We start from the raw sequence: 72,089 nt of genomic DNA on the forward strand, positions 1-72,089 counted from the left end.
TTTTTTTTCTGGGTATATGTACATTTCACTTTTCTTCCCCCTACAAAGAGACATTTCCTTTTATCAGCTAGAAGAAATACATAAAAATAGCTGTAAGCTTCCAGTGGAAAGTTTAAAAAAATTAAAATTTGCAATTTTGCGAAGTAACTATAACTCAACAGTCAATGAAAGAAGGAATTGGGGAGTCCAGTTAGAGCAAAATTAAAGTCTTTTGGGTGAGCCATTCATGGCCCAAGAGCCTATGATATTGAAATCAACACAAACCTGTATAACTCAGGAAGTCTGATCTTATCTTTTTTTTTTTTTTTTTTTGCATTCTTGTCTTAGAACAATTGACTGTAACCTTCATAATATAATGAATGACTTTGTATGGCATCACAGGGGTGTGAGAGGGGAAGGAGGTGGGAGATTTAGGGGAAATGTCAGCCTTGAGTGGGAGCTGAGAGCCTGGGATTGCATTCATCTGCTCCCCACAACTGAGGATAGCCGTCAGTTGGAACTGGGATACACCAACAGAAGCAGAGAATTGCATGCTTTCCCCCCTTAATTAAATACTTCTTGTGTTTTACTTCCTGGTCTTGACTGATACTCATTATCCCCTCCTCATACCAAAGCAGCGTGACATTGTCCGCGGGAGGTGGAGTACAGATTTTTGTATGGTTATAATGGAAATATTTCTTGGCAGCAGACACGGATATGCTTGTCCAAAGGAAAGGCTGCATTTGTCAAGGATTTGCTTGTATGCTGAGTGTCTCACTAGTGAGAGTTATTTACTCTTAATTAGCCCTAAATACAGTTGAGCAGAGTCAAGCCCTTATTTTCAAGCCATCATTGGTGCTTCAAATCTGACTGCAGTAGAAAAGAATGACTGACAGTGATTAAAAAGGCAGTTGATGGGCGCATATTAGAATTCATCATCAATAATGAAATCCAGCAAGGGGGACAACATGCAGTTTATGTTCCCATAAACACAGATTTAGTGCAACGGAAGCTCACATCATAGGACTTGTGGCACAGGCTGAATTGCTCTGAATTTAATTTAGAACAACATAAAAGATCCAATATCAGCTTCAGGGCAGCAGCCCAGCTCCAGCTTGGGGGAGGCATTTGTTATGAGAATGAAAGCAATTTCTGCAGTTTGCATGGAGTCCTCTCTAATCAGGAAGGGCCTCGAGAGCAGCAAAAGGGGTCCTACCTTCCAAGGCAGCATAGCCCATCATCACTGCCCCGCTGCCTTCTCCTCCCCCCGACCCCATCTCTCGTCTCTCTCGTCTCTCTCGTCTCTCTCTCTCTCTCTCTCTCTCTCTCTCTCACACACACACACACACACACAGCACACACACACACACACACATACACACATTTATTTTGTGGTTAATAGAATAGAATTTCTTTTTATGTCTCACCTATCAACCTGATGTGGATAAATTTCTCTCGGGACCCAGGAAGAAAATAATTTACTTCTCCTTGGGGTACAGGAGACTTCAATGGTGGAGCACATCTTTCTATTCATTTCTGCCCAAGCTGACTCTTCCCAGAGGAAGTACCTCTTCCTTTCACTCCCAAAGGAATGCCTACATTTCCTGTTCCCTAATGGAAACCAACCTCCCCAGCCACCCCCAATCTTATAATGAATGCAAACTCTAACCCTCCCAATTTCTGGCACTTTTGATCGGGGAGGGGCAGGGGGGATAGTGAAAGAACCTGCTATTATCTACATCTACCCTCATTTAAATTAGATCTCTATTCTGGAAACTGATCTTATCCTACAAACTTTCCTTATCTGGAGGAGGGAGCAAAGCTTCCTGAAGGCTCCTGTGGCCCTGCCAGCCCTAATTCCCTGAAAGCTGTCACTCTGGGTCATGCATAGACACAAAGACTCTGATGGCAACAGGGTAAGGACTAATCTCCTGGCAGGTGAGTTTCCAAGTTCAGAAAAGGTACGAGAGGAAGATGGAAAAGAAGGGAGGTACAATTTCTTCCTCACAGTTTGCAAATGCTGGCAGTTTCCAGGTATGAGTCTTAGTGCTTGAGCCACAACATTAGGGAAAGAAGAAAGAAGAAGAAAGATCTAGAAAACGATCGCCAGCTTTACACCACAAATGTTATTGAGCAGAATGAACAAAACCCATGAGTCTCCAATAGGAAAGGTATTATTATAATTATATTATTATTATTAATTGTTGTTATTGTAATTGCTAAAGTCTTCTCTTTCTATTTGTTCCACTTAATATCTACCTGCAAGGGCTGTGTATGGAGATTTTAGCTAAACCTGAAATAATGCAAAAATAACTGCAGTCCATCCTTTCCCAAGACAACACAGGAATGATACACGCGAGCGATACAACTTCTGTTTTGTACAACAGTCTCTGTAAGTCTCTGTTAGCTCTGGGGGGAAAAGAGCAAGACTCTTTGTGAAGTTCATACTGATTAAGCCAAATATAGGCAAAGGAAATCTCCCTCCCTCCCATCTCTCTGCACGAAATCTCTGGTGGATAAGATAGAGACAGCTGCAAATGGCCACATATACACAGTCACTGGAATTCCAGAAAGTGAAATGTCTGAAAAAGAAGAGCCCTTTGGAGAAATTTTAAGTGAAAATATGTGACTTAGGTGGGAAGCCAAGTCAGTTGAGGAAAGGACTGTTTGTCAGTTACTAATGGAAGAGATTTCCAGAATGTAGCTGACTTCTCTTAGCTGTGGAGTGGTTGGCAGAGAGGCCCCAGAGGACTTCACTAGGCTGAAGTTGAAATAAAACCAGCTACTTGTTCTGATAAAGTAAATGGGTCTAGCTGTTAGAGCTATCCAACCTGCCAGGTTTTTAATCCAGGACATTCAGTTGCCTGATGTCTGAGATAACGGTGGCTCCAGGGAACAGTGCTCTGTTTGAGAGTTCAGAACTATGCATCCCAATGTCAAGGCTCCTGACTGGGTACTACCCTTTGGTTTTCATTTATTCATTTAACAAATGTAGCTTGTAGGGTTACAATTTTGCAGACATCCTGCTTGGCACTGGAAATGAACCAGTGAGGGAGAGAGGGGAAAGCAACCCTCCCAGAGCTTGCCCGAGACAGATGGTAGTGAAGTGAACAAGTACCTGGTCACATGTTCATACCATGATGGAGGGTACACAAAGCAGGGTCAGGGGACACAGAGAGGTTTTTGGTCTGGTGAACTGAGTTACAGTGGCCTTCACTTGTGGCAAGCTCTGTGCTAAGCATTGCTGGATATTTTCTCAGTCTACTCATTGGTACACATGAGAAGAGAGGTCCAGAGAAGGTACGTGATTTGCTAGATGTCACCTGGACAAGACAGGAAGTACTGGATTTGTGAGTTGAAGCCAGACTGACCACCTGTCCAGTGAATGCCAAACTCAATTGGAAATAGTAATAGCTGTCCTTGTTGGTGACAGCTATGTGCAGGTATGATGGGCATGCTTCGAATTTATCAAATAGGTACCAGAGCTCCTAAGTACAAGCTTTCTCTCTCTGTGTGTATGGTGCTCTCTCTCTCTCTCTCTCTCTCTCTCTCTCTCTCTCTCTCTCCCTCTCCCTCCCTCCCTTCCTCTTTATCTCCCCCCTTTCCCCTTCCTCTCCCTTTCACCCCTTACCCCCCTCTGTCTCACACACACACACAAACACACAAACGCACATACTCTAGAGCTTTATTTACTTCCGATAATGTATCTTGGAATGTGATAAATTCTAGAAAACAAGACCACTATGTCTACTTAGAATTACGATGATGACTGAGCAGATCCTGGGCTTCAGCTCTGCAACCAATCTCACAAAACCCAGAGGAGGGTGGCTCCCAGGATCTCTAACTCCAGCAGTATCTTAGGTAAGGAGACAGCAACAACCACCCCAAACAGGGAGTAACTGGGACCCACTGGGACCCAGGAATTCACTCCTGGCCCAGGTAACTGGTTCCTTCCAGTCTGCACCTGAGCTCTGCCTAGATCTTGAGCTTCAGCTCTAACCCCAGCAGCAACACCCACCCCAAACAGTTCTGAAACAATCAAGATAATAGAAAAGACAGGCTCCAGTTAGAGACAGGGCAGATAGCACTAAGGAGATCCAGATGGCAAAAGGCAAACACAAGAACATAAGCATCAACAACCCAGGGTACTTGACATCATCACAACCTAGTTCTCCCACAATAGAAAGTCCTGAATTCCCTATATCAGGAAAGCAAGATTCAGATTTAAAATCACTTCTAATGATGTTGATAGAGGACTTTAAGAAGAACATAAATAACACTCTCAAAGAAATTGAGGAGAACACAGGTAAACAGGTAGAAGCCCTTAAAGAGGAAACACAAAAATCCCTTAAAGAATTACAAGAAAACACAACAAAAACGGGTGAAGGAATTGAACAAAACCATCCAGGACATAAAAATGGAAGTAGAAACAATAAAGAAATCTCAAAGGGAGACTACCCTGGAGATAGAAAACCTAGGAAAGAAATCAGGAATCATAGATGCAAGCATCACCAACAGAATACAAGAGATAGAAGAGAGAATCTCAAGCGTAGAAGATACTATAGAAAATATTGACACAACTGTCAAAGAAAACACAAAATGCAAAAAGTTCTTAACACAAAACATCCAGGAAATCCAGGACACAATGAGAAGACCAAACTTAAGGATAATAGGCATAGAAGAGAGTGAAGATTCCCAACTTAAAGGGCCAATAAATATCTTCAGCAAAATTATAGAAGAAAACTTCCCTAACCTAAAGAACAAGATGCCCATAAACATACAAGAAGCCTACAGAATGCCAAATAGACTAGACCAGAAAAGAAATACCTCCTGTCACATAATAATCAAAACACCAAATGCACAAAACAAAGAATATTAAAAGCAGTAAGGCAAAAAGGCCAAGTATCATATAAAGGCAGACCTATCAGAATTAAATTAGACTTTTAACTCCTGGGCATATACCCAAAAGATATTTCAACATACAACAGGGACATATACTCCACAATATATTATGGAGATTTCATATAATCCTCAAGGACAAGGTATTGTAGAAGAGGCCCGTGGAACTTTAAAAAGATTAGTGAGGTATACTGTTGCGGAGAGAAAGAATGATGCCAACCTGTGAGCTTGCTGAGTGCCCTGACAAGGCTGACTGGGGAGCTGTATTGGACATATGTTTCCTGACCCACCTTTGCTTGACTGTATCCCAGATGGGACAAGCTGCCTTGCCTCACGTTTTTAGACCTTGTGGGATAGAGAATCAAAAAGAGACATTATAATGCCTCTTGTATTCTTCTTAAAGGTGGCCATCTAATAGAATTCAATCATGTACTGTTCTACAGATCAGTCCAATATTGGAAATAACAGTCTACTTTTGGAAGACTGGATCTCGACATTGTCAGAGACATATTTGGAAGTTAGTTGTAGCTCACTATGATGTTAAGATAGCAAGAGATAAAGTTGGTACAGGATCTGGATTTCAAACAAGGATTAGTGCATGTTTTAAGGCTCTTTTAATTGTCAAGCTAAAATTGATTTGTCTCTTCTACAGTATTTATTTTAAGTTGAATTGACTGTATAATTTCCAATTGTGTTAGTGTGTTGAAACCTGGCATGTCTGTTATGGAGGTCTATCAACCAGCTTTTATCTTACTGCCCTGAGTATTAGAAAACCTTGATTCACAGAAAAAAGCTTGAAAGTGCTGGAAGAAGTGAGTTAGGCTTTAAGCAGAAGCAAGAGGATAGCGGGCTTGATTAATGCTGGTATAACAGTTTTAATTTCATTAATTGCTAGCACCACTGCTTCTGCAATTGCACTGACACTAGGAGTTAAGACAACTATTTTTGTTAACCATCTAGCAAAAAAAATGTTACTAATGTACTGAGTATACAAAAGGATTTATATAGGTATCTGGAACAATGGATGATGCTCTATAACTTATTCAAGTTATCTGAAGGAGGTTCAGGGTTCAAGAGTTAGGAGCCATCCCAAGTGTCATGAAAAATATCACTGGAGTAGTGTTACTTTTGAAATTCACAATGATTGTCATTATAATTTTTAAAAAGTTTAAAGACACCTTTAGTATATTTGGCACAATCCTAACACCACTCTGGGTGTGTTAAATTTGCATAGTGAGATCATAAATTTAAAGAATGCTGCTCTGTTGATTGGATGCTACAGATAATGCTGATAAAATTATCCATGGCCAGAAGTCAGTATTTCCATTTTGGTCAAACCTCGGGAATGGCATATATAGCTTGATCAGGCTAGTGCTTCTTGTCCTGGGAATACTTTTATTCCTGCCCATCATGTTAAAGCTTGTCTCTAACTACATGACTTTAAACTGATAATGGACTCTCAGATAGAGTTATTCATTTAACAGGCTGGCAAACCAAGGATGGGTAAGATTCTGCATAGAGCCTTACCAACCTAAGACAGAATTGCATTGCTTTTGATAATGCATATTCCATGACGAGTAAGGAAGGCATTCTTGTCAGAACGACCTAAGACAGGCTCAGTCTTGTTAATGAAATAAAAAAGGGGTAGAAGTGGAGAACCTTTGGGGCTGCTTGGCAAAAATCTGACATGGGGCAAGGACAAGGAAATGGGCTGCTTGGCAGGAACATGATATTGGCCAAGGACAAGGAAGTAGGCTTCAGGCAGGAATCTGACATTAAGCTAGAACAAAGAAGTAATTTCAGGTAAGAATCTAAATCTTAGGCTATGACAAAGAAGTAATCTCAGGCAGGGATCTAAATATTAGACTAGAACAAAGAAGTAATTTCAGACAGGAATCTAAATCTTAGGCTAGAACAAGGAAGTAGGCTTCAGACATGAAAATGACCTTGGGCAAGGACAGGGAAGTAGGCTCAGATACTTTGGTCATCCTGATAAGCCCTTAGAAACAGTGATCACAGGAATGTTCATGTAATTGGGTTTAATGCCTTGCTTTTTCTTTAACTATTTGTGTTTATTGTCTTGCTTGTTCCTTAACTATTTGCATCTATTGTATTGCTAGACCCTCAACCTAGAACTGACCTTAATACATGCATGTAATCAAAATGGTATAAAAGCATAAAGGAAGAGGGGGTATAGGATAGGGGGTTCTAGGAAGGGGAAATGAGGAAAGGGAATGACATCCGTATTGTAAATAAATAAAATATCCAATTAAAAAAATCAAAAAAGAAAAGGAAAAATAAGAATTACAGTGACATCTACAGAGGTGTCATTATAGTTTCTGGCAATAAGCACTTAGGTCTTGATCCATTCCCCCAGCCTCTTCTCCACTCACCCACACCGTTCTCCTGTACTAGTCTTCTGTTATTTATTAAATATGCCAAACAGACATCAGCCTATGGGCCCTTCAACTCACTCTTCCCTCTGCCCAGAACATCTAACCTCACCCACCCTCACACCAGTCAGCCTTCTGCCCTACCATCTCCTTAAAGGGATACTTCCCTTGAGTGACAGAGAAAAAAATAGAATTGGTCCAGGCTGTCCCATCCTTCCCTATCTCCCTCTGTGGTTTCATTTCTCTGTACGGCTCTTATCTCCACCTGACACATTTTACATGTTTTTTAATGTCTGCCTTTTCCTATTAGAAGCTGAGATTTGTACCCTCCTATCTCCCCAGCAACTAGAACAATGACTGGCAAATGATAGGCATTCAATAACTGATTTCAAATTAAATTACTAAATTATAGAGAACGCACTTGATTAAAAAAGAACTGTACACCTTGAAGAATGTTGCCAGCCTAACACTGAAAAGAAAATCATAAATAAAAGCACCATGCAGCATACACTTCTAAGCAAGGTTAAATGTCATTTAATAGAATAACAGCTCCTTTGGGGACAAATAGAATAGTTATTTCTTTGGGCTCTTCTCATCAGAGAGTCGTTGCATGGTGGACGTTAATGTTGCACAGAAGCAGGAAGCTTTAACCTTACTATGGTTCTGGGTGGCTTTTGAAATGGTGCTGAGGGAAGAATAACATTTACTTGTAGATGACAAACAGATGGTGGATGGAGGAGGATAGGGGAAATCTCAGGTTATCCTTGTGGACTTAGTGAATTTGAATAGCCTATCAAACATCCAAATGAGGCTGCCAAAGTTTAAGGTAAAGCTTTGGGACTAGACTTTGGAGAAGTGGGGACAAGTGTGATGTTTAATCCCTGCATCAGGATGGAACCTTGTGATGGAACTACCGTCTTCTGAGGAGATTTTTCCTACCAGAAGCATCATATGCTTCCAGTCTTAACTCTGCATCCTACCTTTGAATCTTCCAGAGGAAACACTGGACACAGCAGGGAAGAGATAATTCAGCTTTCTTCTGCCCTGATCTGAATTTGTGATTACTGAATTTGGATGCATAAGACACAGTACAGTACAGTATACAGCTCAGTTTTGGGATGAGTGTTCTGTATTCATAGTTGCTGGCACTTCTCTCTTGAGGCATGCTCTTCAGTTTTCTTAAGCCAACATGTAAAAAAAAATCTGGCTGCTGTAAAGATTCCATATTGGTAAGCTTCTATGGAGAGACCACACAGATCTCTTTTTGAGAGACATCCAAGGAGCTACAGCTGTTCCAGCATCCCTATGATACCGCTACTGCCCAGTATTTACTGCCAGGCATGGAAATGAAGAAGCCTTCAGATTGTTCTGGTCTCCAGCCTCAAGCTGTCTGGCTAACTGAGGTTTGATCCAAGAGCAACTGTTGTTTCAAACAGCTGAAAGTTTGTATCACACTTAGATGGGCAGTACTGGGTGACTATGACATCAAGGAATTGTAAGAATTCATGTGCACTGAAGTAAAAGAAGGAGGTGAGGAAACAGAAACAGTGTGTACAATGTATTTGTCCTGTATTGAGAGTAAGTCTTTAAAGAAGAGTCACTGATGTCTGAGACCCAACAGTGTTGAATCAAATGAGCAAAGTCTTTTAGAAGATGGGAAAGTAGTTGTGAGATTGCCCTTTCCCTACACTAGGCTGAAAGAAAAGGTAAGTGGGTGTGAGCTGGGAGTGGATTTGTAGATTTTTCTGGTGGGAAGATAATTTCCTTCTGTCTTAGTCTGCTTGGACTGCTGGGACAACATCAGGGTCTGGATAGCCTAAGGAAGAACAAGTTGTCTTCCCCCAATCTTGGAAACTGGGTCCAAGCTTAAGATGTTGACAGGCCTGGTGTCTGATAAAGGTGCTCCCTTGGGCTGTGCTGTGTCTCATCCTCATTTGTCAGGGGGATGATATTGTGGTATCCCTTCCACTTTGCAAGGAGATTGGGAGACCTCAAGTAACTATCATGGCTCCCAGGGAGCACTATACTCAATGAGTCAATTTGTCAGCTTTTCATGTAACTTGAATTACCTCAGAGGCCATCCAGCCTTTTCATATAGTCACACTGTGGTAATTAACCCAACATTTAACTTTCTGACTGTGTCATCCAATAATATCTTAATAATATCTTGCCTTAAAGTATCAGGGCCTGGTAGGAGGCTCAGTGGCTAACAGTACTTACTGCAATTACAGAGGACCCATGTTAGGTTTGGTGCACACAGGTTGGATGGCTCTCAACTGTTTCTAACTGCACTTCAGAAGAGCTGATACCCTCTCCTGGATTCTGCAGACATTGCTCATGGATTCTGCAGTTACATGTGCATATCCCTTTCCACATATGCACATAGTGAAAAATGAAAATAAAATCTTTAAACACAGTTTTAGAAGTAAAAAGAAAGTGACAAAAATCATCATTTTTAATTTTTTAGTCATCCTGTCAACTCAGCCAAAGGCAATGAGCTTTTCTTAATCTTTCTAATTAATAAGCTGTCCAACCTTTAGACTCTTGAGGTTGTCACTATCCAGAAAGCCTTTGTGTGATGATGAGAATGGTCTATATCTGTGACATTCAATATGGAGATCACTAGCCCGTGTGCTTACGAAGAACTCGAAGCAAACTTTTATTTTACTAATCCTGATTAATATAAATGGTCATGTGTAGTTAATGATTAAGTCATTAAGCTCATTACTCATCACAGGAGGATAATCAATTCAATTTATTGAAAACAGCCATTTAGGGAGCTTGGAGGCATTTGAAGAGAAGAGATAGAAAATGGGCATTGTCGTCTTAAAAATCGGCAACATAATGAACTCTGCATAGTGTACAGGGCACTGATCTCTTGATGATCAATCAGAAGAGCTCATAACTAGATGAAATCATGTTCAGAATTCCTCCTGAAAAGCATACATGGTGCCTAAAAATCTAAGGTTTTCTGTAAATTAGAATTAATAAAGACAGAATGAAAGTAAGTGATAAGGGACGTCCTTGCTTGGTGGTCTTATCAAACTGCAGACATTTCGCAGAAGTTTCTGAAGGTCTAGAAAAATCTGGCCTTCATGGTTTGGTATAGCATCCGGGAGAGAAGAAGTGTATAGATAGATACGGTTAACTGAGAAGCTCTGGCCTTTGTGTGGGACACATCTCGTGAGCTGACTAAATGCAAGGAGTAAATGCAGATAAATAAAATCCACTGATGGGCATCAGTGACCAGAGATGAACAAGAAACCAGAGAAATCGGACAGTAGCTCCTGAAGTCAGTCTTTAATATGAGAAAAAAAATAAGACATGGAAAGTCTTCTGAAAAATTCCTCTACTTTCCCAAGTACTATTAAAAGATGACTTCAGTGGTTCTTCTCTTGAGGAATACCACTGTTAAATGTGGAGAGAAATGAAAACCTGTCAGAAGCCCCTGAGATGGAGCAGATGGGCCTATAGCTCAGTTACACAATGAGTCTTTCTTTAGTTCTTGGTGTTTGGCTTCAGATAAGTTGCTGATCTGAGCCTGTGCCCTATACTCTGTGCCCTGTGCCCTGGCACCTGCTGCTTGCTGTGTCTTTGCCCACATGGCTTAATGAACGTTGCAGAGACAAAGTCAGTGCCTGCTACTACTGTGATGGTAGTAGAGCGGTGAGAACTGACTCCTGATGAAGTATACATTCTCACGGAGGTTTTCTGCTGTTCTCATATATCCTGCTTTGGGTAGGTTGGAAATCGTGAATTTAAAGACCTATTGATAGGCAGTTTCCACACTCAGGAGATGAGCTGAAGTGTGATTGCTTTGTTGAGATATCACACACTCATATCCATTTACTGGTGGACTGTGTACCTCTGGATGTTTCTAAAGCACCAGTGGAGTGACAAAGACTGACAAAAGACAAGGAGCAAGTCACATACATGAATCTGCTCTGCTGGGGTCAGGGTTTTTCTAGAGGAAGCTTTTTGCCTGACAGATAATACAAGCCATGCCATGTAAGTAAGTGCATTTAAATGTCTCTTCAGGTTATATGTGCTAACACTCTACAGGTCAAAGCAAGCCAGAGCCCCAAGGTTAGTAATGCAGATGTTTGTTCATCACCTGCCTGCTGCAATCCCACATGCCACAGAGTATGTTGTGTAATCTGGTATTGAGAAAGGATGGAGAATTTGTAATGGTGATAACTTCTATCAAGGATGCTGAGGAGTCCATGGCCCTTGTTAGGATAATATTTTCTCAGAAATTGAATTAATCATTTTCTTTGGTTGGTTGACTGTCCTTCCTTCTACTTACTCCACAATTTCTTTGTGTAGAATCAGCTTTCCTTAGTACAAGAGAAGATCAAGCCTTAAGGTCTTAAATAACCTCAGTTTTTAGTGATCTTGGTAAACCATGAAGGTGCCATGCTGAGAGGACCAGCTAGAGAAAGGTTGGGAAATACGTTCATACAACAATGTCCACCATCAGGAATGGGTGAGTCACTGCGGATGTTCCTAACCATGACTGTAGAATGAGAAGACAGAACAGACTTCCAGTGTGCAAAAGGTTTATAAGCATGCTGACTCATTCTTATCTATAAAATTCTTGGTCCAAGTGTGGTCCATTCACTGTGACGTCACTCTTTCTCAGGCCTCCACCCTTCTCAGATTTCTCTTAAGGTGGAATGAGAAGATTGTTTGCTGTTCTTTCTTTAATTTACTTCTTTGTGTTAGGTGTTTTTAAATAATTCACAAACTCATTCATTTGTTCTTTTTACTAGTGTTGGCCAAGCTTTAGACATTGACTGTGCCTGGCATTGTTTTTAAGCTCTTGGAGATGCCTAAGTGAATGAAACAGAAAACTACATCTACAATCAGAGAGTCTATATTCCAGTGGAGGGGAGGACAATGATTGAATAAATAAATATATGATGTTTTTACAAGCTATAGAAAGATGAAGGCTGGATGCTATGTCTTCCATATATGCAGTGGCCGGTGAAGTTTGTTCTGAGGATGAGTCTTTTGAAGAAAATATTCGATAAAGTAAAGAACAAAGTTCTTTACTGGAAAAGTTCTTCAGGGAATATACAAGATCTATTCAAGGACACAACGTGTCTAGAGTAGAAGAAAATGGGGAACATAGAGAGTGGTTACATTAGGGAGTCAAATTCTTGGGAGATTTGGAGACTGAGATGTCATTGGACATTTTGAAAAGGGAAAGCTTATGACTCTAAGTCTACAGTGAGGTCATTCACCACACTCTGACATGGTCGTGAAGCACATAGCAGTTTATGTTCTTCATCTTAGCTCATCATTTCTGAGGCGTCCAGGAATTTAAGCTTCCTTCTTAAGCCTACCTCTCTTCTGATGGTGCATTTCTGAGCTCTCTGCTTCTGGTTCTTTCTGTTAATTCATGGGTTCGTTTCCTACCTCCAATATGTTAATATGAAAATCTGACCTCTCTTTCTTCTCTCTTTCCGTGTACTCATTCGTGCATGCGTGCGTGAGTGTGTGTGTGCATGTATGCATGTGTATTTCACTACACACATATTAATTGTACCCTTGCTGGATGTTAGGTTTTGAATGGGGAATAAGGAGCAGATACTTATCATTTGAAGTTGATCTGGCAGTTCAGGAATTTACGGTGTGATAGCTTCTCCCCCTTGTTTCATTTATTCCTTATAAATACTCAATCCCCTAGATAAAAGTAATTTAATATACTTAGTGTTAATTCCTTGAGAAGTTACACAATGAAAAGCCATTGCGAATTCAATAACACTTCATACATTCTTTTTGTATTACTACAATGACTTCTGCACACCATTACTATGTAATATTAAATGTACATCTAAAACACATCATTCATTCTACTTGTGTGAGAGGGAGGTAGGAATCTACAAATCTCTCACGATAACTCCACATGTAGATATAGCACTTGTTGTTTTTCTTGTTGCTGTGACTAATTAATTACCTGACCAGAAATGACCTAAACTAGGAAAGGTTTATTTTGACTTACAGTTTAACAGAGGATATAGCCCATTATGGTGGATAAGGCATAGTGGCTGGCAAGGGAAGCAGCTGATTGTGTTTTGTTCATAGTAAGGAAGCAGAGAGCAGATAGGAACTGGGGCTGGGCTATAAAACCTTAAAGCCTGCCTCTAGTGACTCCTAAAGGGTCACATCCTTCCCAAACAGCACCACCACCTGGGCATCGAATGCTCAAACACATGAGCCTGTGGGGCCATATCAGATTCACACTATAGCAGATGTTTCCATCTGTTTTGCGTTGTTAGATTAGAATATCATAGCAGTGATTTATAAGGAAAATAAATATGTGCCTCACAGGGCTGACAGGTAGAAGCTCAAAAACATGGCACCCAGATCCATCAAGAGCCTTCGTCCCATGCACTCTCTGGCAGAAGGAAAGAAAAGGAGAGAAAGAGAGGACAAGAGAGAGCCTACCTGTTTTCATAAGAAGTCCACTTCTGTAGTAATTACTCATTTCCATGACAACAACATCAATCAGTAATCACTCTTATCAGGCTCTACTTCCCAACACTGTTGCACAGGGCTTATGTCCCAGATGTTTGAACACTGAGAGATACAATCAGACCACAGCACCATGGGTCAAGGAAGCCAGAGACTAGAACAGAACCCAATTTTAACCCTAAACTCTTTGCTATGACAATAAGGAAAGAACTCAACATACAGGAACACATTTAGAATTTGAACTACGAAAGCTCAGACTTGAAGAATGCCCTAAAATAAATACATACTTCCTGTGAGGGTCAGTGTAACTGAGCTCTTGTCTAGATTCCAAAACTCACAGGAAGGATGGCTGCATAACTCAAAGGGCCCAGTGAAAACTGCAAGTGCATGATGCCTCATTCTGAAATGTATCAGGACTAAAGAGACAAAGGAGGATAGCATTAAATCAAAACCAAGCTCTGGGTGTGAGCCCAGCATGACCCGTGAAAGCAGCCCTAACATATGCCAAGATGCACTTGTGGAGAGCTTGTATTTACACTAGCACAGCACAATGCATTGACATCTCACAGCCTGAAACCATAATGATGGCATCTCCAATGCACCAGCTATTCTTCTGCACATCAACCTCACATTTGCCTTATAACACTCTGGTTCCCATTGTGCAGATTCGTAACATGAACCCCGGATATATTAGCAAGTAAAGCTTCCCAAGGCTATGCAGCTAGTAAGAAATGAGAGCCAGGATTCAATGCCATGGATTCTGATTTCTGAAGACAGAACCTTCACTCCTGTGTGGCTCCATTTCTCTACTGTTTGTTTTGAGGATTGAATGAGAATGTGTAGGCCAAGTGTTATTTCAAATTATATACACTGAGCTGCTTCTATGTGCCAGGCATTGTGCTAAAAATTATATTAGTTACTTTAATGATCAAGGCTGCTATGTGAATAAATGTTTCATTAGCACAGAGGAAGTTAAGAAATGGAGATATTTGGTAACTCATCCAACACACAGCATGCTGGGAGTTACTGAGTCTGGATTTGGGTTGAGGGATTGAGTAGAAGGAAGGCCACATTAGAAAAAAAATCAAGCAAGCCAAGCATGAAGTTCCAGCACTTGGGAGGCATAAGGAAGATGATCACAGGTTCAACGCCAGCCAGGGTTGCAAAGGGAATACCTATTTTAACAGCAGGAAGGGGAATTCTGGTTATTGTACAGATATATGTTATATATTTATTGTGTGATAAGAATATTTTGTAGTCTTGTAGGTAGATTCTGAAGGCATTTTGTCGAAAACTTTTCTTTTATAACAGAAAGAGAATAAAAGATTATTATAGTCAGAAGACATAAAAGCAGGCTCTTAAGTGATATTTACATTTTATGGAAAAGCTTGAGCCGCTATCTTTTCTGAGTCTGCAATTCAAGTCTTTACTTTTTTTATGATTTTGAAATTGATTCCCTAGCAGGATATAAATATGAAAGCCTCTTCCCCATCCCACAGCAAGATCTCCTCCATTTTCATACTAATTAAAACTTGTCATCAGGGCAATCTTTAATCTTCCTCGGTTACCAACTGCCCTCCCTGTGCTGTACAAAATTAGCATACTGTGCACAGACTATCTTGCCAAAGGAAAGCATGAAGCAAAAGCAGCTTGGATACAGAGACTAGAGGGAAAGGATAAGCGGGTCACCAGTGAGGGTTAATTCCTTGTGAAAATGTACAGTATAAATTATTCCCATCTCCTGCCAAGAAGTATGAGCCTACATGGCTTACCAAGGCATGACCCAAGCACCAAATCCCCAATGGATGTTTTCTCCTGTATTCCCGTCAGAGAGCAAGGATGAGCTGTTGACCATTAGCTGTTCCAGATAATAGGAGCACCCTCTGCTAACACCAGGAGCAGATCACGTTGTTCTTTATGCTACTACATGCAGCTTTGAAAGAAACCCATCAAAGTGATTCTGTGTGTTCAGTCAGGGGGATGCTTTGTGGGGCTATCGAGGAATCCAATCATCAGTTTCTTGGAATCCAATGATGGAAAAGGAGGTTTGTAATACTCTCCATCACCTGGTGATACACAGAAGCACGAACAGTATCACAGGCAGAACAGAGGAATCCATTTACCAGGGGATTGAGCGGGAAGAAAGAGAATGTGAGCTGCTTTATGCTGCTGCATCTACGGAACCCGTAACGAGGAGGGGCTGTGCAGGAGGCTGACGGCTGTTGTCTAGGGAATCACTGAGCTGGTTCCTTGGCATGCACAAAGAAGTGAACAAACAGGACAGACAGAAGGTCAAGCCATGGACAAAGGAAAATAATGGCTTTATACATTTGTGATGGGCAAAGCCTGAAGCTAGAAGTCCACTAAATAGATTGTGGCCTGAATATTTTACAAGACCCTTGCGTCCTCCTCTTTCCTGTGTCAATCATCCAGATACCTACCTCTGTGCCTTCCTTTTGTTTCTCCTCAGTGTCTTCTGAAACAAGAAGCCAGCACCTCAGAGACCCTGTCTTTAGTCTCCCCTGTCTATCCAATTTGAACCGTATTTTCATGTCAAACTTCACTCATGCTTAAAACCACTCATAGTATTGAGACATTTTACCTATTTTCTTCATAATTCAATGGATAAAAGAACGAGGTCTCTTACACTGAGACCTTTAACTCTCACGGTGTCTGTACTCTGCCTCCATGAGGTCCATTCAATTCTTCCACAGAGAGGTTGAATCTGCCACACCTTCCCTTGAGTCTAAGTTGGCATTTGTGAAATGGTGAAATGTTTTGTCAAGCAGAATGTGGTAGATGTAGCATTCTGAGACCTTAAAAGGGAGTTCAAAAGAAGCCTTCCATCTCTTGCTGGGGGTTTCTAGGAATATCTCAAGAGCTCTGAGAAACCATGTCAAAATTCCAATTACTATGGAACAGCAAAGTCTACCTTCAGACACTCCAGTGACCACCTTAGTGACTGGGCAGGCATCCCATCTGATGCACCAGACGTGAGCATCCATCTTAGTGCTTGCAGAAACCCCCACCTACTATAGGAATATAACTGAGTGAACTTAGATGCCAATGAAATACAGGTGTCCCAGTAACTTTTGATTATGTTGCTGAGGACAGGACTGTGAGCAATCATAAAATGGTGGCTCAAGTTACTATGATTTGGAGTCAAATATCAGTAAAAAGAGAAGCAGTGACCAATCAGACCTTTTAGAAAATTTCTGTTTCATTTATATTTATAAAACTGATCAAAAATCCTGTGACATGTAATTGGTACCATATTTCCAGATGAGAAAAGTAGGGTCCAAAAGTCAAGTAGATTTCATTGCCCCTGCATCACTCCCTCTTGCTTTAATCTTGGTGAGCTCCCAAATAAATTATAGAGATTATCAGGTTTTCCTCATGCCCATTGTAAGTGCGAACACATCTGAAATGTATGGGAAAAAAAAATGTGAAGTGGGAAAGTCTTACCTGATTTATCTTCTAACCCCACTACCTGGTGGTCAGTGGGTAGTAGGTGGATGGATGGATGGATGGATGGATGGATGGATGGATGGATGGATGGATTAAACACTTTCTCTTTGAGTAAATGAAGATTTGCATAAATATTGCTTAACTATGATAATTAATGTTGATTTTTCAACTTGATTATATTGAGAATTACCGAAAAGATAAGTAAAGAATCTGGAGAAAATTAGATGGTGAAAACCTCTGATGTAATGAATGGTCTGTCTTCCCGATGCCCCTGTAATATAATGGTGATATTGGGAGGTGGCAAAAGGAAACGGATGGGGCTTTATTGGTGGAGGTAGGCAGTTGAGGATATGTCCTTTTATTATGTTTCTCCTTGGTCTCTTCTAATTTCCCTTATTTCTAAGTACCAGACACCATGCATGAGCTGCACTGTTCCATGAAACCTGCCATTCAGGGGTGGACTGATATTCCTTTATGTTGTTTTCAAGTCTTTGGGTCTCATCCCTGCAGAAGCAGCTGATGCATATGCATTTTGCTTCAGCTGCTTCATTTTCATAATTAATTCACCTCAGCCATAGACTTTTCACACACGACTCCCAGAGAGCCACCTAGAAAATTAGGCTTTGGTCATCCTCTGTGACTCCATGTCATGGATTCCCGCAGGCCAAACGGCTTGTCCCTGCTAGAACCCAAGCTCTTATAGAGAAAATGGTTTTTCCAGGAAGGCTGAACTTCTCTGAAGTCTCCATTATGTTTGCTTATCAGTGGTGCCTCTGGCCTGGACACCGTGATAGCCAAGTGTAAGCAGATGAACATGTTTTAGTCAGATAGTAACCTCATTCTTCATGATTGGTTTATACCACTTTTGAATCTAATTATTTGCCTGGAAGAGCCAAAGGGACCTCTATGAGGGAGGGTATTCTGATTAACAATACGTGTGGTTTGACAGTGGCATGTCTTTGTGTACACATTCAATATAGAGGCTACTTTACTATTAGAAGCAGAAATCACTCGGCATTTTGTTTCTGTGGCACTCGGTGTTTAGGAAATTGATGAGCATGTAAGAAAGAAACACAACTAAGGATGGAGCTTAGTGGTAGAGAGCTTGCCTGGAATGTGTGAGATGCTCAGTTGAATCCCCAGTCTCTCTCTCACGCACACACACACACACACACATGCAAATGGTGCACACAATTTGTTAGTTACTAACCTAGGCCATTTGGAAAATATCAGTTCTTGAAACCTATGGCAGGAAATTAGGTTTAGAGTCCAGAAGAGGGAGTTTTTGAATTGGACTGGAAGTCATTGACGGGGGTATCTTTCTGGAAAAAAAAAAAAAAGACCACTTGACCTTTTGACCTCTGGCACCCCTGGGACTTTGCAGCTGTTGTCTTTCCTGGGCTCTTTCCCAAGAAACATAGCTGTAAAGGCCCATTTTGAAGAAAGAAACAATATGCTCTTATCCAAGAAGGATGAGATCTCAGCTTCTCAGGCAAACAGTCCCAGGGCTCCTGTCTTTCAGGGATATTACTAAACCACAGCCCAACCACAAAAGTCAACTACTAAAATAGCTTCAGACAAGTTCTAAAAAAGAAAAAAAAAGTAACTAAAGGGACATGATAGTTCTTAGAGCCCACCCTCCCCCCATCCCCAACAGTATCCCACTGTCAGTGGAAGGAAGGCCCAGGGAGCAAAGCCCATGAGGTCAGGTCACACTCAACAGCTGAGCCATGTAGGACTTCAGCCAAACATACTGAGTATACCAAGGCAAACCAAGCAGGGGCACTGTTTTCCTATATCAGACAAGTATTTACTGAGTAAAGTGCCACAGGAGTCAGTGTCACAAACTGTCCTAGCACACTTGATTCCTGCCCTTGTGAGATTCACAGTCTTGTGAAGAGAATGATCCCATGAACAGTGGGTAGTTATAATCATGATACGGATAGCAATGCTTCTCAATCATCTGTGAAAAGAGGAATTGGCTCAGTCGGGGAGTTTAGGTGAGATGGCATAACATAAAAGAAATTTGAGTCAAGTTCTAAGAAAAGCTGAATATTGATCAAGTAAATAGTAAATGAAAAAAAGAAGTATTCTAATAGGAAACTGTACAAGTAATTGCCTTGCACTGAGAACATGGCTTGTGAAAGGGGGGAGAAGTGATTAAAACAGTGGGGGGCAGAGGGGGTGACTATGTAAGTATGTTCACAAATCAAATCTTCAGGACTCCAAGATGGGAAAGGTAATATATACAACACAATCAAATTGCTGTTTGAAAAGATCAGGTGACTTAGTCATTGGCATCAGTTCAACCAGTTATTCATGAGGAAATTGAGTCTGGTGCTTGGACTATGGACATGGGGTCCTGGACATAATGAATCTTGCAAGATCTAAGTATTTACTGTGTCTTGCCTATCTCTTGGTACTTCCTGGACACTCCTCTACATTCCTAAATGCTGACCAGGCAACTCTTTTTAATCCTAATCTCTTCCCTCTGGCCCCTGGCCTTCAAGCAAAATGCAGAGCCTTAAACTTTATCTCATTTGTACTTCATGAACTACAAGTCTAGAAAGATGAAGTAAAAATCTTTTTTATAGCCCAATGATGCTTTCAGTTGCTTGTCCCCAGCCCTCTTGGAAAATTCCCTATTCCTTTTAAGTGAAAATGATCTTTATTCAGCACAAATGTGTAGGGTAGATCTTCTTCCAAGAGGACACTGGGCTAAGAGGAAGGTCGAGCATAGTGATCCTGAGTAAGCGAGAAGAGACCTGGAGATTGGGGACAACTCAACAGGAAAAGAGGGAAAATGCTGGTGAAAGAAGCTACTCAGGTCTTCTGAAGTTCTGCAGAATCAGTATAAACTCCAAACATGAAAAAGAATCAGAATCATTTTTTTTTCTCCTACCTAGGGAGATCGCTTGAGAAGGATTCTGTATGAAGTGGACCTTCCAAGACAGGAATGTAAACTGAAAGGAATAGCAGTTGGGAGGCTTTCATAACAAAGACTCAGAAAAGTCTATATAAATGAATGTCTTGAGAGGGAGGGTCACTATTCAACCTCTGCTACACAGCATCCCCTTGTATCAACCAGAGAATGAAGCCCAAAATCTTAACAAGGTCTCTTTGTACTAGAAACACCCAATGATAACAACTATAGAATATTCATTTAATGTCCTCATGTCCCCATGAAATGACGACCAGTAGGCTTCCTAATAGCAAAGGAATTCTCACAATGTCCTTGGTATCAACATCTTTCACTCTCCAAAATCCTCACTTCACACATGGCCTTTTCATAAGCTGAGGCTTTCTACCAATGACCTTTCTTTGTAGGTGGCCTTGTCTCACACATCACAGAGAAAGAAGAAACTCTAAGACACAAGCAGAGCTTCAAAGCACTAGCCTGAGCTGCCATCTTCCTCCCCCCTGTGTCAATGATGGGGGGACTTTAGAGGTGGAGCCCATGACCCCATTCACTGCTCTTCTCAGGGCCATTGCTATCCACTCTTGATATGCCCTTGGTGTGTCTCTGCTCATTTCATTCTATCATCAAAGGCCTCTAGGCCTTCAAAAGCAAATGAAAAGAACAGCAAATTTCAAAGTTGATTCTTCTCTGATTCATCCAATCCATCCGTACCCAGTTCTGATGTCTCTATACTTTTTTCACTGAGCTGACCTCTCTTATTCTCTTTATAACTTTTGCCAGGTACATATATCATATAGCCATCAAGCCATACACACAGAGTGTGTATGTGTGTGTGTGTGTATGGTATATATATATATATATATATATATATATATATATATATATATATATTTGTGTGTGTGTGTAATATATATGTATATATATATACATATATAATGTGTATATATGTGTATATATTATACATTATATGTTATTATATATGAAAAATTCCAATCAAAGTTGACCTTCTATCTTCTTTGACATAGTAGTCATAGCTGATCTCCTCATAGAGATTACATCCTTGAAACATCTCATCTTGGCACAAATGTCACCCTAAACTCTTGGTATTCATTCAGTTTCCAGTGTCACTCCTTTGTTGATTTGTTCCCCTCTATTCGTCCTTCCGATGTTGTGCTGCCCCAGAGAATCACTGGTTGGCTTCCTGCTTTTCATACTTTATATTCTTCTTGGGCTTCAACTTGAACACTTGCCACTCTCATTTAGATATCAAGTTCACAGCCTAGCACATCTTACATCTTCCCTTAAATTTAAACGCCTTCTCTACATCCCACAGACTGCCTCAACAGCACATCCTTCTCCACATGTTCAAAACGGATCCTGTCATCTTCCCAGAAACTGTTCCTCCTACTGTGGTTCACATTGCAGTAAATGACATGTTCGATCAACCCCTGTGGTTGCTCTCTGAGAACCCACACCACAAGTTGGATGCTTCTATGAGCGCACACCACAGCTTCCTCTGCACACACCAGCAAGCAGCAAGTCCTATTTTCTTCATTCCTAAAAGTCTAGTCTCTTCTCTATAGCTCTGCTGTCACTAGCCTAGTCCAAGCCACCACTTTTCTACCTGTCCTATTTCATGGTAGCAAGACCTCTTTGCCAATGAAAGAATACATGAGAAACTCTCTTCCACTGAGATGGGGGTGGAGTGAAACTGTGCACTCAGCCTTTAAATAGTAGAAACATCTCAGATGCTCCACTTTGGTACTGTCTACAGGTGACAATATAGCCCATGACAGAGGTATCTGTTGTTGTTGTTAATGACGATTTCCTTTTCTACTTTCGATGCCACATTAGGCTCCATTCCAGAGTTAAAGATAGTCTCAAATCCTCTGAAGGTTAAAATCTTCACTCAGGACCTTTGGCATTACAATAGATTCAAAGAAGCTGATGTTACAGGTGGATGTAATGGCAAGTCCTGACCAATAGAACATCAAACACTTCATCTCATTATCCACCCAAAGAGTTAGCATTCTCCCATTCTCTCTAGTCCTCTAGAATGTTGCCCCAGAAACATTCCCTATCATTTCTCTTCCCTTTCCACCTGTGTCTTTGTTTTTCCCTTTCTGAAATGTCTGCCTCCCCATTTTCCAGAATGCCCTGTTTTCCCTCCAGCTACCAAATCCCATCTCTCTTTGTCAGTATATTTTTGAAGCCTTCTAGGTCTGCAATGAATCAAATCCCTTGCCTTCTTTGTTCCTGGGAACTGGGAAAGGCCAGTCTCAGCTCCTGGAGTTGGGAGGAAAAACATCTGGCTTGCATTTTGCCATTTGTTTCTGTGACATCTACTAAACAGATCAACCCCAAAACCTCAAAACAAGCAGATCAAAAAGAAGCATTTGCTCGCTGAAGGTTAATTTTGGCCCCAAACCTTACAGCCTTTCCCAGTCTTTACTTCTCATTTGAGCACTATTTTGAGTTTCCTTTTCCTGTGAAAGTTTCATCCTACTCCCAATTCTTGGCTACATGACAAAGCTTCTTCCCCTCTTCTCTGTACCAGAAAGGCCAATTCGGTTCCTCAGGCACAGAAGAATCCATCTAGAATCCATCAAGAATCCATCAAGAATCCATCTTGAGGTCATAGTTCTTTCTTGTGTTGTTCAGTCAATTGTATTTATTTCCTCCATCCTGCCATTCAGTTTCTACCATCTCCTTGGGTGGAACTTCTTCCCCTAGGGTCAATCTAAAGCCTATTCACTGGTAACGTTTTCCCTATCTCCTTAGGAAACTCCTCTCACTGACTACCTTCACATCATCTTCTCTATAAACCACTCCAAGTGGGTCAGTGAGTATTGACCAGACACAATTATTGAGTGTCTGTTTGATGTACATTACCTCAGTTAGACTGTAATCTCTATGGGGATAGCAGCTATAATGTCTTCCCTTGTGTTGTATATCCATGGTCTCACACACAGTGATCATAGGTGAGTGTTTAATGCCTACCAAGCACTTTATACAGATGAGTCCATTTGTTCTTCACACTTTTGTAAGGTGGAGTGTTATAAAAGGAGGGAGGAATGTGGATCAAATAGAAGGCAGCTTGTGCAAGATTGCGCTGTCATTATGGGAGAGCCAGGGTTTGAACTTAGGAAACATCACCAAAAAGACATCCATCATATGAGAAATGCAACTACATACGCTGAGAAACCCGATGCCCGGGGGACTGGAGAAATGTCTCAATGGCTAAGGACACAAGAAGCTCTTACAGAGAAGTTCAGTTACCAGCAGCCATGTGACAGCTCACAACCTTCTGTAACTCCAGCTTCAAGGAATCTGATGCTTTCTTCCTCCCTTGGGCACCAGACATGTGCACAGTATGCATATAGGCACATGCTCACAAGCGTATAATAAAAAACTTAAGTTTTTAAGAAAAATGAACTTGTTTCAGCTGGCAGTGTTGGCACATGCCTTTAATCCCAGCACTCAGGAGGCAGAGGCAGGCAGATCTCTTGAGTTCGAGGCCAGCCTGGTCTACAGAGCAAGTTCCAGGGCAGCCACAGCTGCACAGAAAAACCGTGTCTCAGAAAACAAAACAAAATAAAATCTGTTTCATACTGTCAAAATAAAGACCCGACAGTGCCATTGGAGTTCTTGAGTGTAGCAATGAACTTCAGTATCTTCCCATTTCTGAATAAATTGTGCTATTTCAAAATTAGTCTTCTTTTTACTGCATGTTCTCTTCCCTCCCCCTTCCCCTCAATTCCTTGTGATTCATTTTTATTTGTTTTGGTGTCCTATTATTTTGGAAACGAGCTAACAATACATTGCTGGAATAAATACCTATGTCCTTATGGAACTGAGATGAAATTCTCTCAATGGTGAAATGTCAATTCGTTAACTGTGACTCAAGTCAGCTTCTCTTTATAGTTTGGGGACCCTCCTGATACACTGGTGCACAGTTTTCTGTGATGAGGAGGGGGTAAGCACCAGTCAGTGTACCAACTCTTGGGAATCTAGGAGTTTCAGACTTGAAGCTTTGAGAACTCCTTGGGTCAGGTCACCAAGCCTCTGCCAACTCCAGAGTAGATAGTGTGAATGCAGCTGCTTCTTTTGGTTATTTTCACAGAAGAGCTGAGATTCTCCAAGTCTTTTAATAGAAATGAATGATAAAAGCCATGTCATTGGGCCAGATTGCCAAAAGATTGCATGCTTTTTCATTTTATAGGGCATTCTATTTTCCACAGCTTGTTTAGACCTAAGCACACTATCTTTAAATAATAGACACTCAGAAAAGCTCTGCATTCTCTCCCCTCATCTTCAGCTCTTTCATTCAGTAAAAGAAGGTACAAGGAGTATTGACGTCTGGCTTAGAGAATGTCAAGTCTCCCAAAGAGGTCAGAGCATCCCTTTTCTATGAAGAAGCTATTGTTCAGAATGATTTCGTAAGGATGATGCTGGAGTGTTTTCTGAAAGGGCATCTCAGGAGAGAGTGGTGAGTCATGGAAGCCCACCCATGGGGAAATGACATGTTTAAAGACAGCAAAGTTGAAGCTTTAAAAGCAAGACCATGCCATGTTTTCCATAAAGACGAGGAAAATGACTAAGGTCGAGGAAGAGCAGGGTATGGAGGGAAGGTATTTAGGAGCAGAGCTTGAAGAGACAGAGTTCCATGGACCTCTTTTGAGCGTAGGGAAAGAAATGGAAGAAAATATATTTTTTGTGGAATAAAACATCAAACTATTGGATACACTCCAAGGCCTCTCAATATTTTTAGGACTAATGACTTAGTTGGAGGTAGGGCTTTGACCCTTTTCCCCAAGCGTGTAAGCAATGAGTCATGTTTTCAGAGTGGAAGGTGGATTACCATATCCATTTCATATTAGCATATATGTCACATATATAATACATATTACGTATGGCCCACTGTGTGGTGCCTTGCAGTGTAGCCTCAGATCCCGTGCCTCACTTCATTACCGTTGGAGGTGTAGGGGCTTGTTTTTCATGAAGGTTGCCTGGAGCCCCCTGGTAATTACTACATTAGAATCACTGGAGATGCTGTCCAGGAATCTTCACTCTAAAAATTTACTATGCACACCTGCTTCTGGGATCTGAAAGTGACTGCACGTGCTGACCTGAGCTGACCCAATCAGTCTTGGGGCTCACTCTCATCAGACCAGGATCCCTAATATTTTTACCTTGCTGTGAAGGATTCACACTGGCTTGTTTGCTAGGGATGGACCACAGCTCACAGCAAAGGCCTCTTGCTCGCTTCACCTTCTCTCCTGTCCGACTGACGTTCTCAGTCCAAGCGCATGCTGTAGACTGAGTAGGTTCCCTCAGATTGGTAAGTTGAAACATAATCACAGGTATTGTAATTGGGAGGGGGCTTAGATTAGGAGGGTAACACCCCTACAAAAAAAGGCTGACTTACAATAAATGAAAGCATTGTGACAAGGTGCTGTTGGTGTATTGGTGGATGGCTTTCAGCTATGAAGACACCAGCAACTTGACTTAGATTTCCCAGCAGAAGCAACTGTGGTGTATAAGCCATTCAGGCTATACTGTTTAGCTACAGCAACCTCAAGGACATATACAGCATCCTTGCTCACATGATCCATGGATTAAAATAAAACTTATGCAGTTCTTTTTATATTATTGATGGTTTTTGTTTGAGTCTCATCAAGTATGAGCATGAAATTATTGAAATCTCCCACTTTAAGTATCATGATAACTCTGGGATTGTTTCAATCTAGAAAGACAATTCTGTTAAAAATAATAAATATGTAAAATTATTCTCTAGGGTTTTTTTTCTCGGTATGTTTATATGCTTAGAATTAAAAATACATGACCTAAATAAGAGATTTAAAAAAATCAAAATAAATTCCATCTGCAACATACTAGGCAAAGAAAGGAACTTAAGCAAAGTCCACAGTGGGTATTATAAGGTTTTCATGGCCATAGAGTTCATCTATTTTAATGGTCTTTAATTTCCAGCTCCCTCTGGCCTTCTTTCTGTACTGTGAGAATTTGTTTTCTCAGTTTTGTTTGAGTTGGGTTTCCTCTCTTTGAACAACCTAAGCATTCTCTATCATGGTAGATCTATCTCCCAGCTGGACTTTCCAGGGAGACATCACTAATTATCTCACAAAGGCTACTTAGAGGAAAGCCAGGCAGCTTTGAGCTTTTATCTGGTTCCCATGGTCAAGGCAGGCAACAGTGGACACGTTGTCATCTGTTGTGTATAAGATATGAATCACAATAATGTGCCTCTAACACACTGTGTCCATTCCAGCACCATGCAGATGTGCTCTGGGGGGTATGTGTACTGAGGACAATTAAAGAATAGGAATTAAATACCAGCTGCAAGGGATCCTGACGGGAGACAACACAAATGTCACTTAACACAGCGCTGGCAAATGGACAGCACTGAGGAAGAAATTTTGAAAAAATAAAACAAAGAACAAAACAAAAACCTTTCACCCAGTGCACACGGCAGAACTTCTCAGAATAATCACCACTTCTTGCACATGCTAGCATGGTTGCCCTGACACCCAGTCCCCAGCCCATCTCCCATCTCCCACACCTTGTTTTGTGTTCTCCATTCCCGATAGCTTTTTTTTTCTTCTCTAAAATATCTGTCTCCCCACTAAAGTGCAAACATGATGGGGTGGCTTTGGCACAATTCAGTAGTCTAAATGTAAATTCAAAGGTCACATTTAGTTTTGAGAATGTAAATGACTTTATACATTATTGTGAAAGTAAGTTCTGGATTATGAAAGCCTAGTTTCTCACAGTGACAGATAAGAGAACGCTTGGTTGATCCTGGCAAGGGTCCAAGGAGAGGCTGGAGACATTGGCTAGAGTAGCATGCAGGTTTCAAAAATCTCATGTCCCAGAAAAGAAGAGTGGCCATGGAGAGGGAAGAGAGAAGACAAAAGATGGCAATGGGGAAATGAGCAGAATCAAAATACATTATATATAATTTATTAGAATGTTCAAAGAAACCCATTATTCCATGCACTTAAGGCACGCTAAAAAAAAAAAAAGACATGTCCCCAAATGCCTCCATTTCCAGTAAATGGGTGACTCTAGTGGTTCTCAACTTTTTCTAACACTACAACCCTTTTAATATAGGTCCTCATGTGGTAGGGACCACCAACCATAAAATTCTTTTTGTTGCTACTTCATTGTGGGAACACGAGTGAGGATGGGGTTGGGATGTGGAGGGTGAGAGATAACAAAGTCATGTGGCGAATCCCAGGAAATCAGACTCTAGAGACCAGCACAGCATCAGGTCTAGATCTGCATTTATTGCCCAGTGTAGTTCCAAGCCTCTAAATTCTCAGCCAATCGTATCTTGCCACATTGTCACTGTTCCCCAATGAAAACCCTGTCTGAGGAAGTAACTCAGAAGAGGGGGACAAATCATCCCCCAAAGACAGGAAAGCAGGAGCCTGTAGCGCCTTGCTCTCCCTCCCACGTGTTCCTTCACAAGGTTGACTTCCACATCCCCTGCACTTCATGGCTGTAATTTTGCTACTGCTATAAATCATAGTGCAAATATCTGCGTTTTCTGATGTTCTTAGGTGAACCCCGTGAAAGGATCATTTAGACCCACAGACTCTGACCTGGTGTTCTAGAAGGCTCTTTTTAGTGTCTATTTGGAACAGTCTGTTGGAGTAAAACCTCAAGGGATAACCCAAAGATGGAACCAGGGTTACCTCTTTAACTCCACAAAGCAGATTCATTGCTCTTAGGGTCCATAGATGCCCAGTAATTTCTTCTTGCAGCCCCTCTTCTCTCTCACTGCTACGCAGTGAATGCTCCTGATGGTGGCTAAGCCAGGGAGCTCCTCAGTGAATGCTTGTGATGGTGGCTAAGCCATGGACGCTGCCTTTCTCCCTGCAGAGGTAGAAAGAAGTTGGACACTTACGTCACTCAGACCTGCCAAGTTTTGCCCTTATATTCTCAACAACTTGGCCCTTATTTTCACTTTTATAACTGGAAAATTAGTCATCAACAAGATTTAAGGCACCTCTACATGGCTACTTCTCTCCGTGTATGAAACTAATAATTTTAACCTCCAACTCATTAATTTTAGCTCTGAAACAATTTAGCTTCCTAGAGGATGCCAACACATAAATAGATCTCCTCCCTCCCCTGCCTCCTCCTTCTTTGCTTCCTTCATAATTCTAATGACATTACACTAATAGCTGCTTTTTAATCTTATATTTGTGTTTTTAAAATAGTCACCCATGTCATGGCCATTCAGGAAGTAAAATGACGGTGTTAGTGAATGGCTGCAATAATTTCCAATTCATCTTGCCCGACTTGGTGGGCAGGTGTGCCTAAGAGATTGCCTGCTTAGCCCTCCTCCTGTCCCCTGCTCCCTGAAGCCAGTGGTTTTGTCTCTGATGTCTCATCCTTCCGTTATGACTACATTTCCTTGGAGTATTTCATGAAATGGTAACTTGCTACTAATTAGACCTCTTGTGGTTTGACGTCATGTGGCCTTATGATGGCCAGAAGGTTCTGAACCTAAGGTGGTGCTGTGCAAAGAAGAAAGGCTAAAGTATTTTTCGAAAGCTCAACCTTACAAGTACCTTTGCTAGTTTAAATTAATAATGGGCTTTGACTCTATCACATTCTAACTAGTTCCAAAAGAAAGTCTAATAAAGACACTGGTTTCCTGTGATGGTTACTCTTCACTGGCAATGCAGCTGCCTTAAGAATCACAGAGGAGATCAAAGCACCCTCTGAAGGCAGCTACAGAGACTGTTAGGTCATGATGGCTCTGCTGTAATTCATGGATCAGTCCCTTGATGGTCATAATACGATCCCATTTTTGGGAAGTGGTAAAAGGTAGGAGGGGAGCCAATAGGGGAACCAGGTCATTGGGGACGTGTTTTGTGGAGCATCGTCTTGCCTTGGCCTTCATCCGTGCTCCCTTGCTCTATTTCCTGCCACCCAGGAAGTGAAGAGCAGCCTCCATTACTCTCTCTTACCACTGTGATGTTTTGCTCAAGTTCAGGGAGCCAACCAGCCATCGAATGACCGCTACGGACTCAGATAAGATTTTCTTTCATGAAATTATTCTTTCAAGTGAATAGAGAAATGGCTCAGCAGTTAACAACACTTGTTCATGCTAAGGGCCCTGGTTAACTCCCCAGTACTCACGTGGTAGCTCAGGATCATCCACCACCTCAGCTCTAGTGGATCCCTTGACATCTTCAGGCGTGAGGTATACTTATGGCTCACAGATATACATACATACAAGCAAAGCACTCAAACACATTCAAACTGAGATAAATCCATTTAAAAATACAAAAATAAGTTGTTCTTTCATGTGTTTTGTTACAGAACTAAGAAAATTAGCAGTTTCCCAGTACTTCCTACTTTGCTCTACTCTGCAAAGCGTATCTGGCTTACACTATAAAGTAAATAACTCAATATTTAATAGGTACCAAAATAGAGCAGTCGGGAAACGACTATTCTATGTTTAATTCATTAAGAAAACTTCATCGTGATCATAGCCTGCAGTATAAGCAGTCCACACCCCACATGGCTACAACAAAAAGCATCTTGAGGTAGAAATTACAAATCTAGAATTAAAATGAGATTGAGAACCTTGAAAATCTCACCACCAACAGTCCCTGAACCCTTGATGTGATGGTCACCACTGTCATAAACCACCAGGTCTCTGTCACACTTCACATAACATTGCTTCATTTCTTCTTTACATGAGTTCACTTGTCTGACCACTCTTTGAGTCCCTCTCTGCCCTTTTAATCAAGTGGAAATCACTGATTTGATACTGGCTTAAGGAAAAAGGTATATTGCTAATGTAATAGGACCATAACCCCAAATGTAAATAACTAAGGACTTATGGTTTGCTGAGGGACTTAGAGTCTGGCACGAACACACATTATTTTTATTCTCTGTGTTTTAAAAGGTTTTATCCTCTGCAACCGCAGGCTGGCCTTCTCCACATGGTGAGAACATGGTTGTGACCACTCCAGAGTAGTAAGGATGCATAATTCTAGAAGAGAGATCAATTCAAGTGATAAAACTCAATGACCCTGGACCATCTGCATCTGAAGCACAGGTCCATTCATAAGCCAGTGACTGAGGTCAAGGGGCTGGGGAGTGATCCCATAATGTCTCTATGTTCTTTTTCCTCTGTGGCCTTCCTTCATTCAGAAAGACAGAATTTGTGGTCAATAAAAAGGAGCAGGTGGGGATGCTGAGTGGGTGGATGATAGCAATCAATCTTGATTGTATCTTTAGTATCTTTTCTGACTATATTATATTTGCTTTTGGTCTGTTATCTCCAAAGTCTTGCAAGGCTAGCATGTAGTTTTTATCACTATCACCATTAAACAGAGGAAGAGGCAATTGGAATAGTTGGATAGCCTGCACAGGGTCACAAACACGGTGCACATCAGTCAGAATACATACCAGTTGACCTCAGATCCAGTCATTGAACTACCCATCCATCCCATACCTGCCAGATTGTTCTCTCTTTGCTTTTTCTTCTTCCTCTGTATAATGGCATGGATATAAAGGTCAGACACTGAGCTAAAAGGATTTCTCTGGAACCCTTTTTGGCCTGGCTACAAGTTCAAGCACTTCCATTTGTTCTTTCTGAGCCTCTCCTGGAAGAAGCTATGGCTATTTCTTTTCTACTCAACTGGTAAAAGACTAAAACAGAGAGCAGCGTCAGAATCCCTGGCTTCCATGAGTAAAGAAAGCATTTCTTCATATTCCTTACCAATTGGATATACCCCCCTTTGCTGACAAAAAAAGCCCGCTGACTACCAAAAAGCAATTTTGTACAACAACAACAGCAAAAAAAAAAAAAAATCATGTATGGAGAAAATAAAGCAGGGAAACACAGTAATACTCAGAAATCTATTTAAAAATGATGAATCTCTAGCATTTTATCAGATTATTGTCCCACCCAGGGGCTACAACCCTGCTAAGACATAATTTAGCTCTCGACTGTAAACTTCAATCTTGATTTCATATCTGTGGGGCGTCAAGACTTAGTCCAACTGCCAGCCCCTGTGTGTGACTCCTCCTAGTGTGTGGCTCCCCGATGTGGGGCTCCCCACAGTGCTCCCCAAGGACGGTTACCAGGAGTTCAGCAATCTCCAAGTTCTTTTACATAAGCATCCTCTTGTTCTGTCTGCACTTGTTCTCCTTTGTTGCTCTCCCATGAATAACAGCGAGTTCTTCAGAACAGAACTGTACCTCATGGCTCTCCATTTTCCTGGCACAAAATTGGTGTCCAATAAATATTAATTTCATGGATCCCACTGGTTCCCTCTTAGATCTTCTGTTCCCTGCTTCCTGTCTTAGGGCCTACGGGCTTGTTCTGTCTAAGAGAACATGCTGGACTCGGTGGGGCACTTTCTGCAGAGAACAGTACCATTCTCTTTTTCGACACCTCCTCCTAAACACTGGGAGTTATTTTGACACCATCAGCAAGATAAAAACTCAAGGAAGCCATGCATTTCTCTGCTTCTTCTTAGATCTTGGATGAATTGTTTCTCTTTCAGAGGCCTGGGAGAGTAAGTCACTGAGTAAAATTCAAAAGAACTAAAAACCTATGGTGCCACAGCCTGCGTCCAGCTGTTCACAGCCAAGATTCCTTCCTTCATGTGAAGACATTTGCTGAGAAAAATCTCATTCCCTGGAAAAGATTGTGTTTGTGATATCGATGCTTTTAGAAGAGGCTTTAAACACACCTAGTCAGGAACTTGCTCCGTGGACTTGGTGTCCTTTCTCAGTCCCTATGATGCACCAGACACAGCTGCTAGCTGTGTTTGGCCCTGTCTGGTTTTCGGTCACTCTTTAAGCTGCGGTACTAACTACTTTCTCACCGTGTGACAAAATCTCTGACAGGAAGAGGCTAAAGTGAGGGAAGGTTTGTTTCTGCTTGCATATTAAGATAGGATACAATCCATCACAGTGGGAGGGTGTGCAGCGCCGGAACTCGCAGCCAGGAAGCAGAGAGCGGACACCAATGGGGCTAAAGTGAACAAAACCTCAAAGCCCAAATCCAGTGACTCACTTTCTACTAGGCGCTACTTTCTACCAGTTTCCCAGTCTTTCCAAAATAGTGCCACCAGCTGGGGATGGATTGTCCAAACATATTGGCCTATGAGGACATTTCATATTCAAATTACAGTGCATTACCCACCAACCCAAGCCACCGTGTTTATGCACACGCTGCTTTCACCAGCCATGCCCAGGCATAAGCTAATACCAGCAACTTGTTTTCGGTGAAGCTTCCCACATATAAATCTTGCATCAGCTTCAGGAACTGTGATCAGCAGAATATAAATTTTAATTGCTGTGCACCAGGCCCTGTGCTGCATGCTATGGATATAAAGGAACAGTTTCTCTCAAAATAAACAATTACAGCTTCTAATCCGTTATGACTGCTCCACCATGATTACACCTGAGTCTAGGGCTTGTTTCTGTGTCTCTGGGTCCTCGAGCACCCTTGGTTATTTTCCACACATGTTCCCTAGCACATCACACCTTAGAATTTTGTCTGTATAGAGAACCCTAACCAGATACGGAATATGCCAGCACTTTGACCTTGGACTCCTCAACCTCCAGGATGATAGAAACAAACAGTTGTTGTTTAGCCACCCAATCTGTGCCATTGTACAACAGCACCCCAAACTAAGACACACAGCATGTACCCCAAGTCTCCCTCTGGTCTTTCTCTGGCTCATGTCATGTGCTTCTATGTCCTCGATGGAATCCCATCACAAAGCCCAAAGCAGACCCCTTTTGTGTGCCACAGAATAGTGTACTACTTCCTCACTCTGGGAGAAAGGTTTCTAATCTCTGAAAGTGGCAGGCAATTCCAAGTTAGCTTTTTTTAAAAGTGTGTTCTCTAACAAGTTCAAACGTATATATAATGCAATTTGATGACTCTCTCCTCCTTTCCCTCTTATCACATCCCCACCCCATCATCTCCGAATCCCTCCGCTGTGGTCCACCAGTCCCTTTCCCAGAGTCGTGAATTCTGGGACCAGTGGCATCATTTTGGAGCTAGTCAATGGAGCACAGAGACCTTACTAATGGGAGACAACGACTCAGCCATTCCCAGAATGCATTGTAGCAAATGGTTTAGCAGTGAGGGGTAGTGCTCTCCAAATCCCTCCTGACTCCTTGCCTGGCTATTGACTAGCCATTTATTAAGTGGCCCAGTCTTGTGCAACTGTAGTTGGTGTACATTCATGATGGCAACTGGTGTGTCTTGTCCACAAGATGGCATCTTGCATCTCTATCTTCTTGCTCTTAAATGCTTCCTGCCCTCCCTTCCACAGTGCTCTATGAACCCTAACGGAGATGGTATAGGTGTGCTATTTCAGCTGAGCCCTCAATTGTCACTTATTCTGACAGTTTGCTCCTCCATGACTCTCTGCACTCCCTTGCCATTCACTGGAAAGTAGGATACTCTGATTAAGGTGGGCCAAGACTAGCATTTGTCTGTGAATACACATATGACTATTTAGAAGTGCACTGTGTTCATTTAGATAAAACCACAATTCTCTTTCCCCAGGGACCATGATGGAGGCCTACTCCATAGGTGGGAATCCGTACCTGCTACTGTAAACTCTGTAGCCTTTTAATTTGATTTGTCAAACGTGCTGGTTTGTGATGGTGATGGGCAAATAGGGAAACATTAATGTCACAGGAAGACGTGAGGAAAACCAGTTTAAGATAGTATTAGCTTTAGCAATAGCCACTAATTATTTCTTAGCTTCTAGGGTAAGACTATACCTAATCCGATGCCTATGAGTTCGTTAGCACACACACCATTTCATTGGTGAGTGAAATTGTTCCTCGTGTTAAAACAAACTAAAAATGCAGCACAAGCAAAGTTGACTGAAGCCTGCCAGGCATGTGGCACAGCATCTATAATCCCTGTACTCAGGAGACTGAGACAGGAGGATTACAAATTTGATGCCAGTCTGGGATGCACAGCAATACTCTCAAAAATAAAATTAAAAAAAAACAATTCCACCCACAAAATTACCAAAAACCACAGAGCTGAAATGTGTGGGAGTCTAGTGGGAACCCAGGTATCTGGCCCCAGATTCCAATTTTAACAGCACCATCCTTCCAACCCCACCTAGACACTGCCTTCCCACCTCTTCTGGCTGCATCTTGACACTGAGATGTTCGCTGTAGCACAGCATCTCCAGGTCACAGGTCGATCAAAACAGCACAGAATGAAGAGAAACTAACAAAAGCCAATGGACAAAGATGTATAAACAACACAGAACTGTGGTTCTGAAAACTACTCTCTGAGGCCATTCTTCAGGGAAAGGATATAGGAGCTGCTTGCCAGATCCTTCTGTCACATAAAAATGCTGTCAATGGGAAATTTCTATACACACCGGGAGAAGCAAGCAACTGTTCTGCCCACAGGTCTCTAAATCTTTCTATGTACAAAAATGCAGCCAGGCAAAGCCCACAGCCAATGAGGGCCTGCAAAGATCTCCCCAGAACAAATACACTTACATCGATTCCATAATTCCCTCTCTGGGCAGGGATATGCATTGACCTCTCTGCTGGGCTAAGAGAGAGAGTGGTCCTGCTGACTCGCTATTTTTAGCATGCCTGTGGGTTGGGGTTTGTCAGCTCCTGCAAATTCTGTTTTGATCTTGATCTTTTACTGTCATTCCCCTCCATCCTGAAGACCCTGTTTACATAATCAACAATTTGAGCTGAAAAATCTCGAGGACCTCCAGCAGGGCAAATCAGTTTTGAGTGTTTTTAAAGCTCCGTTCTTGATAGCAACGATGCTTGCTCATCAAGAAGAACATTAAGGTAATAATAAAGGTATTTCAAGAGACCTCAAAGTGTTTTGACTGCATAAAAATTGGTTGTTAAGAGCAGGGAGCCATGGAAACGTAAAGATTGGGGAAATCTTGGGATGTTTTAAATCAATACTGCTGTTTTAACTCAATATCGATATTCAAGCAGCGGCAACTTAACACTTAGGAGACTTTTGCTCACCATCGCGCTGGGTATTGGGGAAGAGGCACATTCTGTGAGTGCAGGGACTTCATAAAAGAACGAAGCATGAACATATTCATCTAATCGTCTGAAGATTCAATAAGGCCGCCACAGCTGGGACAAATAAGTCCAGTGACAACAGGCACTGGGTACTTCTTGGAGAATGGGACCAACACTTACAGAATGCGTTGTGTCCACCCCAAATTCTAATGTAGGGACCTCGGAATGGAATCATATTTGGGGAGGCGATCTAGAAAGAGGTGAAGGAGTTTAAATGAGTCATGAAAGCAAGTGGGTTCTTCTCCCACATGGATGGTGCCGTTAATAGGAGGGGGATGCTGAGACAGCCGAGCAGAGTAGAAAGAGCATGTGAAGATGCAGGACGACCGCCACCTTCAAGCCAAGGAGACAAGCGTCTGAAACCCCCAACTCTGATGACACTCTCTTCTGGGGCTTTGTCAGGGTCCAGCCTTGACACAGGATCAGAGTTCTCAACTGGAAGCAGGGATATCTGGGAGGTGCATAATAAACAGACACAGATAACTTTTCAGGTACAAACTGACAGGCAATTTTTCAAGGCTTAAAGTTGCTCTCTGTTATCTCTCTCTCTCTCTCTCTGTCTCTCTCTCTCTCTCTCTGTCTCTCTCTCTCTCTCTCTCTCTCTCTCTCTCTCTCTCTCTCTCTCTCTCTTCTTTCTTTCCTGCAGCTTGAGACTGCACAAATTCTGCATTCTCCTGCACACTCTGCTTTTCTCTTGTGCACTTTTCTTTCCTTGAACTCCCACACTCCTACACACCACTGTGCGTTCCCCTTTCATTAACACACACCACATGTACTCTTCTTACACACACACACACACACACACACACTCCATACATTCTCCTCATAGTCTCTCCAGTCACTCCACACCCACTCCACACTCACCTCACATCCTCTCTTCACTGACTCTTCTCATTCTCTCTCTCTCTCTCTCTCTCTCTCTCTCTCACACACACACACACACACTTCTACTCTTCTTCTAACACTCTCTCTCAAATTCTCTACACTACTCACACCTCATGCACACCTCACTCTCTCCACTTGCTCTCTTTCTCTTGCCCCAGTCTTTTATTGATACTCCAAAAAGCAGATGAAAAAAAAAAGACATTGTATCATTGCCAGATCAAATTCAAGAGAATAACCACATTCTACAAAGAATTAAGAATTTCAACTGTTTCCCAAAGTTTTAAGCTTTCCCTATTCTCAAGGCTATGACCAAAATAATAATATTTGCAAACTTATCATTATTTAAACTTTAACTTTTGACTTATTATACTTCAGAGCTCAGAACTGCAAAGTCAGCTACTTGCATTTTCCTGTGAAGCTCTAATGCTAAATGACATGAGCAAAGCAGCCAGGCAGTAGCCAGATTCAAGTTAACCCTTAACTCAGCAGTTCCACCAGCTTTCTGCTTCTGTACATTTCACACAAAGGCTCTCCGAAGAGTCCCAGTGTTTTGACTTAATTTTACTAGTATACAATTTTATGTATTCTATATTTGCTTACCCAGGAGCTACTTTCAAATGTTGTGCAAACTTATTTCATACCTTTAATAGCTTTTTCCTTTCTCAGGGTTCCAATGTTGGCTCTGTTTCATTTTCTAATAATTTCTTCAAACATTCTTTGCAAGTCAACCATTAATCTAGAACTACCATTGTGCAGTTATTACATTGTTTTCAAGATGATAGCACACAGCATGCACCTGGACTAGGAATGAGCTGTGCTGTGCCCTATGTCTCAATTTTTAATTGTTTAAGAATCATTACATCAAAGATCATCTAGTTTCATAGAATTCACCAGAACAAGAGAAAGAAATAAGAAGTCAGATATAATAGAATAATTATGCACACCAAGGCCAACTGAAAAGCAATCATGCACAAATAAAATCTATACAGCCATTGTCTAGAGCTAAGGTTAGGAGAAATGGGAAAAACTGTTTTTTTATAAAGAGCTGCTATGGGCTTCTGAGCTGTCTCCATCCCAGCCTGATGCTGGGAGTCCCCATCATGATATGCTGTCCCTAGCAAGGCTTTCAGTCTCCAAAATTATTTTTAAGTGAGTTTCTTTTATTTAAGCCATTTAGTGATGTTTGATCACAGCAGGTTGGCAAGCCCATGCATCTTTATGGGTTCAAGAGGTCCAGTGGCCCACAAAGATGTCCCAGAGAAGATGGAGGATGAATAAAGTCATTGGATGGTAACAGGCATCCCTAGCAAAAGGTCAGAAGATTTTCATTTGCAGCAAATGAAATGACAGGTATTTGACCTTATTGATATACAAAAAAAAATACCTTAAGAGGAAAGGGATTTATTTTAAAGAACAGAGATGCTCCGCAGAATACAAAGCAAAACATACTTCAGTGGTTCCCAACTGGGGAGATTTGCCTTCCCGACCTCCAGGAGTGTTTAGAAATGTCTGTAGACATTTGCGATTAACATTTCTTGGGTGGTACAATTGACATCTACTGGACAGAGACCAGAGTGCTACTTACCCCCTATAGTGCACAGGACATCCCCACACCAAAGGATTACCTAACTCCAAACATTAAGAATGCTGCCATGGGCCAGAGCTAGATATGTAGGTAGCCCTTCAATGCCGTGGGTATCTGGGTGCTCTGACCACACAGCTTTTATTTCTTACTTCCAAACACACCCCTGAGTCCTCTTTAGTATATTGGAATCACATTTTTACAGCTTACATTTCTGCTTTGCTTCTTGGTTCCATGGAATCCCTTCTTTGTCTCTGTCTTTTTGCCGAGAAAAGACACTATGACCAAGGAGATTCTTGCAAAGGAAAGCATTTAATTGGGAGCTATACTCACAGTTTCAGAAGATTAGTCTATTATCATCATGATGGGAAACATAGTGGCTGGCAGGCCTGGTGCAAGAGAAGTAACTGATAGCTACACCCTGATTCACAAGGAGGGGGAAGGGGGTTCCTAGCATGGACTTCAGAAACCCCAAAGCCCCACTCCCAGAGACACACTTCCTCCCACAAGGTCCGCACTTCCTCCAACAAGGCCACATCCCTTAATCCTTATAATAATTTCAAACAGTTCTACTTCCTAGTGACCAGGTATTCAGATCTATGAACCTATGGAAGCCATTCTCATTCAGATCATCACACATTGCAAGGAGAAGGATGCTAGAGAGGCTCTGAGAGAATGGAGGGGAAGAACTTCACTGATCTGCTGTTGCTGAACACAGACCATCTAGGAACAGGTAATAGCTGTGTGCCATTGGAGACATGTTTCAGTTTTTTCAGTGATGTGTCCCAGATCTGTGCTTCCCCAGGGATCAGTGTTCAGAGGCGGGGCCATTGAAATGTAATCAGATCATGAAGTCATTTGTTTCCTCCATAGATGAATCAATTCATGAATTCATAGTTGAGGGGATTGCTAGGTGGTAAGGCTTGGCTAGAGATATTAGATCATGAGACTGCTTCTGAAGGATATCTTGTCCCCAGCTTTTTTCTGTCTCGCTGCTTCCTAGCTGTTACGAAATATGTATTTCATGGATTGATAAATGGACTAATAAGCTTATTCCACCACGCCCTCCTTGCTGTGATGCTCAGGTTCATAGTAAGGGAGCCAGCTAACCACACATAGGAAAAGTAAATGGAAATAAACCTTTCCTTCTTTAAGTTGTTTTCTTCAGTATTTTGTCACACTTATGGAACTGGCTAATACAGCGAGTGACCCTTTAGTGACAGCAACTCCAGTTGCCCAGAACCTCCTCCTTGAGGCTAAGTCTCAGGTGACCTCCTGTGAATTTCAGACATACCAACATCAGCTATACAGAATTCCCCAATCATAGGGCAAACTCTCAGCCTTCTTCCAAACAGCATTAAATATAAATGTCTGATATAAATACTTCATGGTCCTGTCTCCATGTTCTAAAAAATATAAACACCACATGGTTCTTTCCCTGTGTTCTAAAAAATACTAAATGCGTTAGCTATTTCTTAAAGTTAGTATCTTTGTGTAACTTACCTTTTCCCTCCCAAAACAGGACAATGACCAGTTGTTTGCTAGAAGGATTGTCTCTTGTGTTTCCAGCTATACATTTACATCTTTTCTTCCCATCATATTCAGAAGAAAGCAGCATGTATCACAAGGGAGCACAATATACAAGGGAGAAGTACCTTTTTAAAACTTTTTTGTTTTTGAGAATTGCATACATATATACAACAAAATATGATTATGTCTAACCAATATCCCTCTCCCAAATCTCATCATGTGCTCCCCAACATGAACCGTTCTTCTGACTTCATTTCTTTCTCTCTGTCTCTCTGTCTCTCTCTGTCTCTCTTTGTCTCTCTGTCTCTCTCTCTCTGTCTCTCTCTCTCTCTCTCTCTCTCTCTCTCTCTCTCTCTCTCTCTCTCTCATAATTCGCTAAGTCCAGTTATTGCTGCCCATGTGCATGGGTGTGGGAGCCAACCACTGCAACATGAGAAACCTACAAATTACTACATCTTCAATAAAGAATGATTCTCCATCCCCAGCAACTACCCACTGCCAACAGCTCCCCAATATGGCATGGAGCCTGAAGATAATCTAAACAATCTCTGCTGGGAGTGTGGCTGAGTTGCTCTCTGTGTAGGCATTATGCAGGTATCCATAGCAGCTATGAGTTCATGACTGTGATAGTCATGTCATATCCAGAAGAGGACACTTCACATGACTCCTGTCCAGACTCCAGCTCTTGTACTTTCTCCTCTTCTGAGATGTTCTGAGCCTTTCTGGTGGGAGGCTGATAGAAACGTCTGTTCAGGGCTGAGAGCTCAGTATCTTACCCTTAGACTTTACATGGTTATATATCTCTCCATTGACTACTGCCTACTGCACAAAGAATTCTCTCTGACCAAGGTTGAAAACACCCCAGGTCTATGTACGTAAGTATAAATATTTATAAGAGACTTTGACAGCATCACCATTTAGCAACATAAAAATAGTATTCTATCCTAGGGCTTATGACCTCCCCAGCCATGAGCATTTGAGAGAGTTACAGTTAAGAAGTGAAATTCCCTTCTGTGGAGAGGGCTCAGATGCAATCGGAAAACAGGTAATTACCCCATAACAGTTGTGAAAATACTGCAGCAGTTTGCACATCTTGTCTGGAAGATCCATACAGCAGCACACAGTACCAGGGCTGAGTAAAACCACTGGAGTCTTTTCCCCGAGCATAGCACCTTCCAGCACTAGAAAAGCTGGTTAGCAGGGAGGGAGTTTCCTGGTTAGTTAGAAGCTAATATTGCGATGCTCTATAGCCATAGTCATATGTGGTGTCTTTAACAGTAGGGTCTACCCATGCACTTATGGTGGGTAAAAAAAGGCCTGGGCAGTAGCCTGCATTTTTTTTTAAATACCTCTGGGGCTTCTCTGACCAATAGCTCATGATGGTGGTGGTGGTTGGGGGTGGTATCCCATATCTTGAACTGTGACCTTCATTTAATAATCCATGTCTTCTGGGTGCAGCATTGTGCACTCAGTCAGGGTAATTCTGCTCATCTCGTTCATAGTCCTCTTTTAGTACATTTCCATAGACTTTTTAAAAATTCTTCATTTTAATCCATCATTTCATCTTCTTCATCCTCTTCCTATCCTGATTAATCATTTAATCCTTGGTATTTCACCCTCTTCTCTCTGGTTCTGTGTATTTTCTAGTACCACTGCCCTTATTTAAGCTGGGTTATGAGATAGTAGGCTTCGATAGGGCTTTTCATACCAACTCTCTTGAGTTAACCTCCCTTTGATAGGAGACATGTTAAGGAATAGAGAATAATAGGTTAAAGGTAAAATGAAAATACTGAAGAGAAATACTGGGGTGAAAAAGCTTAATTAAGCAGAGATATGTGTCAGTGTTTGGGGGAAAACCAGGGCGAAGGAAGCCTGTCAATATTATAGGCTTGTTTTCGATCTGAACCTGGCTGAACCCTTCATGGATGCTGTTCTTCTTTCTCTATGACTGCATTGCTTCTGAGATCTTTGGTTCTTGCTCTGCCTTACCGTAGTTTAAACACAGAAGGCTTGGCCACCTGCAAATGGAGAAGACAGTGAATTTCTTTCAATGCAAATACATATTTCTGAGGAAAGAAGTGTTGCTGGTGTAGTCTGAGTCATGTATGTGTCTACTTTTGTTCAATCAACTATGATAGAAGACGGGACCATCCTGTCAAAAATGGCAGCCTCTTCTTCTTGATTCAGTCAGGGGTTCCATGGGCAGCTCCCCTCCAGATCTTTGAAATTCAAAATGTTATCTAGTTTATGACCTTTTGTTGATTCTAGTTGTATTATCAGAGATAGACTCAAATTGATTCTCATTAAGTCAAAAGTAAACACTGGGCTGATTTCTGCTCATGTTCATATTCCAACTTAGAAGAAACAGGGGGGCAGTCTGCTTTCTCAAAGATCATTCAACCAAGGAGAGGCCTTGGGTTTGCCTTATGCCCTCATTTTTCTTTCCTAATGATCTTTATAATGTAAATACAGATTTTTCTTATTTCTATTAGTTCTTTGAGAATTTCATGCAATTATTTTGATGGCAGCCACTCCCTTCCTCACTCCCCCTCCCAGATCCAACATCCCATCTCTATCTACTCAATTTTGTACCCTTTCATCTTTTTTCAAACTCATCAAGTACAGTTGGTACCACTCATACACTCTTGAATTTGTTGCCTTCCCTTAGAGTGTAGTCAACCTACTAGGGGTTGAAGCCTTAATTGTCCATAGCTCCTTAGCTAGGGGTAGAACTTCATCCATACTGCCTCTCCTCACGCTATGATTTTCTCTGGGTTGAGCTCATGCAGGTCTTGGGTGTGCTGTCACAAATGCTAAGCATTTGTATGCACAACTCTGCTGCTGTGTCTGGAAAACCATTTTACAATTTCTTTAAGGAATAAACTGAAGAGTCTCAAATGTCGAGTTTTTAAAAATGGTTTAGCATTTCTCAAAGTGTTAGACAAAAGTGTAATCTTGCCATCGTTTTCCATGTCCCTCTGTCTCTCAGCTTACAGGAAAAGCTTGGACCCAAAGGCTGAGCCCGAGGTTCAGATCAGATCTCCAAAAGACGGAAATGTCTCTCCACCCTCGTCACTTCACATCCATTTACTCACCCACTGTAGGTTTCTTTTTCTCAAGCTCATAGGGCTGGAATGATGATGAATTTCAATGATGCCTCTCCTAAATGTGATTCTAGAACTTGGACCACAAGAACAGAGAGGGATGCACCCTCTACATCCTGCATGGTGTTCCTAAACGAAACTGTTTGGTTATAAGTCAAGATTCCAAAATAACACTGAAGCATAGTCATATCACTACAGAGACCAAACACCCCTGAGCACAACGTTCCTTCCTTCTGATCCCTGTTATTCAAACGTCAACCAGACTCAGGTATTGAGGTAAGAGGGTAGGCCTTGGGGCACCATAACCTTTGCCTGGAGTCAGAACAATCACATTTTCAGCCCAGCAATGCTCACACTAGCTATAGGTAAATCACTTCCTCTTCATCCTTCCAACCGCTGCTGAGATTTTTTGAGTAAATGAGGTCCATGGAAGCACTCAGCATAGCTTGTGCCAGCTACGTAGGAGACATTCAGTAACAATTGACTTAGCCTTTCTTATTACTTTCTGTCTATGCGCCATTGGAGGTTAGTTTGGTAATTCAGAAAAGCCTAAAAGAAAGATTGCTCCCTTTGATAAGGAAACCAGGAGGGTTTTGATATAGACTTCTTAATTTCAGAGTGAATGCCATGCTAGTATGTTTCAGAGTGAATTCCATACTGGTATGTTTCTCTCGAAGCTGAATGACCCCAGCTTTTCTCCAGTCGGTGCTCATGGTGCTCTGGGACTTTCCCTCAGGCATAAGGGACCTCACTCCACACAGTCTTCCTCTGTCTAGGAAGGATCTTCCGAGCAATGTCTGTGCATTTGCTCTTAACAGGGAAGTTGATGCCTGTTTGAGGACGTTCGACCAGTTCCTTTGCAAGTTCAAACCAGTTACCATGAGCACACTGTGACTTCATCAGGGCTCCCCTAGTCTGCAGACTTATTCTAAGACAGCCCCCAACAAGATCACTGTTTCAGAAAACTATTTAAAGAACAAAGAATGGTTTTGAAAGGTGACAACCTACAATTATGGTGTGTTGATTAAAAACAATAGTAATAAAAACATGGTAGATAAGTTTAGGAAGTCAAAGGACCATTCTAGAAAATTGATGAACAGAGCTGGGTATGTAGAACTTGCCTAGCGAGTGGGACGTCCTGGGCTCAACCCCTAGCACAAATAAATCCCCACACTATGGCTTTGGACTGGAAAGTTGGCTCAGCAGTGAAGAACATGTACTGCTTTTACAAAGTTTGGTTCTCGGCACCCTTATCAGGTGGCTCATGGCTGCCTCCAGCTCCAATTACAGGTGAGCAAATGCTCTCTTTGAACTCCAAGGGCACTTACACTCACATGTGCACACATACATACACACATGCCCACAGTTAACAATTAAATTGAACTTATAAAGAAAACGCAACTGATTTGCATCAGGAGGATGCAAGGAGGCAGGAGGAATCAGGTGGCAGGAAGAGCAGGAATTCAAGATCTTCTTTGATTATGTAATGACTTCAAGGCCAGCCATGGGTTCGTGAGACCATGCCAGAAAAGCAAGACAAAGAACAAAAAGTCCAAACAAATTTACTAAAAATACAAGGAAGTAGTAATTCATTTTAAAAAACCAACAATGAGTCCTGGCTTGTGGTGGTGGCCTACATTTGTTTTTTGTTTTGTTTTGTTTTGTTTTGTTGTGTTGTGTTGTGTTGTGTTGTGTTGTGTTGTGTTTTTCACCTTTATTTGTCTGTAGTTTTGCATTTTGAGAGAATTTTAGATTCAGGACAGAGTTGCAAAGTAATAAAAAAGTCCCCACATGTCCTTTCCACCTATTGAGCATCCCCCAGTACTAACATATTTCATAGCTACATTTTGATGCCAGAAACTAGGAAATTGACATTAGCAGAGAACAGATAATGAACATACAGGTGCAAAAATAACTCTCTGATGAGAGCTGAGAGCTGCCTGCACTTATCTGGGCTATAAGGATGAGTGTTTGGAGCACAGTTTTAAATTACACTGGTTTAGAGAAATGGAAGTAGGAAGATCTCCTCTAGGGTCCATGGCTTCACTCTCCATAGGTGGTCCTACTTCTTGATCTAACATGGGTGATCATGAGTCTTACATATGTTAAAACTTCATCAATCTGAACATTTAGCTTGTGCACATTTTACTATATGTGACAGCTCAGTTTGAAAAGGAATCAAGTGATAACAGTAAAGTGGTTTTCTTTCAATTAATTTGTTTACCTTTTATTTTATTTAAACCATTACTAGTGTGTCCATGCGTGTGTGTGTGTGTGTGTGTGTGTGTGTGTGTGTGTAAAATGCTCACCCATGTGTTCACATTTGGAGGTCACAGGTTGACTTTGGGTGTCTTCCTCTATTGCCCTATGACAATTTCTTTATGACATGGTCTCTCGCTGTTTTGTTGTTTTCCCTAGACTAGATAGACAACCAGCCCTGGGAATGAGCCTATCTCTAACACCGTTTTTATGCACTGGGGTTACAAGTAGCTTTTATCTGGGTTCTAGGAAACCAGATTCATCATGCTTATACTGCAAGCACTTTACCCACTGACTGTCCCCCTAGCCTAACCGTCTTCTAGTGTAAAGTTCTTTAGAATAATACAAAAAGTTAGTCTTGTGTAGATCCATGAAATCGTCAACAGAACTACCTCTCTAAACTGGTACGTCATTCTGACTCCTGCCTCATCCTCCCTAATGGACATGGCTTCTGTCTTTTTGATAGTTGGCTTCAGAGTTTATCAGCATATAATATGATCAAGGAAACAAAAGCCACATCTTCACTGTTTACAAACTGTGCACTAAGGTCCACCCATAGGGGTTCTGTGGGATATTACAGTTTTTAAAACAAACACAGCTCAACTAGTAAATAAATCATACATGCACAACCTTCTAGTTTAAGATAACTCAAGTTCAGACTCAGATATGGTGTCTTCATGTGCACCTGTTTCTCAAAGAGCAAGGAAGTGGTTAATCTGTTAAATATTTGTTACAATTTAAAAAAAAACTCACTTGCTAAAAGCTGTTTGATCAGTCCTTTCATATTGGAATACCATGAAGATATAGCTGAGATCTTAATGATGATGTGCCAGGAAAGTTAGAGGAATCTTTGTCATGTCCCTTTGTGACTTACACGTAAACAGACTCATATCCTGAAGAGTGTTTGATATTCAGGATCTTCGCAGCACACATATTGAAGAATGACTGAAGGCATTGTGATCGAAAGACAGCACTTCCCTGGCTTGCCTTTGCACTCTGGAAAATTGAGTTCAGGTTAGTTATCTCTCTGCTCAGCCTCCTCGGTAAATAACTCACTTCCAGCCCTTCATCGGATAAGCTGTAGAAAAGGAGATCAGAGAGCTCAACAGAGGCCTTGAGATGGTTGATGTACCACCCATGGATGCAAAGGAGACCCTCACCAAGCACGGAGACATAACCAGAATGGTAGGTCTAAGGCTGAGGGAGGGGCTTGCTTCAGAGACAGATGAGTGGGAGCGTGTGAGAAGGCCAGAGAATGTGCATTCAAAGTCAATTGATGGGCAGAGCCAAAGTAAAATAAAATGTAAGAAGATGCAGATGTTTAGGCTGGAGAACCAATAAAGAGACAAACAAATGCGCAATTTGGATCATTGAGATTGGAAGAAAAGGAACAGAGCAGGCAGGTCTTTAAAGAAGGGACCACATGGTTTATATCGAATCTAATCACAGCACAAACCATTGCCATGAGGAGATACCAAAGATGCCTGATTGAAAGGTCTCCTGAAATTTGGAGGAACATGAAACCAGAGCTCAGGGTAGAACCATCCAAATGGATAACTCACTATGGGGGAGAAGCTGCAAAGAAAAGCATATGGTTTCTATTCTCCCTTAAGGCTTAAGAACGGCATGCGGAACCAGCCTCTAAATGAGGCCAAAGTTGATGGTGTAGAGATGCGTCACCTGCATGCTTCCTGTTGAGGCCTATAGGATGTGGCTCAAAGATCAGGACATGGACTGTGTCTACTGAACGAAGCCCGGATGCTACACCATCCTGGCAGCTAGCCCTGCTCCCCAGACTCATGCAGGGCTTTGACCTGCCTGCCTCTGTGAGGCTGCCTGCACCCACCCACTTGCTGCTCATGTCGGCATGTAGATCACATTACAGTGTTATCCTGCTAGCATTAAAGCCATGGAAAACAAAGGACTCACATCTGCTTGCACTTGAAACCAGCTACAGATCGATGTCAGCTTCGAACAGTCGCCATCTCGGCAATATGAGGTCTGTTTATCCTACGGTACCCATCACCTTTGCACCAGTTCTCTGAGGTGGCACAGTCCTCTGGCCTTCATGGCACCCTTCTTGAAGGGTACAGTGTCACCTAGAGATCCACAGAGGTGGAGATTTGTATGGCTGTCCTAGATTAATAAAGCTGGGATCAGCTCCTAACTCCATCACACTGTCTCTCTATGATCTTGGCTCAGGCAGGTTGCCCCTCTGCCTCTCTGTCCATCACTCTCGTCTGTGGAATGACAAGACAATAATTGGCCACTGTTTGCACAGCATAGTGACCTGACCATGAATTCTGGACTTAATATGTATTTAATATTCTGAACCCCAAGAAGTGATTCACCATTCGGCAAAGCTTTATTGTGTGTGAAATATGAGTAATGAGATTTTTTTATAGTGCATGTGTGCATACAATGTTTGTGTGACTCTGTGTGTGTGTGTGTGTCTGTGTGTTTACATACACATAGTACATAGTGTTAATAAGCCCATGCATACCATGTGGAGGCCAGAGCAGGACATCACTTGTCTTTTTCATTTCTTTCTGCCTTATTGCCTTGAGATTTCCCTTTTGTGGGAAGCTTGCTGTTTCGACTAAGATGGCTGACCAGCAAACTTGGAATCTGTTCATCTCTGACTCCCAGTTCACCCATGTTCAGCTGTTTCCACAGGTGCTGAGGATTTGAACTCACATCCTCATGCTTACAGAGCAAAACTCTTATCCACTGAACCATTTCCTTAAATTCTAAATAATAAAAATTTCCCCATGTGGTTATTGACTTAACCACATATATATATATTCAGAGTGGCTAAATATCTAACTTTGAGTCCTACTGACTAGTATCTGAGTTTCCTGAGGAAAAACAACAGCCAAGAGGTATTTAGAGCTGTACACATAGTGATGGGATTTCTTATGGTGATTCTGTCAAGCTTTGATTAAGGTATATTATAACTGCCTGCTCTCCAGGTACAGGTTCTACTGTGCTGATCTGTAAATTAAGTACCAAGTATCAAACTTGATGCCGCCTGAAACCCACAGTGGGAGTTGGTCCACGTCTACTTTCATCTTTTCTACATATTCAGCATATACACTTTCGTGATTCTCTCTCTTCTTTATTTTTTTTCACTAAAAATCCTATAAACTGGAGGCTAGAGAGATTGCTCAGTGGTTAAGAGCACTGGCTGCTCTTCCAGAGGTCTTGAATTCAATTCCCAGTAACCACATGGCAGCTCACAACCATCTGCAATGGGATCTGGTGCCCTCTCTTGGTGTGTCTGAAAATACTGACAGTGTACTCATGTACTCATATAAAATAAATAAATCCTTTTTAAAAATCTTATCATTGTTTGAGAATTTCATACATGCATATATTGGTCTTGGATCAAATTCACCCCCTGTTCAGTTCCCTCCCCTTGAATTCCCCTCTTATCCACACCACCAATTTTCCTTACCAACATTATGCACTATTTGTTTTAAGAACCCACTGAGTCCACTTAGTGCTGACTGTGTGTGCATAGGTGTAGGATCATCTATTGGGGAACAGTAACCTATCAGGGTCACATTCCTGAAAAAATAACTGTCTGTCCCTCACTCAGCAGCCATCCATTACCAATAACTTCTCCGGTAGGGTTGATGAGCCCTCCCCATTCATGCTAGAACTTTGGCTGGCATGATCGTGGTCAAGTCTTGTGCATACAGAGAGGATAGTACACATATGTTGTTTAATGTTAACTCTCATCCATAGTGGTGGATTCAGCACCTTCTGAAGCTATGTGTCTCCACAGTCACTGCTCTTCGCTGAAGTGAAACTTCTCTGATCAAGGATGAGAGTAGTGTTTGTCTACGGATGTATCAGACAGTTTGGTACTATGTCAATTTAGCTATGTGACAATATTCAGTTAGCCCTAGGACCCATGACCCCCTTTTGCCTTGGGGTCTTGCCCAGGTATATAGTAGAAAGAATAGATTTCCTTCTGTAGATTAGGCCTCAAATCCAGTTAGAGAGCAATTGTTAATCCCCATAGTAGTAGTACCCCTATTGGACAAAGAGACATCTTGCCTGGCAGGTTGGTTTCACTGTTCACAGGGTTCACAGCTGGGTAAGACCACTGATAGGGCCTCTTCTCCCCTAGCAACCTGCAGAACACTTTCTGAAACAATGTAAGCTAGCTGGCAAAGAGGAAGCTTCCAGATCAGTTTTAGCTTGATTTTTTTTTCTTGTTATGAAACAGAAGCATGCCGTGTGGTGTCTTCAGCAGTAGGGCCTTATCATATACTTCTGGTGGAAAATCCAGAGAAATAGAAAGAGCCTGTATTGTGCTGGGGAGTATACTCTAGGGCCTCCTTAATCCCTCAAATTGGAGTTTTGTTTAATGGTCCACAGTTCCTAGGAACAGCCTTTTCCAGCCTAGCAGGTAATTACAACTTTTAAAAAGAATTTATAGTTTTTTAATTTGGTGACAAGGTAGTAGGCTTCCACATGGCTCTGTCATGCCCCTTCATTTTGGTTCTCCTTCCTTGCCATGTTGTCTCCCTTGTCCCCACCTCTTCTTGGTTTAAGTCTCTCTATTTCCAGTATTCCCTGTCTCCACTTTTACATATACCAATTTTTTTCTTTTTTTTTTAAATTTATTTATTTATTTATTTTTTGAACATGAAATGCTTTTTTATAGCATGTTTTACAAGGGGAGGGGGTAAGAGGGGCCAGGTGGTGGAAAAGTACAAAATCTTCTTGGCCTGTGCCTTGAAACATGTCATGGTCTATACGGTACACTGCCTTGAATTATGATCTACCTGCTGTTCTTCAGAAGATATGGTACACTGCTTGAGTTGTGGTCTCCCTGCTATTCTTAAGATGATATGGTACACTGCTTTGAGTCTATCTGCAGTTGCTAAGCAGGATCTTGCAGTTGACATATACCAATTTTTGCTCAAGTGCTCATTTTCACTTCGGTAGCTAGGGATAGGATTTCAGGCAGCCCTTCATTGTGAATTTTTTTCTAAGTCATTAAAATTCTTCTGGCATGCCTTTTTATTTCTGAAGAGGCTTATATGGGTTTATAAAAAGTTAGATATACAGAGACTGAGGCAACACACATAAGACCTGCACAGGTTCAAACCAGACAAAATCCCAGCACTGAAAAAGAAAGCGAACACAAAGTCCCACCCCTAGCCAAGAAACTATTTGCAATGGATTCTTAATGGAAAGTGGAAAACCAGTTTCTACCCAAAGAATATCACTAGGGATTTTAACCATATGCCTAGGTTCCACGCCTAGGAGCAGTTGGCCAAAATAAAACAGACTCCATGACTTTTTCTGAGAGGTGAGGGGATTATGTCTATGTTGTTCTGTTTTAGTATTTTAGCTTATTAATTTTTTAAAAAACTTGTTTTGATTTTCATTTTTTCTATATTTTTGTTGAAAGAAAGGATGACGTTAGGGGATTAGGAGGTGGGGAGAATCTGAGAGGAGCTGGGGGAGGGAAAACCATGATCTAAATGTAGTGTCTGGAAAAAAGTCAGATTAAGAAAAAAAAATAAAACCCCAAAATGTCAGTTTAAAATCTCCCATTCCTGGATACCTGGTTTGTGTCTCTCTCTTTGACATCAGAAGCCAAGCGTGTTTTTAAGAAACACCTGAGCCATTCCAAAACTACCATTTCATAATACTCCAGAACTGCCTCGGAGTAGCCTATAGTTCTAACATCTCCAAACCTCAAAATATGTGTGATGCTGTTCTCATTTTAGAGCAGGGGAAACTGAGAGCAGGGATTTAAAGGGTGTGTAAGTGCTGATGTTAGTACCGGAGCTGGGTCAGAACAAAGGCCTGTTTGAGTCTCTTACCATTTAACTTCCATGCATGAGACTATTTTCTTAGGATAGAGTTCTAGACACGGGGGTTATCAATCAAAGGATATACAACACTTTACATTATTTATCAGGAAACTTATAAAAGGCAAGACACACTTGGCAACTTCATCAAGCCCGAATCAAGAATCTTAAGGATTTAATTTGGTTCCAAAGTACCTTTCAAAACTCAGTGCTCTAATCTTTGGCATGAAGGCCATATTCAAATTATAGAAAAATGAGTTTCTTGTTTATGTAGATCATAAATTTCCTGCCAAGGCACAAATGTGAATCTAAGAGGTCTCAAATTACAGAGTGAGTGGTTAGAATTCACGGCACCACACACTGAGCCTTCTGCTTCTGGTGAATCGTGACCCATCTTTGATGAGTAATTCAGACCTGAGGTTGTCAACATGAAAAAGGGAGCTCCCTCCAACCTAGCTTCAGGAGCAGGGTTAGATTTTATTTATTTTTTTGGGGGGGGGGGGGACAGGATGTTCACATTCCTCAACAGAATGTCATTTCTTGATAAGTGGAGATGTATTTTTGTCAGGGAATCTGCTGTTCTATGGAACCACCAAATTGATTAAAGCCTTAACTTTAGTATTAAATACAAGATTGAAAAAAACCACTGTTTTTAGTGTGTTTGCTATGAGTTAATTTTAGTTTAATGGCTATATAGGACCAGTCTTGAGTGAGTTAAAAAAAAATCATACTCTGTGATGTATTAGGGTTTAAAACTACTTTTTTATTTTTGATAGGAAAAAGTGGGGGTGCTCTCAAGTGGTCTAGTGGTTAGAATTTAGTGTTTTACCACTGCATCATTGACATATTTGATTCTCTGAAGGGATGTCTCTCTTGGGGGGGGCTGGTTAGAGAAAAGAATAACTAGTGGTAAGGATGTTTAAGAGAATGCTCCTCCCTAAAGGCTTAGGCATGTGATCTTTCCCACTGAATTTTTTATTGTTCAGGGATGTTCCAGAGACTTCTGAAATATAAGCTGCTGCCCTTGCTCTCCGTTGATCACTAGAACTCAAGGTTAAGACCTAGTTGCTGAAGACAACACACTCTTTTGTTATAGGGGATGAGCTATCAAGTTAATACTGTCCAGAAGGTTTCCTCCCTGCTGACTAGCTCTGACAGTACAAGGAGTTGCTTGCTAGGTAGACTCTGGGAGGAAATTTCATCAACAATCACAGCCAGTTAAGAACCCAATGAACCAGAATGAACCTAAAGACCAGAACGATAAGACATGCTTTAGAGTGCAATAGTGACACAAATATAAGATAGCATTTTGATTAATAAAAGCACATTCTGGCTGGATTTTAGGTCTCCTCTACAGGAAAATATATGTGCCTGATAAATCTGGCCAAGAGCCCATGGTGGAGCTCAGAGGCCCCAAGAGGGAGTCTACCACTATTTTTTTTCTAAATAGACATAGTATCAAACTGCTTTCTAAATTCTTATCTCTAGACCCATAGGTTAACGCAGACCTCCTCAGAGAAGTTTCTTTGTGCAGTGGAAAGTAGTCAGTACAGAAACACAACTGGTCAAAGCGCAGAGAGCAAATGTCTGTGAAGTGTTCAATCGCAAGTAGGACAGCTATGGGACCCCACTCCTTTATTCTCATGTTACAGTGCCTCTTGGTGGAAATGATGGGGTAGCACAGGAGAAACAGAGTGCGTGCTAAAGGGAGAGCATCTCCTCACACTGTGCCCTAGGAGAGGGCGTGACACCTGGGGAGCTGGGTTCTAGTCTTCTGCAGAAGTGAAGTCATTCACCCATGGTCCTGGAGAAAGGCAAAGTTTCATCTTTGTGCACATAAAAAGATTAACCCCTTACCTACGGATGAGAGCTTCCTGTCTGCTCTCATCTTTACATGAAGGCATAAGAAGATGTTGGTTAACAGTGGGAGTGTGAGTAGGTACCTAGACTGCAGATCGTGTGCTCGGTTGGGCTGCTGGTTAACGACTTCAAGAGAAGACATTTAACATAAATGCGTGTTTCTCTTCAGTGGCATCCAGTTTCTTGGTATGGGTTTTCAAAAGTCTGTGTTACAATTAACCAACATGGGAGGTTTTCATGACAAATGCAATAATCCAAGAAAGGAAGAAGCTAGCTAACAAGCTAAACAAAGGATTAGTCGTAATGCTTACTGTGCCATCTAAGCAGAGTGAAGAAGGTATGAAGGAGCTGGAAAATGAGGGAAATGTGGACTAGCCACTGATTCCCAATCATCATCATAGACTAAGGAACACTCTGAAAAGATATAAAGTCCTAATTCCTAAGCACAAACAATGTTACCTTATGTAACGAAACAGGTAAAGCAGTAATTTATGACCTCAAGATGAGGGATTGTCTTGCATTATCTGTCTGGTGCTCATGGCATCCCAGTGATTCTTAGGAAATATGCCGAGGGTCAGAGTCATGATAGAAGGCCACAGGATTACAATAGCAGAAAGTAGAATGATGTGGTCTGAAGTTGGAGCCAGAAGGCACAGGATTCAGGTGACCATGAGACACTGAAAACAACAACCAAGGACTCTCTTCTCATAACCTCTGAAAGGAACTGTCTCCTTTACTTAAGCTGATCTTAGGCTTCTATTCCCCAGGACTGTGAGAAAACAGTTGTATTGCTTTAGGCTGTGAAATTTGAGATATCGGCAATAGAAGCTACCAGGGCCTCAGTCAGACTGAGTATTTACTGGAGTTGAGATTGCTACCAGAGAGAATGAGCTCAGAAACAGGGAGAGTGTGGTCACCCTCACCTTCTAGCGTCTGAGACTACAATGGTTCAGTTTCATCAACAACGTGACTGGATTTGGAGTCGCCTAGGAGACATACCTCTGGGTGTGTCTGGGAGGATGGTTTCATGGAGGTTTAACTGAGGCAGAAAAACGCATTCTGGATGTGTACAGCATCATCCCACAAAATAAAAGGGGTTGGGGAAGAGGAAAACAGCTGAGTGCAAGCATTTATCCTAATACCTCCTGACTAGATACAATGAGACCAGACACCCACTACCATGTATTCTCTGCTGTGACTGACTATATTAGCTAAAATCATAGGTCAAAAAAACCTTTGCTTCTATATATTTCTTTTCTCAGTTAACTTATTACAGCAACAGCAGTAACTGAGAAGGCCAAGACCATGGGATATCTATGTGAGGCAGGACACGGTCACAGTCATTGGAGGCAAAGGTCCTCAGAGGTCAGAGATCAGAAGGACCATTGAAACGAGTTATGAAAACTTCAAGAGTCATGATAGCTATGGCACTAGAAAAAGCGACACTAATCCTGGTCATGAAGTCTTCGGGAACAAAGGTCCCTGGAGTCCATGGATGATCATGACATGAAGGCACAGTAGTCTGATGCAAATAGCTTAACAACTGGAAGAGCAGAGAGAAGATGGCGAGAGCATCTTGGAAGAACAATAAAGAACAAAGATATTTCCCAACCCCAGGCCCATGGGCTATCCCAGGATTGCTGTGGTAGGTTGAATAGTCAGGATTTGAGAGGGCTAGATGGAAGGCTGTGCTCCAAGGCAGCCTAGATTTGAGATTATGGGGTAAGAAACGTGTGGGCAAAGCATGTGAGAGATTTTCTTGATGACTAATCTTGAGCTCCCAGTGACCCGTAGGAAGGGTTTGCTTGGGATAGGAGTGGGAGGTGGAGGCACAGAGCTGCATGTAGTGAGAATTTAAAGATGAAGGAGGGTCTGTGCTTGTCATAGCTTCCCAATGGATGACTGATAGGAAAATGTATTCTAGTGGTCTCACTTTATGCAAGTGGAGGAATACTATCGGATAGTAGTTGATGGTAGAGATAGCTATATTATAGTCACCAAGAAGGTTCTAGAGCCACCTACCATGGCAACGGAAGAGAAAAGGGTGCCATGTTGTAAACAAGCTTTGAGAATGACATATCTTGATAGAAGGGGACATTTGATAACAGTAATGTGATTTTATATAGTAGAGAAAAATAGCTCTTGTTCTAGCTTGTTCTCAGACATGAACATTGTCACGCATCCATTCCCTAGACTCCGAAAAGATTATCAGACCTCCGACAGCTATCATGTAGGCCACAGCCAGACCAAATAATAAACCCATGTGTCATCTTTCAAATCCCTTATCTGGCCAGCACCAGGAAAATTTAAGAACAGAGAATGTGTCTTGTGACCAAGAGGCTCTACTTTAATCCTGTCAGTTTGGCACTTGGGAGTTATGTTCAATATCTCATGAAACAGCAGTTTTATTTATAAATGAAGAGGGGTAGTGTAAGAGTGGATCATGGGGAGACACTCTAATGATTTATGGGGATGCTCGGGTTAAAATTAAAGACCTGCACATTCACTAATAACGAATCTTTTCCAACAACTAATAAGAACTTTTGATTGCTACAGTTGTCTTCAGGACAGTGGCAGAGGATTTAAGTTGGGCTTTCCACCATGTTATGGGCCTGATGTGATACTACCCTGCAAGTATGCTTTTCACTCAGAGTGATGTATCATGAGCCAAGAATTGTTGGGGAAAGCAACTATCCCAGAGAATGACTGAGAAACTGGCTTTCTTCTAGTTTATAATTTCATCTTTGGTCAGCAAATATAATCGGATATAATTTCATCTTTCAGTACCCAGATAGAAAAAAATATACCAAGTATATTCATCTTAGGCATTGCAATTGATTCCTTCCAATGTACGCTCTGGGGTTTCTTAGCATATGACCTCTTACTAAGATCAACAACTTACTCTACAAGGAAGCAAAGTGGGAGAAAGCCTAGATCTCATGAGAACCTCCAGCAAATCCTACACTGTGTGACCAGTACCTCCCAGAACATTCACTAAATAGCTATCTTCAAGTGACTGCTCTCTTGACCTAAGTAACTATGAGAGTACTTGGAGGGGAAAGGGAGCTAGTAGTGAAGATGGACAGAGGAAAAAGATGCACAGGATTGGGCAGTGGTATAGAAACCACGATCAGCACACCTGCAGGACTGAATATATGTCCTACACACCTGTACAGAGAGATGAAAGAAGACCAAGAGGAACCTCTTGCATTTCTCTGTTTACCTAAGTCAGTAGAATTGTTTGGCTGTATCCAAGGGGAATAAGTACATTAGGGGAACATAGTAAGCATCCTAAAGACATGCTTGGTTTTCATGCACTTTCTGTGTCTGGTGAAATAATAATTCTATTGTCAGATTCCAACCAAGGGTGTGTTCCTCTCAATCAGTTTACAGAAGTGGTGGGGTTTGTTTTGCTTGGATGACAAAGGATTTGTCCTTTCCACACAAGAAGGATTGCTGAGGCTACTTCCTCTGATTTCCACTCCTGGCTTCAATTGAGCTGCAGATCACAGCCACCAAAGCCATCAGTCACCTAGATTTAAGCCATGGACAATCACACACGGTGGGGGAGGGGAGGGACGGGACATTGTTTGAAAAGTGTATATGTTTTCTCCAAATTGAGCAGGTTTAAAAACTACTAAAGATCCCTGTTCTGGAAGATGACATAAAGACAAGGAGAAGGGATAGGAAGTGCCAATTTCCTGCTATAGAACATACAGAGACTCCCACTTGGCTTCCTCTCTGTTCCCACACTCATCTTTCACCTAGAGTAGGTTGAGAGGGGCTGGGTACAAAGACCTGTGGCTAGCCGTCATCAAGAATACCTATTTTGGGAAGTCAGACCAAGTAAAGCTAGATTACTTGGCCCCCTGTGACCTTTGTGAATTTTCAACTTCACTAGCCTTCACATTCCACAACAGTACTCCCTAAATGTCTGCCATGGGCCCATGCCAGACCATGGTTGGATGTGACTTATAACTTGCAGACAAGTCTTGAGATCAGCTCTTGGCAATCCAAGACATAAAAGATGTGCCAAGGGCCACACTGAGGTGATTCTCAGTATACCTCATTCCCAGCAGGGTGCAGAGCCATGCTGGCATGTAGACCAGGTCTTTGTCCATCTCTTCCCAAGTTCCTTTCTTTCCTTTTCTGCAGACACTCAGCCGTTTGGACTCTGACTCACAGGGTATTATTCACCCCTATCCTGTCCCCAGGAGTGCCACCATTTTACCCTGCTATTGCTTTATTTGAAAACACAAGTCCTTTGGAGCTGATCACAGCTAGTTTTTTGTTGGATTGTTCAGATCGGGACTCCATAAAGTGACTGACACCAAGCACTGTTATTGTGAGAGCCACCACACTGACTTATCATCAGATAAATAGTTTATGTATCAAAGATACCCCCCCCCAACTATCCCTAGGGCTCCAGGTCAGCTTGGTTCTCCACTGTTGATTCTGTTAGGTGCCTATTCATTTGTTCATACATTTGGATCTGGACCTGCTGTGTATATTCCAGGACTGGTCCCTTTGTTTCTGCAGCTGGCTACATCTTCACTCTTAACCCACTTTCATGTTCTGACTTCTGTGGCAACATCTTCTTTCCTGTGGTTGGCTTGGGTTTTTTTTATCTTATCAATATAGACTCTATTTTATTTCTGTCAGTCTACTTCTGAAGCCTCTTGAACTCTACTGTAGCCTCGTTAACATGTGCTTATTCTGTAACTCACATCTATGTCTATAAACACATATATTTTTGCTCTATGATGTGAGACATGAAAGTTAATATTCGTAATTAGGATCAGAACAAAAGAGCCCACATCACCCCTGTTAGATTGCCAAAGTAGGAGCTATTATCTTGCAAATTGCTGCTATTCAAACAGCTAAACCTTATGAATGTATTAGTATTCAGTAAATTCTGACATCGTGAAAAGACATAATTGTTTCCGGTATAGTGCTCACAACACCCATTAAAATGAGGACCAGTAAAGTTTGGATGACTGAGGCATTTGCGACTTTTCAGAAAAAGTCAGACTTAAGGCAAACTCATCTCCTTCCAGGTAGTTAGTAAGATAGACTCTGTGAGTGTGTGTGTGTGTGTGTGTGTGTGTGTGTGTGAGAGAGAGAGAGAGAGAGAGAGAGAGAGAGAGAGAGGTGTGTTATGTCCTCGTGTGAACATACGCATGCACTTGTGTACTTGTGTGAGAAGACTACGGAGGGATACTGCATATCCCTTGCTGCCACTGTCTTATGTTCTGTTAGTGAACTTGGAGCTCATCCAGTTTTGGCTAGGAAACCCCAAGCAGTCCTGGCTCTCTGCCAACCTCTGGTACTCAGGTACTAGGCATGTATAGCGTTTTTACATTTGTAAGTGCTTCATACTTACAAAGCAAGGACTCTGGCCCACTGAGTCATATCCCCAGCCCTAGAGATATATCTTTCTGGTTTACAGAGCCTTGGGTTTTCAAGCAAAGCACTTGTCCTGAAATCTCTCTGTAAACTCAACATCCACTACATTATCTCTTTGGTTGGTCCACATCACTGACAACTGAGCTAAGCGCTTACCTTGAATCAAATAATTTAATACCATAATCCCATCAGAATCCCATGAGGACATCCCACGGTACCATTTTTTTTCTCAGAATATCGAAGTCTTATCCTGCTGATCATTAACAGCTCTCTGTGCCCTTACTTACAATAATGTCTCTACCACAAGTCCCAACTGAATAAAATCTTGAATGAGTAAACACATTATATCTTCAAGTCTAGGCTCTTAAGACATTAAAAAGTTTAAAATTATCTGTGCTATCTTCTTAACTGCCCGTGTTTCTTAGGATTTGATTTGCTACACATGAACAAACATCAACAGCTTAAACAAAGCAGAATAGTTTTTCTCTCCTTATAAATGTCAAGAATGGGACTCCATGATATTGTTCTCACTGATTCTTTCTGTCCTGTGGCTTTCCTTGAGTGCTTTGCATTCACATGAGTCCATTGTCCAAGATGGGTACTCCACCCCTAGTCGACACATGTATATTCTGTTTGGCAGAGAAGAGGAAAAATGAAGAGGAAATACTCCATTCAGGATACGTTACATAAATTTAACAACACCAACAACAATTCTATGGAAGTCCTACCGAACAGAATTTGGTCACACGACCACATATTTGTCTACACAAGACTGTATGTGTGAAATGGAAGTTCCCTTTGGTTACTATAGGTTTTCCTCAGCCCTCCTGACTTCCTCACGTTATAGCATCCTGTAAATGCCACCCCCAAGCAGCTGCTTCCAAATCATAATGTTCCTTCCTCATTGCATCATTAGCACCTGCAAGGATGCTTCCTGTGTGATCTCTGGTGCTGACCTTGGATTCAGTTCCGGAACCTTCACATCTTACTAATTTCTCCTCAAGCAGGAAGACATTTTCTATTCTGACACTGAAGTAGTAAGGAGGAAAAGCCCTTCAGACAGTCCGTTAACAGAAATGTTATTGAGCTATCTGATACATGAAAGTAAGGGAGGGGATGTTGGTGACACAGTGACAGAAAATCCAATCTTCTGGAACAGGGACAAGTACAATGTGAGCGGCCCACACAGAGCTGCAGGGCAGCTCTGGATGAGGTGCTAGGATTGTCAGGGCAGGTGAGGATGGAGGAGCAAGTCATCTTGGAAGAGCTTAGCTTGAGGCGAGCTTAAAGGAATTTCCTTCTTGCCAGAAGTAGAGAAAGAAAACAGTATGCTGTGTTCACCCAAGTACATGATCTTTGAGATGACCACAAAGGCAGGAAATAAAATTAGAGGGGCAGCTACCAACTGAACAAACCATCCCAGTTCCACTTTAGACAGAGACAGTGGGAACCACTGAAGGTATTCTACCTATCAAACAATCAAACGTGGGGCTCTAGATAGAGCAGTGTAGCAGTATGTGGAAGAAAAACTTAAGAAGGGGTTAAAATAAAGAAAGAGCTCGTTTATAGCTACCTGCATTCTATGTAGAATGTCTGCCAACTGTGGACACTGTTGGGGCTATGAAAGGAAGCAGAGAGGGGCAGGCCAAACATAGGATGGATGGTGAAACTATCCCATGACTCTATAAGATCATGCTAGACACATGTCAAACACTACATATCGAGTCAAACTCATAAAATGTATAAACACCAAGAACAAACTGAGATGTAAACTACAGGCTTGGGGTGATTGTATTTGTCAATGAAGATCAATCAGTTTTATTAAATGTAGCACTCGGGCTTGGGGGGTTACACTAATAATGAGACAGACTATGCACAGACTGGATAAGGGCATTTAGGAGATTTTTCTGAGAACTCTGAACTTCATATATATACATATTCCTATAAATGTATATTCATATATGCATATTCATGTATTAATATATTTCATGTCTATATGAAATTAGAAAGCAGAGAGGAATCTGTTGACATAAACAAGAGGGACATAGTGACAGACTGAACTATAGAAGGGAGATGGAGAAGAAGGGATATCCAATGTCAAAAAATGAAGCCAGGAGGTTGGGGTTTGGTAGGCAGAAGGAGGGAAGGGAGCTTTATGGTGAAACTTGGTTGTCTAACATGGATGTGAGGAGATGGAAAAAAAATATATATATATATTCCTATTAAGAAGTGAATTTTCCAAAGAAATTTAGGAAAGAAGGACAATGGAGATTTTTAGAAGTGAAATCAGGCAAACAGTTGATGTCATGGTCTGAACCCTCAACTCCAGGTCTTTCCCTGGAAGATGGAGGTGGCAACTGTTAAGTATGAGTCAGAGTTTAAATCATAATCGTGTGTGTGCTAAATCACAGCTAGAACTAGCAAAGTGAGGGGAATGGCAATGTAGAGCCAGAGCATGTAAGAGGCTTTCAGACAAGCCGGGTAGGGTTGGGGTGGGGTTCATGTGTTTAGGGGTGGGGCTCATGTGGTTGGGGGTGGGGGTCATGTGGTCCGGGAGGGTTGGAGAGATGGACTCAGCAGGAAAGAGCGCTTTCTGTTCTTGCAGAGGATCAGAGTTTAGTCCTCAGAACCTGTATCAGGAAGCTGACAACTACCTGTATCTCCAGCTACAGAATATTTGATGAACTTTTGTAGCCTCCGCAAGCACTTGCACATGTGCCCAATTAAAAACAAAAAACAAAAACAAAAACAAAAACAAAAAACAAATCCCATTTAAAAAAGAAGAAAAGTAGGTAGATAAAGGTACAAGGTAGAAAGACATCATAGAACCCGGAAGCTGAGACAGCTCAGTGAAGAGCCCGTAGTTGGGGTTTGTTGGTGAAACAGCAGGTCTCTGATGATGAAACCTGGAAATTACTTTTAGGATCTAAATCAAGGGTGTTATCAGAGACCTCGCATATGGTTCTATCACAACAGTGGAAAGTGATCTGGTTCCAAGTGGGATAAGAAGTAGAGATGCTGGGTTTATATGTCTATTTGGAGTTTGGCCGACCAGTATAGTGGAGCTTTGGGCTGGTCCTATCAGTGGTAGAATGTGAAGGAAGAGTTTTTGTTGGTTTTGTATTTGCTGTTAGAAATATTTCCATGTTTTTCCTTAGTTATATGAGGAAAGCCAACAAAGAAACAAGGCTAACAGCACATTTCCTTGCAGAGCGAGGGACAGGAAATCTTCTTTATTTTAAATGATTATTCATTTTGTTTTATATGCATTGGTATTTTGCTGGCATGTGTGTTTGTGGGAAGTTATCAGATCCCCTGTAACTGGATTTGCAAGAAACTGTGAGCTTCCGTGAGGGTGCTGGGAATTGAACCTGGGTCTTCTGGAAGAGCAGACAGTGCTCTTAACCTCTAAACAATCTCTCCATCCTGGCAGGCAGTCTTTCACAGCTTGCAAATGATGTTGAACACTGGTCTTTAGAATTGTTGGAGGTAAAGAATGGTGAGGGAGATGGAGTGGCTAACAAACAGCCAGTTTAAAAAAAAAAGAAAAGGGGACAGAAACTTGATAAAACTGTCTGTGAGGTTGGTGTCCTATTTCAATACCCTAAGTCTGAAGCTGAATATTCCTCACCAGTATCTTTCTACTGTAATCTTCCAAGCGTCTTCTTGTGGACCCCTACCACTTGGGGGCACTGTGTAGCATCCTCCAAATCTTACCTATTGTCTACAACTCTCATTCCCATCTATGTTTGCATCCAGGTAGTTTGTTCTTTCTGTGCAATTGGAATTTTCTCTACATCCCTCAAGCAGTCTCAACCCTCTCATCACTGACTACCCAAAAGTCAGAGTTAAGATCTGCTAACGGTCTACAAGAACTGAAACCTCATGCCACTAGCCGTGTGAATAAACTTTCAAGCCTCCTGTTCCCGTAATTTTAAGACTCACTCCATCTAGCCAGCAATTTAACTGCAACCTTAGAAGAAACCCATAACAAGAACAAGCTAGCTGATGTCATTCTAAGTGTCTGACTATAGAAATGTAAATAAGTGAATGTTATTTTTAAGCACTATATTCTGAGGCGCTTGATGCCCATCAGAAGACAATTAATATAGGTCCCTCCCCACCTTATCCCACATGCCTCTGGAAGAAGGGATGCTGATTTAATAAACATTGAGCTACGCGTACTAAAATGGATCCCAGACAAACAAACAGGAAACACTAGCTGCATCCATGCCATGAGCTATGTACTGTTTTAGGAGATAAGAGCAAGACAGTACCCTGACATCCCAACAGGAGAACAAATATACTCACGCTGTGCATAAGATGCATCTAGAATATAAAATACTCTGTGTAGAGAAGATCAGGGCAAAAACAATGGCTAAGATGAGCAAAGAACTCACAGCGGCAGTGACAACCAGACTCTGACCAGAACATGTAGGAGAGAACGGCCTGCTTACAGAAGGGCTTTAGGGATGTGTGTTTTAGGTATAGAAAGAGGCCAATGATGACCAAGTGGGAGAGTGAAGGGAGGTATGACACAAAGTTATGCATCCTCGTTCTCTTCTTATAGTGTCTGGGTCAGCGGAGCCTAAACCTGAATCCTTGGTCTAACTTTGCTTCTCACTCTCCTCTCCACACAGAACCAATTAAGTCTGGATTGGAAATCTGACAGGTCTCTAAGGTTTTCCAGAATGTTTCATGGTGGAGAAACTCAGCCCCAGAATAATTTGTAATTAAACACTGTGCAGATTATCATTTTACCTCGCTCTCCTGGAATAAAGGATGCTTGAGGAACAGAGAAAATTAAGCACTAAAATTTTTTTTAATGTTATCAAAACTCAGCTCCAGACCTCACAGGCAGACCACTCTGTGCAGTGGGAGGCACATGACTGGAGAAATGTAAATCCAATGGACAGCGTCAGCTTCAAGCAGAGGACACAGAAAGGAGCAAGAGACCATGGTCTTAATTCCTCTTCTCTCCTCTGGGTGCCCCTAAGAGAACTTCCACAGGGCATCCCTGGGTTTCTGCTCTCATGCCCATGTGTTCTCTTTCACCATTACATCCTCAGGAGTTTGGTGTGAAGCAGGAGACAACTATTACAGTAAGCATCTCAATACTTCCTAGATGCTCCCTTCTAGAAGAAGCAATGTTGGTCTTAATTATATTGAAATCATATAAGCTAACTTATATGAACGTGTCCTGTAGAGGAATTTTAATCCTGCAACATTGCTGCTTTGGCTGGAATACAGACTCACCCAAAGTACACACCTTTGATCCCTAACAGTGTAGGTAAGGTTAATTTGTAGAAGGAAGCAGCCATGTTTGAAAGTGACATCTATCTAAGAGACATCCTCTGTCTATTTAGGGACAGAGACAGTGAAGAATCAGAGAAAGATTTGACAGAATGAGTCAGAGATAGAATATGCCCATTTCTCACAAGAACAGACAGAAAAGAAAGACTACTTAAGAGCAGTGCAGAGAGAAAGAGTCAGTCAGTTCTGTTCAGTCAGTTCAGCTGAGTCAGTGAGTGGAGAGTCAGAACAGTAGAATGGAGTCCATGGCAATTCAGTTTATGTAGCTCAGAGACAGTCTCTACATGGACAGTTTTACAGAGACAGGTTGCAGAGGCAACAAGCTAGACACAGGTGAAGACAGAAAGAACAAGCGAATAAGAAGGAGACAGAAGATTAGAACAAATTACCAGACTTGCAGAGCAATTCACTGAGAAGCTTAGGGAAGCCAGATTGAATCAGTCAATTTAGAGAGGAGTTTGAACCAGAACAGCTGAGTTGAACCAGCCAGCCAGAGTTCAGAAAGGACCAGAAAGGTCAGCAGCAAGCCTCTGAGATGACAATTGTATCAGGCGAATAAAAATTACTTTTGTAGTGTCCTAGAAGTCTCTTTTGTATGATGTAGAGTTCTTTTGGGGAGATATGACATAAGTACCCCCATTCACAACTTCTCAGGTGTTCATGAGGAAAGTGAAAGGAAGCCAATTTCCTTTCATGGTAGAAGAGTCTGGTGTGAGGGTGGCTAAGTAAACCAAAGCAGAATATTCCAAATTAGATATCGTCAAGAAGGTTTTATGGTGCAATGCATGTCAGGTAATAATAGGAAGCAAGGGTGGAGAAGTAATTGCTGGGCTCCCATTAACCACACAGGAGCTACTCCTGAGTTTGAATGGTGGGATCAGAGCACGCTTGCTTGGCATGAATCAGATAGAAGAAAAATAGCATTGAATTCCTGAAAGGGTGATAGGTGGGTGGCAGAGCTACAGATGAAATGAGGTGTGATAAAACTCCTGTGATCTCTGCCTTCCACACAGTTCTGGGGCAGAAAGTCAGACAGCTTCACAGATTAGAAATAGGAAAAGAATTACTTTGGGAAGAGTTATCGGAGAAAGAGCTAGCTCCCTGCCAAACTTCTAAGCCATACGAACATGGGTAGATTTTTAAAACCCAATGTTTAAAAAAAAATCTTGAAAATGAATCGGCCTATTCAAATGAGTTAGAATCTTCTACTTAAAGAAAGCAAAAGTCTTGTGGAAAGTTTCTTGTGGAGGTGGTTTGACCCCTGTTTTCTTTGTAATGCTTTCCTCTGTATGGGAATCTACTCTCACAAGGGGATTCTGACTAAATTTGGAGCAGGTCAAAACCTCTATCCCTTTTATCTAATGATAAAGGAGTAAGAGAGCAGAAAAACAAGAAGGGGAAAGGTTAGGAGACAGGAATTGAGCCTCTGTTGTACATGACAGACATCTGTGTGTTATAGAGTGGATGCTAATAAAACCTAGTCACCTGAAAATCAAGAATACACAAAAAGAGTTGAAGTGGCATCCTTTTACAATTGTATTTTTGATATATTTGTGTTTCTTCTTCTCATTCCCTATCTCCAACACAAACCTAAGGTTCCTTTATTTATTCATACATGGCTAAATGATGATAAACACTACTCTATTTGAAGATGTGCCTTTTCTATAGAACCCCCCAGGTTATGCCGACATGAGATTTGAAGACCACTGAGTCCTCACATCTAGCGTTCGCTAGACACACTGAATAAGAGGCACCATAGAGGTGTGTTAGTCCACTCAGGCTCTATGGTGGTTTGAATGAGATACTCCCCATGTTCTAGGGCATTTGAATACTCGGTCCCCAGTTGGTGGCTGCTTGGAGAAGTTTAAGATGTATGGCCTTACTGGAAGGTGTATGTCACTAGAGACAGCCTTGTGCCATTTCCAGTGTTCTCCTTCTGCTTGGTGCGTGTGGTTTGAGATGTGAGCACTCAGTTCCCAGACCTGGACACAATATTTTCCACCTGTTGATACCATTATTGACCCTAACCCCCTGGAACTGGGAGCACAAAAATAAAGTCTTTCTTCCAAAATTGTCTCACTGTTTTATCATAGCAACAGAAAAGTAACTAGGACAGATTTTATAACAAATATAACACATAAGGACATTTTGGTCAACCATGGGCTGCACATATGAAATGGACCCATAACAGTGTACTATCTAATGATATCACAGATATCTTAGTATGTGCAATCAGACTCTTAGGAATTTCACACAAAGGTGAAAATTACCTGATGAAACCTTTCTCATGGGATGTCTCTGTGAGTGATAAGTGACTTAGACTATAAACTTGATGGCTTATAAACAACAGGGTTGTTTCCTCACAGTTCTAAAGAACTGGGAAGTCCAAGGCCAATGCACAAATGGGCTCCAAATCTGGTTCATAGATGGTGTTCTCTAGCTACGTTCTTGTACAGCAGAGGGAACAAGGTGGCTTTCTGGGACCTCTTTCACGAGGGCACTAACCCCACTAAGAAGGGCTTTATTCTCATGATCAATTCACCTTCCCAAAGACTTTTGCTCCTGACACTATCACCTTATCTTTTAATATTTCAACATAAGAATTTAGGAGGATGGAGGAGTGTTCTGGCCATAGCAATTGAATGAGGAAATTAGTCTTTCTGATTTTTTTTCTCACGAGCCTCTGATGTACACAAAGCTTTGTGTTTGCCTCCACAAACTGGTGTCCAGATAGGATGAGATATAACTGACAGGGCAAGAGGAAGGAGAAGTTCAAGTGTGATAAACAAGGCTTCCCTGAAGGTCAGAAGGAGGTACGAATGTTCAAGATCTGAGAGTGGTAAGAAAAAGGCGGCAGAGGGGGAAACCTGACACACAAGATGATGCTCAGAATGCATGTGTACCCTCTGGGGACTGTGAGGTCTTGAGCATTCTTAACAGTTACCTTAAAGAATAAGTAAGGCATCTCTTGGCAAGATGGAATGTGTCTTCAGAAGGCTGAAGGGACACATCACGAGGTACAATTCAGATGGGCTGTTTATAAGTTGTCAAGGTTAGAAAGAGCCTAGAAAAGACTTTTAGAAAACTATTTTGACAGAAAGAAAAATTGGAAGATGGAAGGTCTATTTACCACCATTAAGAGTAGAATAGCAGAGAAAATTGCCTCCAAGAAGCACCTTAGGGCAAGTCAGGATGAGCCAGAGGGAGGAGGCTGCTTTTAAAAGCTAAGCTGGAGCAAACTCTACAGGAAAGAGGCCACCCTGGAGCCAGAAGGCCTGAACAAACACAAAGTCTGTCTACAGCATGGTAGTCAGAGCCTAGAGTTGGGTAACAAGGGGAAGCTGAGAGCTAGAATGAGGCCGGCACAGCTGGGACTTGGGACTGTCTGTGCTTTGGCTCATATCCTGTAGGTCAGGCAGGACACTCTAGGCCTGCTGGATGTCTTGCCATTGGCTATATGATTGACTCTAAAGCAGCTTCCAGAAGCAGGAGAGATTGAAAGCTCTTTTAGCAACACACACACACACAAGTATATTAATAATGGTCCCTAATACAAACCGACACGCAATTCAAATATAGCAAGGAGAAGTCATAAAGTGCTTCCTTTAAGTGCACAGGTCAACATTTCTGATAGTGATATGCGTAGAGGAAATGCGCAGTGTCAGTTTGGTGCTATATGTCATTCCTGACCTCCACCACAGGGTTTAGAACACATGCCTTGCAGATACGGATGCACTGCTAAGCACTATACAGATATTTTATCCTAGGTTCTCCGTAAGTACGCCTTTCAGAACACAGCAGCTGGAGGCTTAGGGCAGCTACAGCCAAAGATCTGAACAGCTGACTTGAAAGGCTGCCAAGGTGTCTGGACCTGGATCTCACCAGCAACCTCTCTGACATTAAGATGATGCAACATTTTCACATTATTAAAATGTTGTAAAAGATACCCTTATACATATACTTATTCTATTCTAGCATTTAAGACATCTTTAAAAATATTAAATCTTAGAAGTATAAAAGAATGGTCAAAGGTTACACAGATATGCATTAGAAATCCTCCTGCAGAGGGGCTGGGGATATAACTCAGTCTGTAGAGTACTTATCAGGAAGTCATGAGGACTTAGGGTCAGTCCCCAGAGTTACAAAAAGAAAATGCTTTTAACCTAGTATGGTGGCACACATCTGTGGGCCTGGCACACAGGAAGCTGAGGAAGGAGGATTAGGAGTTCAAGGCCATTCTTAGCTACTTAGTAAGTTCAAATCTGCCCAGACTTTAGACCTATGTACAAAAACAAACAATAAACAACTGTCAGGGTCAGTAAGATGGCTTGCTGCCAAGTCTGATGACCTGACTTTAATCCTCAGAACATGCCTGGAAGAAAAACTGACTCCCAAATATTGTCTCCCAACCTCCACATGCATACTGTAGCATGTGTATGCTATGACATACATGTGCCTGTGCATACATGCAGACACACCCACCATCAATCAATATAACAAACCATCCTATTCAGAGGCTGAGCTAACTTGACTTCTGACCACAGAATGGGAAGTGCCTATTTCCCTGTGTCTAATCAATATTGACCACAGTTATTTATGAGTCATTGCCAGTTTGAAAAGTGAAAAATGTTATTTCACTTTATGCCACATTCCTTTGATTAATCATTTTTGTCTATTTATATATTTTTATCACGAATTAAATATTCATAGTGACTTATGCCATGCCTTTAGATAAAGGTGTTAAGATTTTGTTAATGGGTAGATTTGTTTCATGGTTTACAAAAAGCATTATATATATAAAACATACTATATATATGTGTGTGTGTGTGTGTGTGTGTGTGTGTTATATAATACTCCTAAAATGTAAATTCTTTATATACTGCACATGTTACTTGGTCTACCTTAGATGTTACAATGTTTTTCCTAGCTTGTCATTTACTATCTAACTTTGCTTATGCTGAGTTATTTTATTGTGTTTGGAGACCTGGAAGTTTTCTTATGTTCATCTAATCAAGTCTATCCATTTGTCTTTCTCTTCCAGATTTTTCCATCTGGTGTTATGCTTAAGTGGACCCTCTTCTACTGTGAGACTATTGAAATACTGACCAGCATGTTCCGGAATTGTTAGGATTCTTAATGCAGCTGGACTTTATCTTAGGATGGAATGTACGGGGGAATCAAATGTCTACCCCAAATACCTGACTAGTCATATCAGTCTTCATCAAGTAGACTATGTACCCTTGCTTAAAAGCCATGTTTTTATACAACAATAATGGAATGGTAACTGTATCCCAGAATACAGTTCCTCGGTGAATGGTCCTTATGTCCCAGAATCACCACAAAGTCCTTTTCAGGTACTAACTAATTTTACCCCCACCTGTGGCTTTCACAGAGTAGGATAATGAGACAAAGACATTCAAAGAATTAGGTAAGATTGCTTTTAGGAAGTAGAAAGCCAGAAATCAAACGGTTATATTTTGAATATAAAGTGTCCTCACACAGAATCACTAATTTGGAAGATTCTGGAAATGTTTGAGGGAAGGGTCTTGCTGGAAGAAGTAAGTAACTGGAGGCGTGCCTCTAAAGGTTACTTCCTGTTCCGCGGTTCCTCCTCTGCTCCCTATTTCCTGCCCACCATGAGGCCAATAGCTCCACCTCCACTCATTTCCATCAAGATATCCGGCTTCCCCCTGGGAACCCCAAGTGAACAGAATCAGTGATGATGGACTGAAGCCTCTGAGTTTGCTAAAATAAATCTTTCCTTCCTTTGAATTGTTTTTGTTAGGAATTCTTCCAAGTAATGACAAAGCTAATTATACAAGTCCACTCAGCTAGCTCCGGAGTCCAAATTCTTTAAGGACCAGTTTCTTGACATTGTGATAGATCACTCAGTATTATTTATAGACTTTGTATTCTGTTTATTTGTCTTTTCCTCATGATAATGCTATCAAAATGATACACTGTCTTATTTGGTTGGATGTTTCCTGTAGGGAACACCTGCCCTTGGGATTCCATAAACTGAGATATGATAAACAGACACTGTCCTATGGCATGGACTTCTTTAAACACTTGGGGCCAGACCATTAGGCTCTGCTGCCATAGCAGATCCAGTATCCTCCCAGAAGGGCTTTGGGGTTCAGTTTTTCAGCTCTGAGCTGTGCTACATCCTGCTTACCCCTTTGCCCTGGTGGTGTTGTCTCACTGGTGACTAGGTAAATAAGCTCAGAGCAGAGTCAAGTTGACCCCATTATCATCTTTAAAGACTAAATGTTTATTTAAATGTTGCCTCTGCTTACTACAGTCTAGATCCTCTCCTGGTTTGGATAACCCATTCCAATCTCATTGTGTATCTCTTGTAATTTCCCTATTCCTCTCCAGCCCTTCCAGCTATGATTGGGGTCCTTTTCCTTTGTCATTGCTCAGAATCATAATCCACCCTTCATAGAAACCTCGCCTCACTCATTTCTTTCAGGTCTCTGACCACACACCCACGGAGCTCTTATCCTAACACAACTAACTTGCTGAAGTTGAAAGAGTATATTCATTTCTGGCCAAATTCAGCAATGGTTCAGTTTGAAAGCCTTACCCCTCCTAACAAATCTACTCTTTATGTAATCTTTAAAACATCCTATCACATTACCAAAGCAGGATGTGATTCATCCCCAACAGGGTGTCCTCCCAGTAACACATCAATAAAGGAAAGCTTGGGTCAGATACAACCAAGCTGCAAAGAGCCCTACACAAGACATATTTCCCACACTCTTCAAAAAGATGTCTTCTTCCACCCCTGCATTGTTTAACTATATCTTTTATTTCTTGAATTCACTTCAGATTTCAATGTTCTGTGTGCTTAGGGTGGTCTGGGTAGAGATAGAGATATTTGCAATGTACAAATTCTGGCAAGTTTGATCACTTCACAGTCTGATAATAAAAAAAAAAAGTCAATGACTAAAAGGAGAAATTGCTAGACAATAGAGAAGGGTGTGCTTGAGAGCATATATTTGACCCCAAACATGTAGTAACACATAATCATATAGTCCTTGAATACAGTAGGTTTTCATTAATTCTTTAATCCAGACAGAGAAAGTATTTTATGATTGCAAAAGAAGTTGCGGGGACAATGTAAGGTTAATGGATAAAGACCTCACATTTCAGGAAGATGACTTTTGAAAAGAACAGGTTTAATGAACTTCACTGGGTGTCTTGGGGGCTTTCTTCAGCTCTGGGCTATGATTCCGCAAAGAAATTCAATAAAGAGAGAAAACAAAAAGTTCATCTGGAGCTTTATGTAATTTTCTTTTACATAATTACTTTTTGAAAGCCATGCTCTAGCTTGCAAGACTTCAAGGCTTCGTGCCTGTATACAGATGTTTCTTTTTATTCGTCATTATTTTAGGGAACACAAACTGATTGAATGTGCTAGTTCCCTGAATGACACTTATGCTTAACTATGTCCTACCACCATATTGTACACTAAGGCACATACACCCAACATGCCAATGTCAACAGCAGAACCTTCTGATCAAACTATTTGATTGTATTTAACTGCATACCCCGCCCCATATAGTTCAGTTTGAAAGTCTTACCCCTCCTAACAAATCTACTCTTACGTTCATTTGTGTCCTATTGTACATTATTGACAAGACAAGGGGTTGTTGACCACCAGTTCTGAATTTGAAGAACTGATGTCCTTGATAGCACAAAGAAACAGAAAAACCAAGCCATTTTCAAGTGAGGTTCTACATTCAGTATTGTGTTTTAATGGAATTGGATGTCTAGGTTTTAAAAGGGACAGTTATTATTTTATTTTATTTCTTTTTAGTGGATGTCTATAGGGAAAGCACCATCATCTACAGTAGTAGCTGCTCAAGTGGTTCAAACTCCTACTTTCAAGTGACTTTTGTTGGCCCAGGATCTTTCAAAGGAAGTCAATTGTATTGAAACCTTTCCTGGCTTTAAGAGCATTGATGTAACACTCATTTTTTTTCATTAGGCTGTGTACTTCCAGCATTGTTTAACACTGCTAATGTCAAGAACTATGCTACTTTTCTTTCTTTTTCCCCTCCATGAATTGTATGTTCCTATGCTGTCCCCAGTTCTTTTAAGATTGTCTCCTACAAAGCAATGATTAAAAGCCTTGACCCTGGGTCTTTCTCATCTACTCAGTCTAAAATTACTTCTATGGAGTAGCCATTTTTCCAGGCAATGAGGAAGCCATTCAGCAGCTCTTTGGATTTAGTAGAAACACAACTATGATGGAGTTGTATTGCTAATGTCATTGCCTGAAGAATATTTTATTAGAATTTTATTCTTTCAAATTCAGAGACATTAAATCTCCAAAATATTGCTGTCATGTATTCTACTACAGACCTCAGTAAGCAGCATGCTTTGCTCATTTCTTAAGTGACAGGTCCTCATCCTCACTGACTCCAGTTTCCCAGTCTGTTCCTATCATCATGGTGTGGTCACAGACAGAGAATTAGCATCAGGACCTACCACCAGAGTCTTTCTATGCTAGGCAGTGCTAGAAGCATCTGTGTGTGGCTGTACCCAGAAAAGTTGGGGATTATTTGTCAAGTGCTTACTAGATGGCTCAAAGTTCCCACAGTGATTTGATTTAATGATGAATTTTGGGACTTTGGTTTTATTTCTATTGATTAAGATCATTGTTATCCCATTTTTATTGATTGTTTGGGAATTTCATATCACATTCATTTCCCAGTCCTCCCAGGGTCCACCCCTAGCCCTTGTGAACCCACCCCCAAAAAGAAAAAAAAAAAGAACAAGCCCACTTTCCAATGCCCATACACACTCTGGAGCATAGACAAACTCTCAGTAGCCAGCCCCTTAAAGAAAACTAAGTCTTTTTCTATCTGCACCCTGCACTCTTCACCTCCAGAAACCTTCCGTCTTGTAGAGCTACATTTCAGCATCCTTATCACATTTTGTAAGAGGTTTTTTTTTTTTGGTGGTTTCCTGTCTAGGTTATTACTTTTAAGGGGAGGGGAGGGGTTGTCACAAAAGCCTTCTGTGTCCCTCTTTCTCAACTGTGAGTCTGAGTCATCAATA

Source organism: Grammomys surdaster, unplaced genomic scaffold (assembly GCF_004785775.1).
Source record: "Grammomys surdaster isolate TR1022 unplaced genomic scaffold, NIH_TR_1.0 125833, whole genome shotgun sequence".
Lineage (NCBI taxonomy): Eukaryota > Metazoa > Chordata > Mammalia > Rodentia > Muridae > Grammomys > Grammomys surdaster.